The sequence below is a fragment of the Piliocolobus tephrosceles genome, chromosome 7 (assembly GCF_002776525.5).
Source record: "Piliocolobus tephrosceles isolate RC106 chromosome 7, ASM277652v3, whole genome shotgun sequence".
In the NCBI taxonomy this organism is placed as follows: Eukaryota; Metazoa; Chordata; class Mammalia; order Primates; family Cercopithecidae; genus Piliocolobus; species Piliocolobus tephrosceles.
The window spans coordinates 64,318,662-64,390,750 of NC_045440.1; the positions used below are offsets into that span (position 1 = coordinate 64,318,662).

Here is a 72,089-nt window from a genome sequence, read left to right on the forward strand (position 1 = left end):
CTCCCAGTCAGACTGATGCAGAAGGTGGGTGATTTCTGCATTTCCACTGAGGTACCCAGTTCATCTCATTGAGACTGGTTGGACAGTGGGTGATTTCTGCATTTCCACTGAGGTACCCAGTTCATCTCATTGAGACTGGTTGGACAGTGGGTACAGCCCACAGAGGGTGAGCTCAAGCAGGGTGGGGTGTTGCTTCACCTGGGAAGCACAGAGGGTCAGGGGATTTCCTGTTCCTAGCCAAGGGAAGCCATGAGAGACTGTACAGGGAGGAACAGTGCACTTTGGCCCAGATACTGTACTTTTCCTATGGTCTTCGCAACCAGCAGACCAGAAGGTTCCCTCTGGTGACTGGCTTGGTGGGTCCTACCCCCATGGAGCCCAGCAAGCTAAGATCACTGTTTTGAAATTCTCACTGCTAGCACAGCAGTCTGAGGTTGAGCTGGGTGCTCGAGCCTGGTGGGGGGAGGGGTATCTTCTATTGCTGAGGCTTGAGTAGGCAGTCTTACCCTCACAGTGTAAACAAAACCATCCATCGGGAAGTTCGAACTGGGTAGAGCCCATGACAGCTCAGCAAGGCTGCTGCGGCCAGACTGCCTCTCTAGGCAGGGCATCTCTGACAAAAAGACAGCAGCCTCAGTCAGGGACTTAGAGATAAAACCCCCATCTCCCTGGGACAGAGCACCTCGGGGAAGGGTGCAGCTGTGGGTGCAGCTTCAGCTGACTTAAATGTACCTGCCTGACAGCTCTTAAGAGAGCAGTGAATCTCCTGGCACAGTGTTTGAACTCTGATAAGGGACAGACTGTAGCCTCAATGGGGTCCTGATCCCTGTGTATCCTGACTGGGAGACACCTCCCAGTAGGGGCTGACAGACACCTCATACAGGAGAGCTCTCACTGGCATCTGGGCGGGTGCCCCTCTGGGATGAAACTTCCAGAGGAAGGAACAGGCAGAAATCTTTGCTGTTCTGAAGCCTTTGCTGGTGATACCCAGGCAAACAGGGTCTAGAGTGGACCTCCAGCAAACTCCAGCAGACCTGCAGAAGAGGGACCTGACAAACAGAAAGGAATAGTAGTAGCAACATCAACAAAAAGGATGTCCACTCAGAGACCCCATTTGAAAGTCACCAACATCAAGTACCAAAGGTAAATAAATCCACAAAGATGGGGAGAAACCAACATAAAAAGGCTGAAAACTCCAACAACCAGAATGCCTCTTATCCTCCAAAAGATCACAACTCCTCACCAGCAAGGGAACAAAACTGGATGGAGAATGAGTTTGACGAATTGACCAAAGTAGGCTTCAGAAGGTGGGTAATAACAAACTCCTCCAAGCTAAAGGAGCATGTTCTAACCCAATGCAAGGAAGCTAAGAACCTTGAAGAAAGGTTAGATGAATTGCTAACTAAAATACCCAGTTTAGAGAAGAATATAAATGACCTGATGGAGCTGAAAAACACAGCATGAGAACTTGTAAAGCATACACAAGAATCAATAGCCAAATCAATCAAGCAGAAGAAAGGATGTCAGAGATTGAAGATCAACTCAATGAAATAAAGTGAGAAGACAAGATTAGAGAAAAAAGAGTGAAAAGAAATGAACAAAGCCTCTAAGAAATATGAAACTGTGTGAAAAGACAAAATCTAAATTTGATTGATGTACCTGAAAGTGACAGGGAGAATGGAACCAAGTTGGAAAACATGCTTCAGGATATTATCCAGGAGAACTCCTCCAACCTAGCAAGGCAGGCCAACATTCAAATTCAGGAAATACAGAGAACACCACAAACATATTCCTCGAGAAGAGCAGCCCCAAGACACATAATCGTCAGATTCACCAAGGTTGAAATGAAGGAAAAAATGTTAAGGGCAGTCAGAGAGAAAGGTCAGGTTACCCACAAAGGGAAGCCCATCAGACTAACAGTGGATCTCTTGGCAGAAACCCTACAAGCCAAAAGAGAATGGGGGCCAATATTCAATATTCTTAAAGAATTTTCAACCCAGAATTTCATATCCAGCCAAACTAAGCTTCATAAGTGAAGGAGAAAGAAAATCTCTTACAGACAAGCAAATGCTGAGAGATTTTTGTCACCACCAGGCCTGCCTTACAAGAGGTCCTGAAGGAATCACTAAACATGAAAAGGAACAACTAGTACCAGTCACTGCAAAAACATACCAAATTGTAAAGACCGTCAATGCTATGAAGAAGCTGCATCAACTAACAGGCAAAATAACCAGCTGGCATCATAATCAAAGGATCAAATTAACACATAACAATATTAACCTTAAATGTAACTGGACTAAATGCCCTAATTAAGAGACACAGACTGGCAAATTGGATAAAGCGTCAAGACCCATCAGTGTGCTGTATTCAGGAGACCCATCTCACATGCAGAGACACATATAGGCTGAAAATGAAGGAATGGAGGAAGATCTACCAAGCAAATGGAAAGAAAAAAAAAAATAAAAAAAAAAAAAAAGCAAGGGTTGCAATCCTAGTCTGTGTTAAAACGCTTAAACCCACCAAGATCAAAAGAGATAAAGAAAGCCATTACATAATGGTAAAGGGATCAATTCAACAAGAAGAGCTAACTATCCTAAATATATATGCACCAATACAGGAGCACCCAGATTCATACAGCAAGTTCTTAGAGACCTACAAAGAGACTTAGACTCCCACACAATAATAGTGGGAGACTTTAACACCCTGCTGTCAACACTAGATAGATCAATGAATCAGAAAATTAACAAGGATATCCAGGACTTGAACTCAGCTCTGGACCAAGTAGATTTGATAGACATCTACAGAACTCTCCACCCCACATCAACAGAGTATACATTCTTCTCAGTACCACATCACATTTATTCTAAAATCGACCACATAATTGGAAGTAAAACACTACTCAGCAAATGTAAAAGAAGGCAAATCATAAACAGTCTATCAGACCACAGTGCAATCAAATTAGAACTCAGAATTAAGAAACTCACTCAAAACCGCACAACTACATGAAAACTGAATAACCTGCTCCTGAATGACTACTAGGTAAATAACGAAATGAAGGCAGAAATAAAGATGTTCTTTAAAACCAATGAGAACAAAGACACAATGTACCAGAATCTCTGGGACACATTTAAAGCAGTGTGTAGAGGGACATTTATAGCACTAAATGACCATAAGAGAAAGCAGGAAAGATCTCAAATCGACACCCTAACATCACAATTAAAAGAACTAGAGGAGCAAGAGCAAATACATTCAAAAGCCAGCAGAAGACAAGAAATAACTAAGATCAGAGCAGAACTGAAGGAGATAGAGATGTGAAAACCCCTTCAAAAAATCAATGAATCCAGGAGCTGGGTTTTTGGAAAGATCAACAAAATAGATAGACTGCTAGCAAGACTAATAAAGAAGAAAAGAGACAAGAATCAAATAGGATCAATAAAAAATAATAAAGTGGTTATTACTACTGATCCCACAGAAATATGAACTACCATGAAAGAATACTATCAACACCTCTGCAAATAAACTAGAAAATCTAGATGAAGTGGATAAATTCCTGGACACATACACCCTCCCAAGACTAAATCAGGAAGAAGTCGAATCCCTGAATAGATCAATAACAAATTCTGAAATTGAGGCAGTAATTAATAGCCTACCAACCAAAAAAAATCCAGGGCCAGACAGATTCACAGCTGAATTCTACCAGATGGAGAAAGAGGAGTTGGCACCATTCCTTCTGAAACTATTCCAAACAACAGAAAAGGAGGGAATCCTCCCTAACTCATTTCAGGAGGCCAGCATCATCCTGATACCAAAACCTGGCAGAGACACAACAGAAAAAGAAAATTTCAGGCCAATATCCCTGATGAACATCAATGCAAAAATCCTGAATGAAATACTGGCAAACAGAATCCAGCAACACATCAAAAAGCTTATCCACCACGATCAAGTCGGCTTCATCCCCAGGATGCAAGGCTGGTTCAACATACACAAATCAATAAATGTAGTCCATCACATAAACAGAACCAATGACAAAAACCATATGATTATCTCAATAGATGCAGAAAAGGCCTGTGACAAAATTCAACACCCCTTCATGCTAAAAACTCTCAATAAACTAGGTAGTGATGGAATGTATCTCAAAATAATAAGAGCTATTTATGACAAACCCACAGCCAATATCATATTGAATGGGCAAAAACCAGAAGTATTCCCTTTGAAAACCAGGACAAGACAAGGATGCCCTCTCTTACTTCTCCTATTCAACAAAGTATTGGAAGTTCTGTCCAGAACAATTAGGCAAGAGAAAGAAATACAACATATTCAATTAGGAAAAGAGGAAGTCAAATTGTGTCTGTTTGCAGATGACATGATTGTATATTTTGAAAACCCATCTTTTCAGCTCCAAATCTCCTTAACCTGATAAGCAACTTCAGCAAAGTCTCAGGATACAAAATCAATGTGCAAAAGTCACAAGCATTCCTATACACCAATAACAGACAAACAGAACCAAATCATGAGTGAACTCCCATTCACTACCGCTACAAAGAGAATACCTTGGAATCCAACTTACAAGGGATGTGAAGGACCTCTTCAAGGAGAACTACAAACCACTGCTCAACAAAATAAGACAGGACGCAAAGAAATGGAAGAACATTCCATGCTCATGGATAGGAAGAATCAATATCGTGAAAATGGCCATACTGCCCAAGGTAATTTGTATATTTAGTGCTATCCCCATCAAGCTACCATTGACTTTCTTCACAGAATAGGAAAAAAACTACTTTAAATTTCATATGGAACCAAAAAAGAGCCCACATAGCCAAGACAATCCGAAGCAAAAAGAACAAAGCTGGAAGCATCATGCTACCTGACTTCAAACTATACTACAAGGCCACAGTAACCAAAACAGCATAGTACTGGTACCAAAACAGATATATAGACCAATGGAGCAAAACAGAAGCCTCAGAAATAACATCACACATCTACAACCATCTGATCTTTGACAAACCTGACAAAAACAAGCAATGGGGAAAGGATTCCCTATTTAATAAATGGTGTTGGGAAAACTGGCTAGCCATCTGCAGAAAGCTGCAACTGGATCCCTTCCTTACACCTTATACAAAAATTAACTCAAAATGGATTAAAGACTTAAACGTAAGACCTAAAACCATAAAAACCCTAGATGAAGACCTAGGCAATACCATTCAGGACATAGGCATGAGCAAAGACTTCATGACTAAAACACCAAAAGCAATGGCAACAAAAGCCAAAATTGACGAATGGGATCTAGTTAAACTAAAGAGCATCTGCACAGCAAAAGAAGCTATCCTCAGAGTGAATAGGCAAACTACAGATTGGGAGAAAATTTATTCATCTATCCATCTGACAAAGGGCTAATATCTAGAATCTACAAAGAACTTGAAATTTAGAAGGAAAAAACAAACAACCCCATCAAAAATTGGGCAATGCATATAAACAGACACTTCTCAAAATAAGATTTATGCAGCCAAAAAACATATGAAAAAATGCTCTTCATCACTGATCATTAAAGAAATGCAAATCAACACCTCAATGAGATTCCATCTTACGCCAATTAGAATGGCAATCATTAAAAAGTCAGGAAACAACGGATGCTGGAGAGTATGTGGAGAAATAAGAATGCTTCTACACTGTTGGTGGGAGTGTAAATTAGTTAAACCATTGTGGAAGAGAGTGTGGCAATTCCTCAAGGATCTAGAATCAGAAATACCATTTGACCCAGCTATCTCATTACTGGGTATATACCCACAGTATTATAAATCATTCTACTATAAAGACACATGCACATGTATGTTTATTGCAGCACTGTTCACAATAGCAGAGACTTGTTAACAACCCAAATGCCCGTCAGTTATAGACTGGATAAAGAAAATCTGGCAGATACACACTATGGAATACCATACAGCCATAAAAAAGGACGAATTCATGTCCTTTGCAGGGACATGGATGACGCTAGAAACCATCATTCTCAGCAAACTACCACAAGAACAGAAAACCAAACACTGCATGTTCTCACTCATAAGTGGGAGCCAAACAAGGAGAACACATGGACACAGGGAGGGGAACACCACACCGGGGGCCTGTTGGGGGGTTGGGGGCCTAGGGGAGGGATAGCATTAGGAGAAATACCTAATGTAGATGATGGGTTGATGGGTGCAGCAAACCACCATGGCACATGTATGCCTATGCAACAAATCTCCATATTCTGCACACATACCCCAGAACTTAAAATATAATAATAATAAAAAAAGAAGTTAATGTTTTCTTTACTTACTAGCTGTGTGATTTTGAAAACTTACTCCATATCTCCAAATTGGGTTGCCCTTATCTATAAAGTGGAAATAGTATCAGTCACCGTCTCAGAGGGCAGTGGGGAAGTGTAAAGGAGGCTATGCAGGCAAAGTTCTTGGTATAGGGTTTGGGGCATGGAAATCACTCATTCATTACTGGGGATTGTGAGAGGAAGGCCTAGAAGATAGCTTGCAGGTTTATGTCTGGGTACCAATCACCAAAAAGGAGATTAGAAGAGTATTTGGGATTACTCTTTGGAGTTGCCACAAGGTGGGTGTGGCTGGGTCTTTATACCTCCCATGTCAATGAGTTATGGAATTCAGGCTACCCTGGGAAGCCCTTGGGCCTGTGTCTCTCTTCAACTGAGGCAGTTCCTTCTAGATGGCTGACAGCTGGGAGCTGTTCATCAACAAGCATTCCCAAAGCTAGGGGAACAAGCCCTCTAGTCCTCAGTGTGGGATCTGGGTGGCTCATAACACAGTACTCAAGGTTGTATACCCCTAGTACTGTTGTATCTACTAGACTCATTTACATTCTCAAAGCAGCTCCTTTGGGAGTTTAATAGTCTCTTTTCTTGGGAGAAACTATAAAAATTTAGAAGAAAAGATAGTGGCCCTGTTGAGACATGTGGTCTTGAGTCCACAGCCAATACTCATTTGCTTCCTTTATGATCTGATCTAGATTCTGCTAACCTTCCACTTTTATGATGGGTGATTTATTGGTTGAGCTCATGAAGGGCACAGACCCTTTCTCTGAGGGATGCTAGTCCCTGGTTACTATGCCTGTTGAGTCAATTGCCTCTGCCAAGATGGCAATTCTTCTTGCTTGCTGTCCCCTTGACTCAAGGGGACTGAAATGAGATGGCATCAGCAGCTTAAAGTTCTCGTCCTGTGTCCCTCATGGAAGTGTATCTCTTTGGGAACCAGGACCTCTAAGTGCATGGAGCTCAGGGTTAAGATGATAGGAAGCACAACTTCCGTAAGTGGCCACTGGGAGTGATGGTAAGCATGACCACTCCTGCTTCTACCCCTTGGTTCCAAGACCCATATATTCTAATAGAAATAGAGCACCACATAATGGTTATTGTTTTAGTGTCTATAATGTGTCCTGGAGGATAACATTGTCCCTACTGGATATCATCTTTGTTGGTGCCTCAGCTGAGTGTTTAATGGGCTATTTCATTGCTCTATTAGTCCAGCAGCTAGCTTCTGGGAGGGGTAGCATAGGATAGGTACAGGCGATACCATGTCATGTGTCCTTTGATGACAAGTGGGTTCCTTGCTCTGATGTGATGTTATATGAGATGCTGTGTTGGTGAAACAAACACTCTCAAAGCCCTCAGTTGAGGATCTACAGGAAGGAAAGACTGAGCCATATCCAGAATATATGGCAATTCACGATAAAATACCTTCCAGGACAGAAGGGCTCTAATAGAGTCAACTTGATACCCTGTGACTAGTTGTTCTTTTCAATGTGTGGTTGGGCCTCTGCCTCGGCATCTATTGCTGGCAGGCTAGACATGCAGCAGCTGCAAAATCTAGATTAGCCTTGATAAGTGGGAGCCCATGATCTTGGGCCTATTAATAGCATCCATCTCTGCCTCTACAGCTGCTCCATTCATACACCCTTTGTGTCAGAAGCTGACTGGTGTCAATTTGCTGAGTCTTTGTGTCCAGTTGGCTTTTTGGTGGCTCTTTTATGGTGGATATTTTCTAGTGGATGTTAACGTGTAGTATTTAGATCTTCCCACTTTATGTCTCCTGTTTGGTTCATCACATACCTCTACTATAGTTTTCCTAGTCCATGATGTTCTGATAGACTTATTTCTAGGCACCTGACCAATCAGTTGAGGCATTTGCAATTGCCCATCAATTCTTAGATATGCTGAGCTAACTTCAGGCCACTTTTCCTTCCGCTCAAAGTAGTTGACCAAATGCACCACCTGAAAATAGGCCTAGTTGGAGGATTCCTTCTCAGCACTGTCCTTCAGGGGCACTTTAAAGTTCAAGTATGTATATAGGACAGCTGCTGTCCATTTTCAGCTTGAACCTGTTAAAGGAAAAACTTCAGCTGAGTTAAATTTAAAGTAGTTTAATCGGGTAATCAACAATTCACAAATTGGGCAGCCCTCAGAATGACAGCAGATTCAGAGAGACTCCAGGGATAGCTCATGGCCAGAACAAATTTATAAACAAGAAAAGGGAAGTGGTACACAGAAATCGGAAGTGAGGTACAGAAACAGCTGTATTGGTTGCAGGTTGGTCTTTGCCTTATTTGAACACAGTTTGAACACTCAGCAATGTATGAGTGGTTGAAGTATGGCTGCTGGGATTGGCAGAGACTCATTTTTTGTTAGAGGGGCATGCTCCTAAGTTAGGTTTTTAACCTTGTCTACCTATTAAGTTAGATTACAGTTCATCCATAAGGAATCAAATAAAGAAATATGAAGTCCTTCTCAGGCCATTTTTACTTCACTTTAGGAATTTTTCCCTTTTGGTCATTTTCTTTAGCCACCAAGATACAGCATGGTACTGGTATAAAAATAGGCATATAGACCAATGGAATGAGAATAGAGAACCCAGAAATAAAGCCAAATGCTTATGGTCAATTGATCTTTGACAAACCAAACAAAAACATAAAGTGGGGAAAGGATACCATATTCAATAAGTGGTGCTGGGATAATTGGCAAGCCACATGTAGAAGAATGAAACTGGATTATCATCTCTCACCTTATACAAAAATCAACAAGATGGCTCAAAGGCTTAAATTTAAGACCTGAAACCATAAGAATTCTAGAAGATAACATTGGAAAAACCCTTTTAGACATTGGCTTAGGCAAAGACTTCATGACCAAGAACCCAAAAGCAAATGCGACAAAACAAAGATAAATAGACGGGACTTAATTAAATTAAAAAGCTTCTGCACAGCAAAAGAAATAATCAACAGGCAGACAACAATCAGTAAACAGACAACCCACAAAGTGGGAGAAAACCTCTGCAATCTATACATCTGACAAAGGACAAATGTTCAGAATCTTCAAGGAACTCAAACAAATCAGCAGAAAAAAAAAATGCTGAACATTGCTAATTAGTAGGGAAATGCAAATGAAAACCACAGTGCAATACCACCTTACTTCTCAAGAATGACCATTATCAAAAAATTTTAAAAAGTTGATGTTGGCATGGATGTCGTGAAAAGAGAACACTTTTACACTGTTGGTGGGAATATAAACTAGTACAACCACTATTGAAGACAGTATGGAAATTCCTTAAAGAACTAAAAGTAGCTCTACCATTTGATCCAGCAATCCCACTCCTGAATATTTATCTAGAGGGAAAGAAGTCATTATACGAAAAAGATGCGTGCACATGCATTATAGCAGCACAATTTGCAATTGCAAAAATATGAAACCAGCCCAAATGCCCATCAATCAACCAGTGGATAAAAAAAGTGTTTTCTATATATATGTATACACACCATGGAATACTACTCAGTCATACAAAGGAACAAAATAATGCCATTTGCAGCAACCTCGATGGAATTGGAGTCCATTATTCTAAGTGAAGTAACTCAGGAATGGAAAACCAAAGATCGTATGTTTTCACTCATAAGTGGGAGCTAAGCTCTGAGGATGCAAAGGCATAAGAATGATACAATGGATTTTGGGGACTCAAGGGAAAGGGTGGGATGGGGTGAGGGATAAAAGACTATATATTGGGTACAGTGCACACTGCTTGGGTGATAGGTGCCCTTAAATCTCAGAAATTACCACTAAAGAACTTATTCATGTAATCAAACACCACCTATTCCCCAAAAGCCTATTGAAACAAACAAACAAAAAAAGATAATAAAAAATGTACTCATTTGTAAAGCCCTTTCATATAAATTTCGTTTTCTATAAAGAGATGAAAAAAAGGAAAAGATAATTTGGAAGCTGAAATTGGATTTTGGGAAGCCTATCTATTAAAGGTTTAAAACACTTGATATTATGAAATAGAATTCCAGGTAACCATAAGTCATTCATTTAGCCAAAATGATGGCTGAAAATTGTAGAAAAAGAAAAACCTTTACTCACTGATGGAGGGAAGAGTTAGCTTTCCAAACAATCTTCTGTTAAAAGAAAAACTTTAGCTGAATTAAATTTAAAGGAGTTGTGCAGAGCTTTTTAGTTTAATCATATCCCATTTGTCAATTTTGGCTTTTGCTGCCATTGCTTTTGGTGTTTTAGACATGAAGTCCTTGCCCATGCCTATATCCTGAATGGTACCACCTAGGTTTTCTTCTAGGGTTTTTATGGTATTAGGTCTAACATTTAAGTCTCTAATCCATCTTGAATTAATTTTCATATAAGGAGTAAGGAAAGGATCCAGTTTCAGCTTTCTACTTATGGCTAGCCAATTTTCCCAGCACCATTCATTAAATATGGAGTCCTTTCCCCATTTCTTGTTTCTCTCAGGTTTGTCAAAGATCAGATGGCTGTAGATGTGTGGTATTACAGCAAAAGAAACTACCATCAGAGTGAACAGGCAACCTACAGAATGGGAGAAAATTTTTGCAATCTACTCATCTGACAAAGGGCTAGTATCCAGAATCTACAAAGAACTCAAACAAATTTACAAGAAAAAAACAAACAACCCCATCAAAAAGTGGGCAAAGGATATGAACAGACATTTCTCAAAAGAAGACATTCATACAGTCAACAGACACATGAAAAAATGCTCATCATCACTGGCCATCAGAGAAATGCAAATCAAAACCACAATGAGATACCATCTCACACCAGTTAGAATGGCAATCATTAAAAAGTCAGGAAACAACAGGTGCTGGAGAGGATGTGGAGAAATAGGAACACTTTTACACTGTTGGTGGGATTGTGAACTAGTTCAACCATTATGGAAAACAGTATGGCGATTCCTCAAGGATCTAGATCTGGATGTACCATATGACCCAGCCATCCCACTACTGGGTATATACCCAAAGGATTATAAATCATGCTGCTATAAAGACACATGCACACGTATGTTTATTGCGGCACTATTCACAATAGCAAAGTCTTGGAATCAACCCAAATGTCCATCTGTGACAGACTGGATTAAGAAAATGTGGCACATATACACCACGGAATATTATCCAGCCATAAAAAAGGATGAGTTTGCATCCTTTGTAGGGACATGGATGCAGCTGGAAACCATCATTCTTAGCAAACTATCACAAGAACAGAAAACCAAACACCGCATGTTCTCACTCAGGTGGGAACTGAACAATGACATCACTTGGACTCGGGAAGGGGAACATCACACACTGGGGCCTATCATGGGGGGGTGAGGGGGGAGGGATTGCATTGGGAGTTATACCTGATATAAATGACGAATTGATGGGTGCTGACGAGTTGATGGGTGCAGCACACCAACATGGCACAAGTATACATATGCAACAAACCTGCACATTATGCACATGTACCCTAGAACTTAAAGTATAATAATAATAAAAAAAAAAATTTAAAGGAGTTTAATTGAGCAATGAATGATTTGAGCCAGGGAGCCCTCAGAATCAGCAGATTCAGAAAGATTCTAGGGATGCCTGTGGTCAGAACAAATTTGTAAACAAAAAAGAGAGATGAGGTACATAAATTGGAAGTGAGATAGAGAAACAACTGTGTTGGTTGCAGGTTGACATTTGCCTTATTTGAATAAGTTTGAACACTCAACAGTGTATGAGTAGTTGAAACATGGCTACTGGAATTGACTAAGACTGACTATTATTATAGGCATATACTCCTAAGTTAGATTTTCAATCTTGTCTGCCTATTAAGTTAAGTTACAGTTCATCCACAAGGACTCAAATATAGAAGTATGAAGTCCTTCTCAGGCCATTTTTAGTTCACTTTAACAAACCCAAATACCTAGCTGACCTATTCATGAATGGCACTTTTTATTTTTTCTTCTTGATTTTTGGCTCTCTCCACAAATGTAACCGTATGTATTAGTAAAGGAAGAGGCACAGGTGCAACAATGGGGCACATGGGGTCCAGGTTACCTGCTCATTCAGCCTGCTTTGTCTCTTCACTCCTGCTTATACTTAATCCCCGTTATACAACTTGCATTTCACAATGGATTGCTGTAATCCATCATTCTCTGCTGAAGATTGAATGGCCTTGCTCCAGATCCCTGGAGGTCAGTGTTGTAATTCTCCTACTGGAGCTTGTTATAAACTCCACACAGTATCCTTCCCTAAAATGGATAACTCTAGCATCATAGGATATGGCTGCTATGGATGCATTGTATGGGTCACACATCAGGGCTGCTAGCACTTGAGCCTAAAACCTGCTCAAAATAGAATCCTCCCCTGCTCTAGGTCTCTCTCAAAGCTGGTAGCCTTCTGTGCTACCTGATATTGGGAGCAGTATTCTCAGGAGCAATATGTTGCCTCTAGAACATAAATAGTTTTACCTTGCATAGTGCTTTCTTCTTTGGGGTAGATAGCGTGGGATGTGATAATTTGTTATTTTTTTAATGGGCATTTTCCAAAATGTCATAGACCACTGTACTCCTAAAAATTTTATTAAAAGATCCCTGAATATCACATTGCCTGAAGCTCATCTATCTTATCAAGAACTCATCATACTCTTGGGAGCTCTGAAGCTAGAATGGTTGATTAGGTTTTCTCCAGTTGGCATAACAGGGTCTGGCCTTTATTTCCCACAATGATTTATGTCCCCACAGTGAATACAGCTGTCTCAGGGTGAATTGACTCTTTTCATGGGGACAATTACTTGAGAAGTCAGTAGAAAACCTTCACTGGAGGTGGGGGAGAAAGTCTTTAATATTTGAAGGGGGAATTTAGGTGATATAGCCCAGCGTGACAAATTATTTCTGCAAATTTCTGTTTTCTCTTTTTAAATTTTTCATTTTTTTGAGTTTTTAACTTACTTTTTAGCCTCTATTGGTTTTTTATATGTATGTCACTCTTGCACTTAAATTTTAATTTCAAAAATTTTAAATATTTTAAGTAGTCTTTCTCTTGATTTGCTTATGTAATAGTTGCTAGGCAAAGTAGAAGCAGCAGAGATGAACATCCTTAACAGGGGAGCCGGCAATCACCTTGAACTCTTTTTTTACTGCCCTTTTGCTGTCTTCAGTGGAATTCTCCTTTTTTGTAGTGTTATAAAAACCATGGTCCTCTCAGGAGATTTACTGGGCTGCAACTCTTTCTGGGGCCACAGACATCTTTTTGCAGACAGCTCTTGGGCACTCCTGGCATGGAGATGTTTCTCATTATCTCACCTATTTTAATTAAGAGGAATAATATTTGACACGCATTAATATCCGCTTCTCTTTTGCATTTTCATGGCTTAATCTTCTTATTCAGATGGAACCCTCCATCTCACAGGAGATGAGGATAAGGAGGAGATAGGGCCTGGGATGGAGTTTAGGACTGCTATCATGAGAATACAAAGAGAAGACATTAATAGTTACCAGCTAGTATCCAAAAGAGGATTTGCAAGAAGACTGCCTTAAAATCTAGGCTCTTTGTAGAGATTGCATTAGCATAGTAAGAACTGAAACTGGTAGTCAGTGAACATTTATTTTCTACCCTGAGTGTAGAGAAAATATTTCCTCTAGCAATTCTAGACTAAGAAACCTGCTCTCCTAGCAGATGGATGTTATGGTAGAAGAATAAGTTGAGCCTAACCTGAGAGATGAAGAGAAGTGAAAGGGAGTCAGATAGGAGAAAGTAGAGCAGGCACTAGGGTTTTAATCAATTCCAACACCTGATGTGAAAGTGACAGTAAGGAAACTTTCAGGTAGACACATGTATGTAGAAAACATCAGTGCTAGTGGCAAGTGACCTGATTCCCCAGGTGGGTGGGCCTGCAAGACTCTAGGCACCAGAGCCTAGAAGAAACCCTGAGCAGAGCATTTCCAACATGGTGCAGGGATTTGCCAAACAGCAGTGTTGAAGGGAGGCAGGGCTCCAGTTTCTCTTTTCTGGGTTGAAGACCCTGAGGGAGGTATGTGCTGGATAAGACCAGGGAATATGGAAAGCAGAGGGGATGGCTTCAGTAGAGCATACTTGACATCCTGATTGGGTAGCAGAGTTTATGAGATTAGATCTTGGCCACTTTGGCTCTCATGTGTCTTAGATGGGACCTACCTTCTCCACAAGGGAGTTAGCTGAAAGTCTGATTTGAGGTCTTTCTGGAGAGTGTAGCCCTGATTTCAAGCATTGTAAAATATACTGCTGGGGTCAAAATTAATTGGAAGTCACATCCAGGAATCAAGGAATCTTCAGAGCTGGGGAAAGTTGAAGTGGGCGAAATAATTGGGGATGATCAATGGTACCTGAGAGAAAGAGAGAGAGATTTCAAATTAGACAGCTAGAGAAGAGAGCAGGAAGGGAGAGGAGAGGAAAAAGGAGAGAGAGAGAGAGATTGGGGAGGGGAGAGAGAGAGGGAGAGAGAAATACAATACACATCTGATTCAACAGCATCAAATTAGAAATTGACAGTGAGGGTCCACGGGACAGCAGAAAGACACCAAACGCAGTTTCAGACCCTCTAACTCTGCCTAGACCAGGACATTTAAGCCATGTCCCCCCATACACTCAAACACTGGTTTGTAGGGGAGCAGAAGAGGGAAACAGAAATCTTTTAGCTTTACATTGGAAGAGTGAGCATTTACCTGAAAGAAGTTTTAAGTTATTGACTGTCCCCCTACCTCCACATCACTTACGTTTCTCAACCGATAGGGCTTGCAAAAGAGATTCAATAAATTTAAAGGCATTTTAAAAAGCAGATCTGTGTCCACTTGAATTAAACATTTGGGCTTGGGTTAAGTAGAATCAAATTGTATGAATGACAAGAGTGGAAGGGCAAAAGGAGATGATACGTGAGCAAAGTCCCTCCTAATATTTTTCTGGCCAAATATGTCCCTAAGCAATGTTGAGCTTCCTGGTAGACATTCTTGGGGGAAAATTTATGGGTGCTACTGTAAGAGTCATCTTAAAAACAAGTTCTAGATTATGGGAAATAAAACCTAGTTGACTCCCACTGGTAGATAGTAATCTTTCTTATTCAGATGGAACTCTCCATCTCACTGGAGATGAGGATTAGGAGGACACAAGGCCTGGGATAAATGTTAGGACTGCTACCAGAGAATACAAAAATAAGGCATTAATAGTTACTGATGGGAGAAGGGACAGTACTAACTGAAGGGAGAAAATATCCTTTTGCCCTTTGAGCCAGTGCTCTGTTACTCACTGAGAAAGCTCTTGTGGCCAAGGGAGGCAGCTGAGATTGGACTTCCTTAATACTTCGTACTGTTTTCCAAAGGAAAGGTTAGGCAATGTAAAAGGTGATCTGATTCAGATCGAAGGCTGTAGTATAGATTCGCCCAGCTTCATGAACGTTTCTACTAGACCTTTCACATGATTCATTTAGAGGGTTCAAATGATCAGGAGATTCTTTTCTCAATGAAACCTGTTCCTCTCTAAAACGGCTTTTCAGTGTTCACTAACAATCCAGTCTGAGGAGACAGTCTTTGCATAGTCTGTGGGACAATAATAATAATAAAAAGACCATGCAAACTGAATCTATGCAAAGCAATATTAATAACTAATGAGAAAACTTACAATTGTCCTCAATTCTTAAAAACGTTAAAACACTAAAACTCTCTTCCTATAGGTAGCAAATATATAGCAAAATGAAAAAAAAACTGGCTAAATTAATATTTACTTATAACACCATAATTTAAAACATTAGAAACATTGAGAGTTGAAGTCCATTATTTATTTGTAAAAAATATATATATCAAAAATGATTTGAACAGTGCTTGCCTTCTCACATAACTTACAATGTAGAATGAATATCTTTTCTATTCCTTGGTGAATTGTCACACTCTTTGCTAAGTTTGGATTAGCTTCCAGCAGTTTATCTTTTGTGCTTTTAATGTGAAATATTTCTGAGATTTCCTTTAATGTGAAAATTTTTCCTGCCATCACTTCCTCTATGACGTCTTCCTCTTTTCTTTTTTGTCACAAATGCTTTGCTTATGTATGCTGGTAAGTTGTTCCCCTTAGCTAAATTCCACTGGCTGCATATCTAGACTCTCTTGAATGGCTGCGGTGTCAACATTCCCAGTCAGCTGTGTCTTCTGTGCTGTGTATGTTTGATTTAAATTTTACTTATACCATTATCGCTTTTAGTTTCTTCATTGCACTTTCATCTTTGTTGGCCAATTCTTTCTTTTGAGTATCTATTTTCATGAAATGTGACATGAGTTTATTTCCAAGAGATCTGAAGGCAACACAACTACACACTGTGTGAACTGAACCTCAGATACCACTGGCCTGTCACCAACAGATTTTGAAGTAAATGATGCGATTGTTCACCGATCATCAGTGCATCTGTTATTTACATAGTGATTTGTGAACTGACGAGTTAGCAGCAGTTTCTGCTTTATGCAATTGTTCTGTTAATAGACTGTTATTGTGGTAAGTGAAATTTAAACTGTGTTGTTGGGAAACTGTTGTTATTTAATTCACCTGTGATAATTGAAATTCATGTGTATTGGAACTGTGCAAAGTAAGAACTATCTGCAAATAAAGCAATACTTTCTATACCTTCACCTTCCTGGAGGCTTAGAACTTCAGGGTGACTCATTTTCTTTCTTTTTTTCTTAAATTGAGGTAAACTTTACATATAGTAAATGCACAGCTCTTAAGAGTACAATTAGATAAATACACTAATTATATTTATTGTGTGTAACCGTTACCTGAAGTCCATTCCTTTATTGACTCCTCTTTTCCTGTGTGAAGGTTTTTCTTCTGGAGTCTGTACTAATCACCATGAGACATTCCAGTTTGGGTATTATGACATAAAAAGTCTGTAGATTATCCCATGTGGATTTTGATGAGCTTGGGGAGCCTTTTTATTTGGGCCAGATCACTCAACAACAGCTGCAGTGTTTGAGCCACCAAATCTTAAGAAGAAAAGCTGTATTCTTTTGATTAGATTTTTTGAAAATTGCCACTTCTTAAGATTCCTTTTTGAAATGTGGTTCATTGGGGTTTCAAAAATAAAACATGATAGGTTTTAATATTATCTCAATGTTAATAACAATGTTTTATACTCATGATTTCAAACCTTTTGTTTTAAGGGCAAAATAACAGAGGTAAACAAAGGTAAGCGAACCACCACCACACTGCTTATTCTTAGGACTTCCTGGTGTTTGGTTTCAAAGGAAAATCCAAAACCTTTCCTGGAGAAGTTGCACTTGGTTTAAATAGGCTATTGGATGTCTGACTTGATATCAATAATCTGAACTGTTATTTATTGTGAGTTCTCCATGGTGGAGGTAATTATCTCTGGACATTGAAATGACCAGATTGGGGCGTGCTCCACACGTCACTCCTGGGACATATTGCAGAAGAGAGGATTGTGTCTCTGGATCTCTTCTCTTTTGTAAGTCGAATTAATCTGAATGAATAATTCTTCACTAAAAGAAACAGATCCTGCTGAATGAAAGCACATAATGGAGCACTAGGGGTGATCTGAGAAGCAGAACTATGGTGATCTGAGAAGCAGAACTATGGTCATCTGAGGAGCAGAACTATAGTGATCTTCCCTCTGCTTACTGGCATACTTAGGAAGGATTCTTTGGACTAGGCAGAAAGTGATCAATTTCCTCTCATATTATCCTCAACCTGCGGCCTATTTGTACTCCTGATTGAACTATTGGGATAAAAGGGTTAAGAAGAACAAAATGGTTGGAGAGATTTTTGAATTTTTATGATAATTATTTGGTGTCCCAGGATCTACTGAATGTCTCAAGAGAGGAACTGTTTCTTGCACTTCACAAGTTCTAATTTTTGACTTGATAAAGAATGATGGTAAGCGAAAAACTACGTTGCTAAAATTACTGGTGCAACAAGAAAGAGGGAACTCAGGAGGTCCCACCTGAGTTCTTATCATATTTAAATTATAAGAGTATTGTTTCTCCTAAAAATATCAAATAAAATCTTGAGGTAAGACTTGTATTTGGTGCTCAGAACTGGGAGTAAATGTATGTCCTGGGGTTGTGTTTCTTATAGATGAATATGGTGAGTGAGGTGCTAGAATAACTGTAGATTCTGGGGTTCTGTTTCTCACAGGTAAATATGGTGAATGGGGTGCTGGAAACCCATATCCTGATTAGTATTTGGAATAATTATCTTTATTATTGCTAATGTTGTTATAGTAATATATGCCCATGGAAAAATTTGAAACCATGCAAAAAAGTATGAAATGAAAAATCTCCTATGATATTACTCAACTGTAGACCCACTTTTTAGATATAACCACTTTTCACAGTTTCTGTTAATTATTCTGGTTTAAATCTTATGTCTCTTTCTGTATTTAGCAACTTTAAACAACATCTGTTTACACCCCAGTATAAAAAGGAGACATTAACTTACTTCTGTCACCCTTATACTTTTCTCCCTACTCATAATTTTTAATAATTATAATATTCTTTATTCTTGTACATTTATAACTTTAAATATTATACTTCAATCCATTTCTTAATTAACTTCAGATAGTTAACTTTTGATTTTGTCTATGTAAAGTGAGAAATATTTCAATATTTTTATTTATAAATTTTCAAGGATTTTAATGTTTTTCTACAGTATTATAAATATAGTTAAGAATCCTATTTTTGTCTTTAGGTTACTTTTAAACTCTGAGGACCTACTATTTAGTGAACAATCAAGCAGTAAGATGTCACCCATAGAAAAGGAAATGTGTTCCTGTGGCTTCAACATTTTGTCTTTTTCCTACCAGATTCCCCTTTTTGTGTGCATGATACATTCAGCTGTCAGTGTTTTTGAGGTACTGACTTGAATACTGTTCAATTATCTCCTGTAGTGATTTTTTTTACATAAAATATATCTGTGAAAAAGTTTCAAAGTTTTTGCATGTCTTTATTTTGTGCTCGAATGTTAATAGAAGTTTAGTCATGTGAAGAGTTCTAGAGTCGTATTGATTTCTCCCCCTTGGAACTTTGAAGACATTACTCCATTGCTTTTCAACATGCACTATTTTGAATGATATATGTAATAGTAATATGATTATTTGTTATTTTTGTTTTCTCTTTCTGGATGCTTCTAGAATTTTCTCGGTATCCTTGTTAGATTTTAATAGAATGTGTCTAGGTATAAAGCTTTTTCAATTATCTTTCTGATATCATTTATTCTAGTAATTTTCTTCAGCTCTAAAATATTTTCTTCAACTACATCTTTGACTATTACTTCCCTCCTATTTTTTTTTCTGTAGTTTCTTCTTGTTTTAACTCATCTTATATGACATTTCTCTATTTTTAAAAATCTTTTTGTCTTTTTTGCTAAAAGGTTAGGAGAGTACCTTGACTATCCAATATTTCTATTGATTTTTTTCCAGTCATATTTTTACTTTATAAAATCTTTTTTGTGTTGTTTGACTGATATAATTTTTGTTTTATAGATGGCAGTCTAGTTTTCTGGGTATCATAATTGTCATTAATTAATCAATTTATCAAATTTAGATTTTTAGAAAAGTTGTTTTCCAGTCCCCTAAATAATCTTGTTTTACTCAAAATTATTCATTCTCCTTATCTTTTCAGTTTTCTTTCGTATTTGTTGATACTTCTCAAATGCTGAGCAGCTTCTTATTAATTCATTTTAGAATTACTTATAAGGGTCAAAGTTGATTATTATAGTTAATTGTTGTTGATTTCTTCTGCCATTGTGCAGGTCTTTTTCCTCAATGGGAGTCTGCTCCAAATGGAAAGTTGGTTTTGAGCTCTGTGAATCTGGTTAAGGCATGCCAATTGGCAAGCTTTCTTTCTGGCTTGGCAAGCAGAGATGGCAGGAAGGTAACTCTGCTCTCTCTGGGTTTAAATGAGAGAGGCTTTACTTTGGTCTGTAATATTTATGCTGAGAATTATTTTATTGCACTTATTTGGAGCACATTTATTTTTCTCTTTCATTTATTCTTTCTTTTTTTTGGCTCTTCTACAGGTATTTTCTCTTTTATTTCTCTTATCTGCACCAAGCCTTCAGTTTCCCTGGGAATGATGGCTCTCATACCTCTGAGGAAAACACATGGATTAGGTAAAACTTCATAAAGTATAACAAAGGAGGTTAATTTGATTTGAGGAAAACTGCTTGAATTTTGTAGTCTCCAAATGTTTTTTCAGATTTTAGTAATGTAAACAGTGGCTGCTTGCTTGGAATAGCTGATTGAAGATCTCAAACTAAGTAAAATTCCTCTTGAAGACTTCTAGCTTTCTGGATTTTTAAATGGTTTGTTTGCAAACTATGGGCTCTGTATTTTTTCCATCTGGATGGGCTCATAGAATAATCAGTAGATTATTAGTAGTTTTTTAAAAGTGATCTACTTCATTCTATGTCATAGGTCTATTATTCAATCCTTAGCAAGGTATTCTCTATTTCACGTGATAAGTCCATTGATTAACTGATCAGTTTTTAAAAAGTATTCTTCTACCTTGCCCTGCATTATAGGTCCATTGGTTAACCAGGCATGTCTTCTGAGTGCTATTAGTTTCCTTCCAAACTGTTTTTAAATGTGTGCTTCTTGGGCCAATGTTCTACATGATGAATATCTGGGTTTTAAGTTTTACTCATCTAATATTGACAATTTTCACCCATGACTTTACATCGTAACTTTGTGAATAAAAAAAGTACTAAAATTTTTTTTTGATATTTTATTGACCTTTGATCCAGGGACAGTTCCCAGGTATTACCCAAGTCCAAAGTGGACAAAGTTTTTCTTAAAGGAGTGTAGAATAAATATTTTAGTCTCACTGTCATAAGGTCTCTATTGCAGCCACTCAGATCTTCCATTGGAACACAAAAACAGCATGGATAACATATAAACAAATGGGTGTGGTTGTGTTTCAAAAAATTTTTATTTAGATATCTGGCCTGTGGACTGTAGTTTTACAGCTTCTAGACTAAGCCGTATAAAACCAATATAAACTTCTCATTACTGAGATTCACAAAGAAACTGCATTCTAACACCACCCCCACACAAAATGAGGTAGTTGGTGCCTACCCCTGGTTTGAGAATAGGCTCATTGAAAATATGCTAGTGTACAATAGGCATATATTTTCCTCTTTGTTATCCTGATATCATAATGACTTGAAATTGCTTCTGGAGTAAATAGATTCATGCTACTTAGAATCGAAAAATAAATATTTTTCTTTACATCAATAACGTAAGTTTTCTGTCTCAAGTTACAATTGATTTTGCTATCAAGCTGTCTTAAAAGATGAATCCGCATCATTTCACTATTCTAGATCCCAAATGATCATTTTTGATCAATGCCTTCCAACATTTAATTGACTTATATTCATTATGTTTTCTCAAATCGTTAATTTTCATGAAGATGTATTTTCAGCCAATGTATTTTTAAGAGTTCTCCAAGAAATTACATTGTTCAAAGTTGGACACTGTGAAGGGTATGAGAGGTTCTATGTTGTTTGAAATGTTTATAAGATATTGTGATTTAAGATAGGCTTTATGACACAGAATTCTTGGATCCTTATTGCCTATTTGTTCTTGCCTCAGGAAAAAAACAGAACTGTTTCCTTAGGAAGCTGTGGCTTTCCCTCTCAGGTACTACCTTTATGCATCTCTGTTCAGGGATAGATAGTAGTCTGATATTCAGGAACATATCTTGATGGAATTCATTTATTTTCCTGGGTTGTGAAAGGACTGAAGGATGAAATCCTCTTCTCCACTTAGTTGATCATTAACACATATAGGTTCTGCCTTTTCTCAATGTTAGATAATTTGAAATTGAGTTTTTTGCTTTGAAATTCTGACAACTCAAATGTGGAAAAATACAATTCATGGAATATTTCTGAATTGATATTAATATATTCTTTTTATTAAAAAAATTTTTTTTTACCCTATCCTATGGTGCAGAATATATTCTTAAAAAAAAAAAAAAAAAAAAACTCTCGGAGGCCTGGTGTTCCACAGCGACTGCCATGGAAGAGAGAGGGTGAGGGGTGTGACAGGTCTGTTGATGAGTGGGTTCTCTGGATTCCCCATCCAGGAGTCACACAGATCAGCTCCACACACAGTTTCACATGGATAAAAATGTCTACTGCTAAAAAGTTTGAGAACCATTGGCCTAGAGACAGTCTAATCCTGGGCTCTTAGCTGTCAGAGAGCTGTGTAATAAGACCACAGTCTTTCAGTCTTTCATGTAATTGCTCTTACGGAATTGTGTCTTGGTGTCATTACTTTGGCTTTTTGTTGAGCTTCATTACAAGAAGCAGTTAAATGAATCTCACTAGTCTATTCTTGGTGAGTCTATCACTGAGGATCTTGCCTTCCATGATGCATACAGTATCCCTCTATGAAGCTCTATTAAAGATTTTTCCCTCTTGAACCAGGACACTGAGACCCTTCTAGTCAATTGATTTTATTTAATTTCATAGACATTATGCATTTCACAACTATTAATTAATTAGCCATTAAGAATGTCCTGAATTTAGACCTCTCCTCTGGAAACTAATTACATGCAGTTTTGCACACTTGGTTTACACATAATTTTCTCTAAATTTCTTTCATTTATTAATTGTGTGCCTCCATGCCTCTATTTACTTTTATCTGGATGGTTGTATGTATTTCTTTGAATTTATTTAAATCTGTTTGTATGAAAGGAGTCGGTCACACAGGATTCTCTGTTACAAGGGATAGAAAATTCAATCGAAGGTGGCTTAAAAGAAAGGAGAGCTTATTCTGTTATGTAACAAAAACAAAAATTTAGGGATAGGCCTGGCCTCAAATATTGCCTGACGAATGGTTCATGCAAATGTCACAAGGATCAGATTTCTCTAAAGCTTTCAGTGAAGTCTCCTGCTGTATTGGTTTTATTCTTAGACAAATTATCCCCTTATATGACAATAATAAGATGTCTGTAAGAGCTCCAGTTTGGATGGTCCACCTTCTTAAAAGTGTCCACTAATATCCTAGAATTAAGTCCCATTTGGTATGATTCAATGGATTTTGGTAATGTGTCCATTTCTGACCAACACTTGAGGTCCACAAGCACAACGTGGTGTTTCTAGTCCTGGGTCACATTGTAGACCCTGGCCATGGTGTCAGCAGCCTACGAGGAGGCACAGATGGGTGGTTTTCTCAAATCCAAAGCAGAATATGTTTTACACAAGAAAAGAAGTAATTGTAGGAGCAAAACAAGGAAAAAACTGTCCATTTGTTGGGATATAATTAAAAATGTAATGATAGTGAGTTATTTTTCAGCATTCTAAAAAACAAAAGCATTGAATTATTCTCCATGGTCTCTGGAATGGTAATTTGTAGAGGATAACCATAAAATAATGGAACTGGCTTTTTAGCAAACATGAAAGATTTATATATTCAAGTGAGAATAGCAAACAATGTCATTACCTTGGGGAGCTATACACATAATGATAATAACTACCACTAATTGAATGTCTGCTCTTCCAGGAATTTTAGGAATGTAGCTAAAGAGAAAATAACATTACTTTAAATGCTGACCACCAAATTCTTCTCAGAAACAGTCTCTCTGGGCATAACAAAAATGTCCTTCTGAGTGAAAATAAGAGGTAATTAAACTGATTTTTGAAAAAAATACAATAAAAATTTTGGTATTTGGGAGCAGAGAGGGAAATATGAGGAAAATGTTGGGTATGAGAGGAAGCCATTTTAGTAGGAAAGTTGGTTGGGAGCAGGCAACAGCCTTCAAAGTTTCTAATATTTACCTTAAAATCTGTTAATATTCTGTTACTGTCTACTAGGCATAAAGGCTTGAGTGAGTGGTGGTGCTTTGGGACACAAATTGGTGTAGGTCTACTCTTCGTCTGTCCCATATCTGTGCTTTTTCGTGGCTGACCAATCCTCTTTTCATATGCATATTATTTATTAAAAATATGAATATATTAAGTCTGATTTTAATCAAGTCTTGCAGGCCTTGTGAGAGATTGTATTCCATATGGCTTTATAATTTTGGCCCAGTAAGTATCCCTCCACATCCTCTAATCTATTAATATTTGGTACTGGATTTGAATGGCAAGAGCTCAGACAGTGAGGTCAGATGACTCCGTCTGAATCTTTTATACTGAATTTTTGGATAACGAGTAATGAGAATTTGGAGAGACGAGGGGCACCAATACTAAATAAAAATGTTTATCTAGATTTACCCATATAATGGAAGTTTGGAAACAAAGGGCTAACATGTTGACCTTACAGTTTAATGTCAGAGAATTATGAGAACCATCATATGTACTTTATTTCCAAACTTTTGTAACTTTTAAGGAGTATCTATAGGAGTTTTGGTTGATGGTATGTAATTAATTGTATGAATAAGGATAGGAATGATTTCTGAGCATCATTGCTGGAGGAAGTTATGGGGTTTGAGATAAACAAAAGTGGAATGACCACAAAGGTTGATGCAATATTCAGCGTACTTTCTGACACGGTCCCTATAAACTAGGTGCTGAAAGATCATCAACAGAAGCTGATAAACCTGTTACACAAAAGAAACGAATATGTGAAAATAGTATATTGAGGATACTGAGACATGAGTTCTCAGGGACACTGGTGAAGTGTAGGCATGAACCCTGCATATCATGGGGTAAGAGCACTGGAGTAATAGTGAGAGGTCAAGATGTACCAGATTAGATTAGGCGAGCCTTTGGAAATGAAGTCAAGAGAACTGAGTTGATCTCATGAATCTGGGGATTTAAGACCATGAGTTATATCACATAATAGGAATGCTCTTCAATTTATGCATGGTGAAAGGTTGGGTCCTTGGACTCTGAGAGTTCCAGAGTCCTCATTTGAAGGAATAAGGCCTTTGATGTACAAGAGTCATGGCAAGGAATCTGGGTCCTGTGACCCATGTGACATTGGTATGGCCCGACTTTCAGGACCCAGGGTATGAGGGAGACTTGAGTTCTACTGGGATTTGAGGAGAACAAGACTTTTGGCAAGGTGAGATTAATTTCATTAAATGTAATGACAATTTTTAAAAACACAATTCCATTCTTAAAGGTTGAGGAGTTTCCACTATCAAGGATGCATATGAAGAGTATATTAGAGCATATTATAATAAGGACATAGCCTTACAAGTTGACTGCTTTGAAGTGCCTAAAAATCCTATGTATAGATTTGTAAAATTCAGTCACATTAATACTTTATATCTCTTTGTGCATTGTAATTTTTTGTGCATAGTATATTGTGGTCTGTTGATGATCTGAAGTAAAATTAAATTAATGCATTATTTCAAGATTTACTTGTTATAAAATCCTCTTTTGTCAAAAGATACCTTTGTATAAATAGCACTTATCTTAATGTAGTTTTAAAAGATATTATAACCAAAAAGAAACCCTTCCTCAAATTATTTTTATCACTTTTAAATAAAGCTTTAATCAAAAGACATTGACCTGTTCTTGTAAAAACTGCCTTGGAGAATCAGGGTATCTGATTCATAGAATTGACTATAATAGCTTCTCCAATGCCATTGTACCCTTTCAGGCATGTACTTCTTCAAGGACTTCTGAGAATGCACATGGACAGATTCCGATTGTTCAAATATGTGCTTAGTAAATTTCTCCGATGTCTTTGTCAGATTGGAAATAGTGTGTACCCTGACATTACATCCTGCATAGCATGTTTTCAATTTCCTACGGTAATTTATCATGACATAGTCTTGTGTGTATTCACGGTCTTCTGTGCCAGTGAGTTTCAAAACCTGGGACCGTGATCAACAATACTTTATGTAGTCTTTTTGCGGGTTCATTTTATACAGTAAAATTTTTTTTTGATTTTTTAAAATAAATTAAATATATTAACTTTACATTTCTTATTCTTCTTTAATAAAAAGTCGTGAAGCATTAGTTCAGCAACTCAATGGTGTTGTAAAGGACTCAAAGTTGTTTGTTTTTTTGTCTTTTTGATCTATTCTCATCTATTGGCATAGCACTAGGCATCACATTCTTATACCAATATTCCAAGCTGTGAGAAAGGTGTAGGACTATGATTTTTTCTCCTTATGAGATGCTATCATTTTATTCAGGGATGGAAGTCCCACACTGACTTTCCTGTAAAGTTCATTGGCCAGAACTGGGTCAAGTGCCTACTCCTAAGCCGTTGACTGGTGTAGACCATCATAGAATGGAGGAGGGGCTGTTTGTTTGGGTAAGATTATAGAATCTCTTCTGCCACTGGAATACAAAATTCAGAACTCTCCTAGCAGGAAATAGATGGGAAAGGTGACAATGTTTGTCGGATGTGTAACGGATAATGTTTGCTGTCATGCTAATGTAGGTGTGTGATGAGGGTGTCCAGGGGAAAATAAGGCTGTAGGAAGATTTGTTGTCAGAGTACAGGTACTGCACATTGTAGAAGAATAACTTAGAGGCAATGAGTCAAGTTAGAAGGAGAACTTAGGTATAAGGGCAAAATAATGGTGTCCATATTAGGCCATGGTGGTGGGAATCAAGAAAAAGGAAGCAATACAATATTTTAAGGAGAGATTCTCTGCATAGGATAAAAACAGTAAATTTATAAGGAAAAGACAAGTCAACCAATACATGATGTTTAGGAAAAATTTGAACACCTAATTGTCTACCAAGAAGAGTTGACTTTAGGTGGGAGAAATCTGTGAATATGTGGTCCCTTAATATAGTGAGATTTCAGTGGGTCTGTGAAGGGTTTTAGAGAAAAGCAAAACAAAATAATTCGAGCATTAAGGTTATCTTCCTTGGAATATATATATATAACATTTTACGCTGATTTTAAAATAAAAACATGTTTTAAACGGGAGAATACTGGAAGAATGAACAACTTGTGATGACTGGGAATCAGAAAAGTCAAGAAGGAATTGGAAGGAGCCCAAGCAGGAGGTAGGGAGAGCTTTCCAGCTTGGCTAAGGGAACCCCATATTCAGGCCCATGCTTTCCTTCTGATATCCCATTTATGTGGCTCAACTGCCTATATTCAGTAAATTCACCAAATAATTTGCAGCTCTCCACTTACATAATATAAATCCAGCTCAAGGAGAAGATGCGTGGACAATTTAATAATAATAATAAAATCTTGATGAGACCAGGTATTTTTTAAAGATAGGAAAAAACCCCCAAATCTCTGACATTGTGACTGGGTTTAGCTAAATGAGACTGGAACCTCAGGAGAAAATTAGAGAAAAGCCTAGGATAAAATCAAAAACAGCATTTGTGATAAATCTGGTAAACAGCCTCTCTGCATCATTGGGAGGAAAATACACACTAAAAATCCTGTTATGGTTTTAGACATTTTTTAGAAGTTTATTTTAATTTAATTAATGAAAAATCATAGGTTAATTGCCTCCAGCTTTAATGTGAGGGTATTATGCATGCAGGCATATTTTATTTATATCTCCACTGTTTGATGTACACAATCAATTCAAAAAGGGATAATGAAGAGGTGTTCTGTCCTGTGTAGAATAATAATTAGGGACTCTAGTACAGAATATTTTTTATTAATTGCGCAGCTCAGTAAACATGTTTGACATAATGCTGAGAAATGCATTTGTCAAATTTCACCAATATTTTTTCCTGCTCTTTCCTTTTGCTGTTTCTAGCTTTTTTCAGAATTATTTTCATACTGACACCTTTTTTACCTAGCTAGGATACCCCAAAGCCCTAACAATTTGATTTAGAGACTTAGGGCCACCTGCTAAGTTAGTTTTATTATGAAATTCAGGAAATCATATTGGACATCTGGCTGCTGTTCTCAAAAAGATTCACCTATGTTGTTAGGGAAATGGGAATCTGATTTTTTTTTTTTTCATAGATGGGTAGAGACCACGTCAGTCTATAATGCAGAATAAATTATGTTAGTGAAGTATCTATGGACTTTTGATTGTTATATAATTTGTTGGTATTTTCCACACCTGGCTTTTAGAAATGTTATTTTCTTTACTAAGGATTTGGATATGATGTATCAAGTCTTTTCCTCCCTGTGAAATACAATCATGGATTCCTCTTCATCCAAAGTACAAACTATGTCTCAAGAATTGCTGTATAAGTTTTACTTTGTAACTATTCTGTATTGCTTTGGGCATTAACCACTTTAACAGAGCATTTTGTTCAATCTTGGGAAGCAATTTGAATTCGAATGTTCTCTTAAATTTCTAGTGCATATTGATTGAAAAAGTACACCACTTTTTTTGTGTGTGTGGGCAATAAGCATGTCTAAAAATTTCTAGAACGTTCTTTCTTATCAATCTGTATAGCCAGGATCAAATTTCAAGGACTTGGAATATAGTGCCAAAAATATGCATGTCTTGGCTCCTTTTCCTGCTTTGACACTTGCCTCTTCTGGAAAACATTTTTTACTTTTCTATTTACCCCCAAATCCATCACCTCACTCAAGTCTTTTCCTGTAGCTAATTTTTCTACATTTTTTTCTCTCCAAGTTTTCCATACGGGTATCTCAGCAGGTGTAGTATATCTTGTTTAAGCCAATTGTTTCTAATTGCCACATGATGTAGAACTTCTGTTGGACCACCAATGCCCAGCAATGATTCTTTGGCTTCAAATAAGTCATACATGTGAGATTTATGGAGAACCATATTGTTCCAAAAATCAAATGTGAATTTCACAGCTCTTTCTCTTAATGTCCAGTTCAAATGGAGCAGAGGTGAAAGTGACTGTAGTAATAACATTCAAATGTTGTCACCATCTGGTGCCTGTTTGGTGGCCTATGTTATACGAGCAGGTGGTCCTTGTGTATCCTTGAGTGGCCAGCTGTCCACGTCACAAAAGCCACTGTCACATTCAGTGTTAATTGGCATCTTGGTTACGATCTGTGAGAAGCCAAGGCTGAATAGACCTCAGTATATTACTCTTCTTTTTCCTGAGAGCTCTGGGTCAAGGCTGACAAACATTTTCCCTCTGTCTTCTTAGCCTTATTTCCTATATGAAACTCTAAAAGGGTCTAGTATAAGCACTATCTATTAAATCAATCTACAGAAAAGCAAATACACATTTTATTAAGCTAGTGATTCTCGATCAATGCAGGAGACCCACAAAGGAATCTTCTTCAAGGAAATTTCATCTTCAGGACATCTCTTCTTCAAGAAACTTCATAGAATTTAGAAAAGTTTGGTTGCCAATTTTGATTGCTTTAAAGATAATGTATCTATCCTTAACCTTAAATTTAGTAAAAGTAGCCTTTCTAGGTTTACTTATTTGTTTTGCCAAGACAGATCTATAGTTACTGGCTACCAGGAAAATAATGTTGGAAAAGAGTCTTATTCTCTATTGCATCATAGAAAATTGCTGATACTTTGACCTACAGAACTAGCAGTTTAATATGGTTCAACTTAATACTTTTGCTTTTCATAGTTTTTAGGGTTTTCAGGAAATATTTATTTTTAAGTGAACTATTTCTATATCATAAAGTCTAGACTGTGGGTCTGGTGTTGAAAGTAAGCTTATCCAGATAGTCATGGGGGATGACTGCTCCACTGCACTTAGGCTGGTCATCAGGTACTTGTACTTCCTATGTATGTTCTAAAGTGTTCATGTCTTCTGAATTCAAGTTACTTGCAAAGAATAAAGATTTTTTCTTGTATGATTTTTGGTTATAATAATAGGCACTACTCAATATCATACACATACACAAAAATGTTGACATTTAGAGCCAGCTTTCAAAAGCAAACATTAATCTTTTTATCTTATGCCCATCACATAAGGGGAAAGAAAACATACCCAAGAAGTTAAATAATGCTCCAGATGAAGTGGAAAAATCTTGTCTTTCATAGTCATTAAATTAGTTTAAAATGTTTGCATCAAAATAACCTGCAGGTTAACTCTATCATCATATCTCTGGTCATTAAGCCTTCCATGGGCATTCCAACCTTTGTTTCTCTTTCTTTCTTTCTTCATCTTTCTCTAAGTGCCATACAATGTACTTCTGACAATGAACTGTTTAAATTTTTTTTGTTTGTTTCATCTGCACGTTTCTTATATCTCTATTTATACTACCAGATACTTGGAGGGAAGTATATATTTCAATTATTTTGATTTGTCTGAGAATCTAGCACTGTGCTTGGTAAGTTGGAGGAACCTATAAACACTGTACACTTAGTAAACATTCACTAAGCAGAAGCAAAAATGGGACGGTGAGCTCTGAAAACAAATTAAATTTCTTAGGTCTTGTTTTAAAATGGAAATGACCAAAATAAGCCATTTGCACATTAAATGTCTTCAAGATATTGATCTTTTCACAAAAAGGTTAGGGTTTGGTGTAAATTGAACCATTACCAAAAAAGTAAAAGTTAGACTCCATCTTTATGCATTCCATTAATTCTAAAAATTTCATAGTTCTGAATCAGAACTAACTGCATTAACAAATTACGTGTGCTGGTGTGCTGAATTAGTCACATTACTCAAGTCCTGTTTTTTTTTTTTTTCCTCTGCAGAATATTTGTCACACAGATATTTAAATGGAATCAGGGATGTATATAACCATGACATAATACTTTGTCAAAAAGTGAAAAGTTAATCTGGTTTATGAGTAATCATATACCTTCTTTCCTACCTCATCTAACAGCATCTCAAGAAGTAGACTCTAAAAGAATAGATCATTATAAAGGAAATAGAATCAGAGTACATTAGTAAAATATTGTAAAACCTTAATCATTAGTCTATGCATGATATTTTAACTTCTTTGACAATGAAGCATTCTTTATTATAAAAAAGTGGTTCTATTTCATGTCTGCCAAATAATACCAGAAATAAAAATAAAGTATAATGTTTCAATATGAAACAGAATGAATCACAACTGGCATGAGTTAAATAACTAAATTAAGATCAAGTTCCAAATTGCCTTATTTGAGTCATCATTTTAGAGAACTCCTCAAAGAGATAGATTGCTACTCTAGAGGCATGCAAAGAGCACAGAATATGGTATTTTGGCATTTTATATTCTTTTCTGCAAGAACCTCAACCGCTTGTTATACTGAGCAATGTCTTCTTGCAGTAGCCAGAGAGATGTGTTGGCCAAGAGCTTTCCCTCTAGTGAAAAGATGCACCAGGTGTCAGGGATACAACCCAGGACAGCAACAAAGAAAAGTTGAAGAAAAGAATTGTGTTAGCAGGCAGTGGTACACATTGCAGCAGAAAATAGAAGAGTCTGGGAAGGAAGAGACTGGAAAAATATGACGATATTATAGAACAAAAACAAGAGCATAAGGGGGAAATTCTGAGATCTTAAAATTACTAGTTAATGAAATAAAGATGAGAAATTAATCAGGAACTTCAGGAAAAACAGCTGTGTAAGAAATAAAATATAGTCACATATCATACTATTTGGCTATAGCGAACAACAATTTTATGGTTATAGTTATGTAACACTGCCTTAAATGTTTGTATTAGTCAGTTTTCATACTGCTGATAAAGATATACCTGAGACTGGGTAATTTATAAAGAAAAAGAGGTTTAATGGACTCAGTTCCACATGGCTGAAGAGACTTCACAATCATGGTGGAAGGTGAGAGGCATGTCTTACATGGTGGTTGGCAAAAAGGGAAGGAGAGCCAAGCAAAAGGGTTTCCCCTTAAAAGACCATCATGAGATTTATGCATTACCATGAGAACAGTATGGAGGAATTCCCCCCATGATTCAATTATCTCCCACTGGGCGTCTCCCACAACATGTGAGAATTATGGGAGCTACAATTTAAGATGAGACTTGGGTGGGGACACAGTCAAATCATATCAATGTTAAACTTTTAAGATAAACCTTTTAGGATGAAATGTGGACTGCATATTTATGATTGAGAACAGAATGTAAATGTCATCCCCTTGTCAATGTAAAATACAGATGATAATATTTGGAGGACCAAAGGTGGAGAGTGAGCTACAAGGAAGGGCAAGAGCAAGAACATTCTCATCATACAGAGTGGGGAGTCAAGAGATAATACATCAATTGATGGGATAAAAAATAACAATGAAAACATATTATTTACCATTATAAATGTAACAAATGGAAATTCCAAAATGAATACTAATATAACTATTTTAAGGGGATGGTAGGAGGAGGTGAGGAATGGTGTGAGCTAAATATTCATCCATCATAGCAGAGAGTATGTGATTAATATATAAATTCCCAAATCTATAACTAGGTGCATAAACCTAGTTACAGACTTGTCAGCATAGACATAGTCCTGGGAAGAAAATATTAAAAATGGCTTCCTCTGTGGAACTATCCTAAGTAGAGGTTGGTAGATAGGCTACTGTTTCTTTTCAGTGTTAAGTTCTTCCATATGAGGTGATTTTAAAATCCAGTTTACCTATAGTTTTAATAAATATTTTTCACAACATTGTTGAAAAAGTAAAAAATTCTCATTTACTAAGGATATAGCCATTGTACGCTTATTAACCTCTGTGTGTAGATATAAATTATTGCAAACTGGTCAGGGTCAGTTCAGCATCATGTTTTTCCTGGCAAAGCTTTCTGTAGATTCAGACCTGCATTAATCCTTCTTCCTTTTTGTCCTACTTCAAGAGGTCATCAGTTTCAGAAGGGAGGATTTTAAATGGCTTAAAAATAATGTAGTCACATGACTTAAATTCAAAAGGTACAAAAGGAAATATAGTGAAATATGCCTACTATTCATGGTTCCCATCTACTCAATGTTAAATTTCTTGTTATTTTTACAAAGCTTCCCAGAGTTATTTTATGTATACAGAAGTTAATACATACACACACACACACACACACACACACACAATTTCTGAAAACCTGTTGAACTGCAAGTTTTTGGATAGTTGGAGCTTATAATATATTATTTTTCAAGTAAAAATAATATATTCCCAGGCAATCAAAAACTACAGTTCATTTCTCCAACTGTTGTATATCAAGGATATTTGTGTGAAGAACCTAAATATTTAACACTTAGTGAACTCATCACAAGTTCATTATGTTCATTACGTGCAGTACACAATGACAACAAAGTTTGTGCTTCAAAATGTGTTTTGCAGATCAGAAGCATTGAAATCACCTGAGAGCTTGTCAGAAATGTAGAATCTCAGACCCAAATTCAAACCTACTCAATCAGAAACTGCATTTTGCTGAGATCCCCTGCTGCTTTGTAGGCACATTAAAGTTAGAGAAGCACTGCTCTACAGGGTCAGTTATAAATTGTACTTTCTTTTTTTAAATAAGCAATCAGAGGTTTTATTTTATTTTATTTTTATGCTTTTGTTTTGTTTTTATTATACTGTAAGTTCTAGGGTACATGTGCACAACATGCAGATTTGTTACATATGTATACATGTGTCATGTTGGTGTGCTGCACCCATTAACTTGTCATTTACATTAGATGTATCTCCTAATGCTATCCTTCTTCCCTCCCCACACCCCATGACAGGCTCTGGTGTGTGATGTTCCCCTTCCTGTGTCCACGTGTTCTCATTGTTCAATTTTCATCTGTGAGTGAGAACATGTGGTGTTTGGCTTTTTGTCCTTGAGACAATTTGCTGAGAATGATGGTTTCCAGCTTCATCCATGTCCCTACAAAGGACATGAACTCATCCTTTTTTATGACTGCATAGTATTCCATGGTGTATATGTGCCACATTTTCTTAATCCAGTCTATCATTGATGGCCATTTGGGTTGGTTCCAAGTCTTTGTTATTGTGAATAGTGCCGCAATAAACACACGTGTGCATGTGTCTTTATAGCAGCATGATTTATAATCCTTTGGGTATATACCCAGTAATGGGATAGCTGGGTCAAATGGTGTTTCTAGTTCTAGATCCTTGAGGAATCGCCACACTGTCTTCCACAATGGTTGAACTATTTTACAGTCCCACCAACAGTGTTAAAGTGTTCCTGTTTCTCCACATCCTCTCCAGCACCTGTTGTTTCCTGACTTTTTAATGATCACCATTCTAACTGGCATGAGATGGTATCTCATTGTGGTTTTGATTTGCATTTCTCTGATGGCCAGTGATGAGGAGCATTTTTTTTCATGTGTCTGTTGACTGCATAAATGTCTTCTTTTGAGAAGTGTCTGTTCATATCCTTCACCCACTTTTTGATGTGTTTTTTTTTTTTTTTCTTGTAAATTTGTTTGAGTTCTTTGTAGATTCTGGATATTAGCCCTTTATCAGATGAGTAGATTGCAATTTTTTTTTCCCCATTCTGTAGGTTTCCTGTTCACTCTTATGGTAGTTTCTTTTGCTGTGCAGGAGTTCTTTAGTTTAATTAGATTCCATTTGTCAATTTGGCTTTCTTTGCCATTGCTTTTGGTGTTTTAGACATGAAGTCCTTTCCCATGCCTGTGTCCTGAAAAGAATTGCCTAGGTTTTCTTCTAGGGTTTTTATGGTTTTAGGCATAACATTTAAATCTCTCATCTATCTTGAATTAATTTTTGTATAAGGTATAAGGAAGGGATCCAGTTTCAGCTTTCTATGTATGGCTAGCCGGTTTTCCCAGCACCATTTATTAAGTAGGGAATCCTTTCCTCATTTCTTGTTTTTGTCAGGTTTGTCAAAGATCAGATGTTTGTAGATGTGTGGTATTATTTCTGAGGGCTCTGTTCTGTTCCATTGGTCTATACCTCTGTTTTGGTACCAGTACCATGCTGCTTTGGTGACTGTAGCCTTGTAGTATAGTTTGAAGTCAGGTAGCATGATGCCTCCAGCTTTGTTCTTTTTGGTTAGGATTATCTTGGCAATGTGGGCTCTTTTTTGGTTCCGTATGAACTTTAGATTTTTTCCAATTCTGTGAAGAAAGTCATTGGTAGCTTGATGGGGATGGCATTGAATCTATAAATTACCTTAGGCAGTATGGCCATTTTCACGATATTGATTCTTCCTATCCATGAGCATGGAATGTTCTTCCATTTGTTTGTGTCCTCTTTTATTTCATTGAGCAGTGGTTTGTAGTTCTCCTTGAAGAAGTCCTTCACATCCCTTGGAAGTTGGATTCCTAGGTACTTTATTCTCTTTGTAGTAACTGTAAATGGGAGTTCACTCATGATTTGGCTCTCTGTCTGTTATTGGTGTATAAGAATGCTTGTGATTTTTGCTCATTGATTTTGTATCCCTAGACTTTGCTGAATTGCTTATCAGCTTAAGGAGATTTTAGGCTGAGATGATGGGGTTTTCTAAATACACAATCATGTCATCTCTGAACAGGGAAAATTTGACTTCCTCTTTTCCCAATTGAATACCCTTTATTTCTTTCTCCTGCCTGATTGCCCTGGCCAGGACTTCCAACACTATGTTGAATAGGAGTGGTGAGAGAGGACATCTCTGTCTTGTGCCAGTTTTCAAAGGGAATACTTCCAGTTTTTGCCCATTCAGTATGATATTGGCTGTGGGTTTGTCATAAATAGGTCTTATTATTTTGAGATATGTCCCATCAATACCTAATTTTTTGTGAACTTTTAGCATGAAGGGCTGTTGAATTTTGTCAAAGGCCTTTTCTGCATCTATTGAGACAATCATGTGGTTTTTGTCTTTGGTTCTTTTTATATGCTGGATTACGTTTATTGATTTGCATATGTTGAACCAGCCTTGCATCCCAGGGATGAAGCCCATCATGGTGGATAAGCTTTTTGATGTGCTGCTGGATTCAGTTTGCCAGTATTTTATTGAGTATTTTTGCATTGATGTTCATCAGGAATATTGGTCTAAAATTCTCTTTTTTTGTTGTGTGTCTGCCAGGCTTTGGTATCAGGATGATGCTGGCCTCATAAAATGATTTAGGGAGGATTCCCTCTTTTTGTATTGATTGGAATAGTTTCAGAAGGAATGGTACCAGCTCCTCCTTGTACCTCTGGTAGAATTCGGTTGTGAATCCATCTCATCCTGGACTTCTTTGTTTTTGGTAGGCTATTAACTATTGCCTCAATTTCAGAGCCTGTTATTGGTCTATTCAGGGATTCAACTTCTTCCTGGTTTAGCCTTGGGAGGGTGTACGTTTCCAGGAATTTATCCATTTCTTCTAGATTTTCTAGTTTATCTGTATAGAGGTGTTTATAGTGTTATCAGATGGTAGTTTGTATTTCTGTGGGATCGGTGGTGATATCCCCTTTATCATTTTCTATTGCCTCTATTTGATTCTTCTCTTTTCTTCTTTATTAGTCTTGCTAGCAGTCTATCAATTTGGTTGATCTTTTCAAAAAACCAGCTCCTGGACTCATTGATTTTTTAAAGGGATTTTTGTGTCTCTATCTCCTTCAGTTCTGCTCTGATCTTAGTTATTTCTTGCCTTCTGCTAGCTTTTGAATGTGTTTGCTCGTGCTTCTCTAGTTCTTTTAATTGTGATGTTAGGGTGTCAATTTTAGATCTTTCCAGCTTTCTCTTGTGGGCATTTAGTACTGTAAATGTCCCTCTACACACTGCTTTAAATGTGTCCCAGAGATTCTGGTATGTTGTATCTTTGTTCTCATTGGTTTCAAAGAACATCTTTATTTCTGCCTTCATTTTGTTTTGTACCCAGTAGTCATTCAGGAGCAGTTTGTTCAGTTTCCATGTAATTGAGTGGTTTTGAGTGAGTTTCTTAATCTTGAGCTCCAGTTTGATTGCACTGTGGTCTGAGAGACAGTTTGTTATAATTTCTGTTCTTTTACATTTACTGAGGAGTGCTTTAATTCCAACTATGTGGTAAATTTTGGACTAAGTGCAACATGGTGCTGAGAAGAATGTATATTCTGTTGATTTGGGGTGGAGAGTTCTGTAGATGTCTATTAGGTCCCCTTGGTGCAGAGCTGAGTTCAATTCCTGGATATCCTTGTTAACTTTCTGTCTCATTGACCTGTCTAATGTTGACAGTGGGGTGTTAAAGTCTCCCATTATTACTGTATGGGAGTCTAAGTCTCTTTGTAGGTCTCTAAGGACTTACTTTATGAATCTGGGTGCTCCTGTATTGGGGTGCATATATATTTAGGATAGTTAGCTCTTCTTGTTGAATTGATCCCTTTACCATTATGTAATGGCCTTCTTTGTCTCTTTTGATCTTTGTTGGTTTAAAGTCTGTTTTATCAGAGACTAGGTTTGCAACCCCTGCCTTTTTTTGTTTTGCATTTGTTTGGCAGATCTTCCTCCATCCCTTTATTTTGAGCCTATGTGTGTCTCTACACATGAGATGGGTCTCCTGAATACAGCACATTGATGGGTCTTGACTCTTTATCCAATTTGTCAGTCTATATCTTTTAATTGGAGCATTTAACCCATTTGCATTTAAGGTTAATATTGTTATGTGTGAATTTGATCTTTTCATTATGATGTTAGCTGGTTATTTTGCTCATTAGTTGATGTAGTTTCTTCCTGGTATTGATGGTCTTTACAATTTGGCATGTTTTTGCTCTGGCTGGTACTGGTTGTTCCTTTCCATGTTTAGTGCTTCCTTCAGGAGCTCTTGTAGGGCAGTCCTGGTGGTGACAAAAATCTCTCAGCATTTGCTTGTCTGTAAAGGATTTTATTTCTCCTTCACTTATGAAGCTTAGTTTGACTGGATATGAAATTCTGGGTTGAAAATTCTTTTCTTAAAAATGTTGAATATTGGCCCCCACTCTCTTCTGCCTTGTAGATTTTCTGCTGAGAGATACGCTGTTAGTCTGATGAACTTCCTTTTGTGGGTAACCTGACCTTTCTCTCTGGCTACCCCTAACATTTTTTTCCTTCACTTCAACCTTGGCGAATCTGACAATTATGTGTCTTGGAGTTGCTCTTCTCGAGGAGTATCTTTGTGGCATTTTCTGTATTTCCTGAATTTGAATGTTGGGTTGCCTTGCTAGGTTGGGGAAGTTCTCCTGGATAATATCCTGCAGATTGTTTTCCAACTTGGTTCCATTCTCCCCATCACTTTTGCAGCAGTTCCAAGATGGATTCTGTATTGCATGAACACTGTATTTTGATCAACAGTTGGTTGAATTTGTGAATGAGGAACCCACAAATACAAAAGGCTGACTGTATTTACTTTCACCAGTGAGTTTTCTACTTTCAGATGCTTTCATGTTACTCATTGGTGCCCTTTCTTCAGCTTGAAGAACTTCCTTTAGCGTTTCTTGTAAGACAAGTCTAGTGGTGATGAAGTTCTTCAGTTTTTGTCTGGCTTGGAAAGTCTTTATCTCTGAGGAATAGCTTTGCTGGATACAGTATTCTTGGTTGACAATTTGTTCCTTCAGCACTATAAAATATCCCACTTTCTCCTGCCCTTGTAAGGTCTCTGCTGAGAAATCCTGTGCTAGCCTTATAAAAATGTCCTTATATGTGTGTGTTTTTTTCTCTTGTTACTTTCAGGGTCATCTTTTTGTCCTCAATCTTTGATAGTTTTATTAATAATATGTCATAGGGTAATGTTATTGTGATTGAATCTGATTGGTGACCTTTGAACTTCCTGTACATTGATATCAGTGTCTTTCTCCGGATCTGGAAAATTTTCTGCTATTATTTCTTCAATTAAGTTTTCTACCATTTTGTCTTTCTCTCCTCCCTCTCAAACACCAGTGACTTTTGATGCTGTCCCATAAATCATGTAAGCTTTCTTCATTTCTTGTAACTCTTTTCTCTTTTGACCATATGTTTTCACATAGTCTTTCTGAGTTTACATCTTCTTTTGCTTGATCAACTCTGCTGTTGGTGCTATTTCATTTTTTATTTTATTTTTTATATTATTTTAGCTCAATTTTTTAAAATGATTTCAGTATCTGATAAATATCTCACTTGTTTCTCTGAAACATCTGAAAGTAGAAAACTCACTGATGAAAGTAAATACAGTCAACCTTTTGTATTTGTATTTGTGGATTCCTGAATCACAAATTCAACCAATTGTTGATCAAAATATAGTGTTCATGTAATACAGAATCCACTGATACAGAGGGACAATGTTTTATATCCATGGGTTCTGCAGAGTGACTCCAGGACTTGAGCATCCCTGGATTTTGGTATCCACAGGGGGGTTATGGAACCAATTTACTGCAGATACTAACAGATAACTGTATGCAGTCAAATTCAGAAGTTCTATGAGCTTCCTTAAAGCAGCTATTTTGAATTCTTTGTTAGATAATTCATATATCTCCATCTCTTTATGATGACATGTTATTTTGCCCAATTAATGATGTCATGCTTCCTTGAATGTTCTTGATCCTCGATATATGTTAATGTATGCACATTGAAAAAGTAGGTACTTACTCCAGTCTTTGTAGTCTGGCTTCATCTGGGAATATCCTTCAACATTAAACCTGTCCAGAAATTCTAGGCAGGTCATTTTTTGCGGTGACTGAGCCTGTGCCTGCTGGTGCAATTTCAGCTCTAGAGGGTATCCTAAGTCCAGGACTATTATGGTTGGTTGCATTGCTTGACTGAAATTCTCTCTAGCCATGGGAGCTGGCATAACACTGGTCTGGAATCCAAGCCCTGATTGCCGATTTCTGCCTGTTAGTGTGGGTTGGTTATTTGGAGCCTAAGGCCACTGAAGTTGGCTGAACTCAGGTTTATTTTGCAGGGGCTATGGGTTCCCTTCTGGTGCCTGGGCAAGTCTAGAGACTCAGTCCATGTGTACCAGCTTGGAGTCAGGGGCTGTGGGGATCTCATAGTGCTCAGTTTTACTATGGTGAGACAGTATTTGAGGCTGGCGCAAAGTCCTACACTTTACTTTCCTCTCTCTTCCCTAAGTGGATGGTACCGCTCTCCATGCTGTGTAGCTTGGAGTTGGGTAAGGAGTGACATGGGTAATGTTAAACTGTCCTGCCTACCATCTCCAATATGTCTTTCTCCTTCTCTCTGAGAATTCTCCATATTAATTTGTTGGAATCCTTTACATTAAGAAAATCAGTTTTTTGTTTTTTGTTTTTGTTTTTGTTTTTGTTTTGAGACAGAATCTCGCTCTGTTGCCCAGGCTGGAGTGCAGTGGTGTGATCTTGGCTCACTGCAACCTCCACCTACTAGGTTCAAATGATTTTCCTGCCTCAGCCTCCTGAGTAGCTGGGACTACAGGTGCCTGCCACCATGCCCGACTAATTTTTGTATTTTTAGTTGAAACGAAGTTTCACTATATTGGCCAGGCTGGTCTCGAACTCCTGACGTTGTGATCCGCCTGCCTCGGCCTCCCAAAGTGCTGAGCTTACAGGCGTGAGCCACCATGCCCGACCAGAAAATCAGCATTTTAAGTATCATATAAGTTATGTTTTTTTCCAGTTTTGTGTTTAACTTTTGACTTTATTTTATATATATATATATGCATATATATGTACACATATACATACACGCACATAAATATACACACTCACATATATACACATGATATACTTATATATTTATATATTTGTAACATATATAAATATATAATTAGTTATTATTTTTAATATATAGTTTTTGCATTGCTGAATTAATCTTTTCTGTCATGTGCTTTAGCTGCTTTTATTCTGAGGTGACAAAAAATTTTTGTCACAGTTTCTTTCTTGTTCATTTATTGTTATATTTATTTATTTTTAGGTTGTGATCCATTTAAATTTTATCCTGTTTTAATGTGTGAGGTACAGCTCCAACTTATTTTTTTGGATCAGAATTTCTGGTTACTCCAACCCTATTTACTGAATAATCCATCTGTATACAAGAAACTTTTCAATAATATGAATTCCCAGGAGTCACCCTTAAATATTATTTAGTAAATATTGTTAAGATATCAAAAGGAAGTCCCAGTCTATTTAGAGGTACAGCCATGTTTATGAATCACAGTAGGAAGTTTCATCTGGAAGGGAAGGTGAGAGTATGCTTTTGTAATGAATGTTATCCAAATGACTGGCTGGAAGCCTACTCTTAATTTGGGAGAAGACAGCTGCTTTCCAGAAATGGTTTGGTAATATATTTGCTTGCATTGATTTTTATTGATAAGATATGATATCAGCAAACTTGTATGCTTCCTGATCTCCTCTCAAACAGTTCTTTGGGCTTTACATAGGAGATATGAGTAGGTTTGCCTTTTTATTTAAGCATATTATTTTGCATGTTGGGTTATAAACAAAAATGTCCTTCTTTCAGGGAAAAATACAATTCACCAGACTCTATTCCCGAGGAAACTGGAAAAGGTCTAAACTTACGAGATCATGCTTGAGTTCAACCATGAATACAATTAAATGAAGGAACCCTGTGGCATTTTGATTATCTTGCACTGTCCCTTAGTATCCTTTACTGGCAGCAAAAGGAAGAACAAGTATTGTCTGAGTTAGGACCAGTTCCTGGGTAGGCAGAGTTGGAGATTTGAGAAGACTCACTGACACACAAGGTTGCTTTCTCACTAGCTTGCCAGAGAGCGCAAACATTCATCCTTAGACAATTCTTTTTTTATATTGGGTATCACAACAAATTTATACTAATGAAAAACAGGAGTTTATCCACTTGCATACTAAGAGGTGTTCTAGTTGAGTATTACTACCAGCAGTTAAGAGCAAGTTACTTCTAATTCTAACTTCACATCAGAATGCTTGGGAAGTTTTTAAAAATACTGATGCTTAGGCCCCATCCATGAATGCAAATCACTCAAATTCAAGACCTCTGATCTCAAGTCCAGGGATTTCTCCTCTTTATTATGAACTCATTTGAAATAGCAACGTGGACAAAAGAAAGAGTGGACGGGAAGGGGATGAGGGAAAAGGTCTGATTTTCAGGCATCAAAATAGTACTAGAGACTTAGGGGGTTCCAAGAGATGGCAGAAGGTGCTAAACAGGGCAGGGAAAGGGTGCTTAAGATAGACCTCATACAGAAATACATTTATTTTCTGTATCTAGAAGGGCAAGTAGAATATTGCTATATCTTGTGTGACGCAGATAATTGCTCCTTTTCCAGGGGAAAAGTGTAGAGTTTTCAGAGGAAAATGCTGATGTTCTTTCTCCTTTTTTCTTTTAAATGATGTGCTTCCTCAGGGCCTTGACCTTTTTCCACTTATAGCCCTGTAAATACTGAGAGACTTTTTAATGTCATAGTTCCAAGGACTTGTTTGGGTTTTCTACAGGGCCAGTGCCTGCAATTTCCTTCAGGAAAAATAGTGAAATGTTGCTAATTCATAATTCACAGGGTAGAATATTTTCTAAGATTTCATATGCTATAAACAAAGGCTTATCTTGGCTTTCCAGCTTACATTATAAGGAAGTCTCTAAAGCGTTTTGCAAACAGTACTTGGGCCTAAGAAACAGTTTAAATCGTGTTATTCCTGTTAGGTCATTGCCTTGCTCTGAGGATAAATTTGATGCTGTGTGCTGAGTAAACATTTATATCACACAATCATAAGCATTTAACAAAGCTATTTTTGATTTTAAATGCTGGCTACTTATTAGATATGTACCTCATTATCAACTCATGCTGAGAAGCATATTCAGAGTTGAGCTTGAGCTGAGCTTCTGGACTAAGCCCTTAGCTTTCCTTTGTGCAGAGCTGGGGGAAGCTGTAGTGGAAGCCTAGGCAGCCTTCTGCAGGCATGGATGTAGTGACTTACCTTGGCCTGGGGTAAGGCTGGATCAGTTTCATTCTCTCAATCCTCTCTTACATTTTCCTAAAACTGCACCACCTCCAATTTTTGTTTTTTCTACTTCTGTTTTCACAGGTACCTGAGTCAGTACTGTGAGGCCTCAGCAATGACTGTGTTCAAAAGCTGGTGTTTTGGCAGGGGTCGGTGGCAGGGGGCGGGGGGAACATTTTTCTTCCTATTGTTGCCCTATTAACAGTTCCATATCCTTAGCCTACCATAAAAATGGAGGGACCCTATCAAGCTTATGAAATGCTGGAAATGATGCATTACAGTATCTAGGACTGATTGATACTGCTTGGGTCTGTCATTTTTCACTTTGTTCCAATGTAAACACCATTTGTAGAGGTGCAAAATGCAGCCCCTTACAGAGTTATGTGTTAAAGAATAGAATCGTAAGCATGGGAGTAAATTTAAAAACAAAAACATTCACATTTGAGAAAATTTTTATAAGGTTCATCTTTAATAATCTTTTCTCTATTCATATGATTCCTTTTTGCAGTCAGTGTTTAAAGTTAGTATACATATGTCTCTCATTCAATTGTGAAATATGAAGGTAATTTTGTTAAGTTTTTGTATTTCCAGTCTCAAATGCGCAGCTTGACAGATAAAAAGTGCTCAACAATTGTCTAGTCGAAGAATAAGTGTAAGACGGAACTGGCAGGCATTTTAATGTTTTAGATTCTGAAGGCTGAATTTTGGACACAACTACAAGCCCCTCGATACTCCCTGCAGGATGGTTGAAAAAGTTGACACAGTGCCTGGCAGGGATAAGCTACTCGATTACTTCTAACTATTCACACGATAATTTCTTGGGTGCATACCATGTGCAGGCATTTGGCCCAGGCACCTTCTCTGTTTTATTTCATTGGGTCATATCAACATCTCCGAGTCTGTAAAGTCGGTCTTTTCCTTGTTTCCCTGAAGGTTAAATGAGACCTAAAGAAACATAACCTAATGGACACACAATTGTTAAGGGGCAAAACCAGAATTCAACATGTGAACATACCTGCTTGGTTCTTCTGCATTCTTCAGTTTCTAAAAGCCTCCAAAGCCTTTTGTCCCTGAAGGCCAGAGAAAGGAAAGAGAAGGATGGGGCGGGATGCCTGAGGGGTTCTCAATGGCCTCTGATTAATTTCAGTCCCTGTACTTACCAGTTGCACTTCTCATTGTCTTTCCCTAGCTGATTGTCTGTGACTTTCAAAATATAACTTAACGGGGACATTTGAGAAATTACTTGGAGAGAGATAATCTATAGAATGTGATGTAATTACTGCTCACTGCAGGGCTGCCCTGAGGAGTGACAAGGGTGTGTATTGAGGCGGCTTGTGAAGAGGACTTGAACGCTGTACCAGCTGCATATCCCTGGCTTCCTCCCAAGAGCTCCTGATGGGATATTCTCCATGATTTCTAAGACCACCTGGAGTTATTAGTCCCTTGAGGACCCCCATAAGATGCTTTATTATCCTTTCCTTTGCTCCCCAGGTGCCTTAACTCAGATCCTCATTCATTGTGAGATTGGGAAAACATGCACGTGCAGGTCTTGTCTTAGGTAGCAATAAAATGCTATTACTAGATCCCCAAATATAAATGACACAGGCAACTATTTCTTAACATCAATAAATCTAATGTCTGTGTAATCAGAAACCAGAGATCTGAACTCCACCTTTGAGCTAACTCAAAATCTGTATCATTGCAGTCATTAGAAACCAGTTTTTATTCCTTGTCTTATTGAAGGGACTGAGGTTGTTTTTAATTTTTAAATAATGATTTTTTATTTTTAGATATAAACCATCAGGCAACTTTAAAAGTTTGTTTTTGAGGAGGTAAGAGTTGAATTTAAAACAACAAATGAAGCCTTTGCATTACTAGCGTTCTTTTCCATGTACATTATATAACACTGGAGTGTTAGAAATATTTTTGAAAGTATTTTTGTAAAAAATATGTATTTCTAAAAAACATCGATGAGAAAGAAATGAATTTATGTAAAAAAGTTTTCAAATAAATGTGTAAAAATTTTCACCTGGGGCACACAAATAAAGTAATTGTCTGAGAGTATGGTCATTTTCAGTATTATTACACTAACAATTTTCAACTGTATCTCTAGGTACGGTTTAAATTTTTTATGAACACAAATTCATTATAGAACAAATTATTGCATTTAAGAGAAACATCAAAAGCTGATTGTTTATTTACTTTTACTTGTTATTCTTCCTCCATGGAAATTATGCTTCTGAATATAGTGAATAAAACAAGATGTGATCACACTGATTTTTGACTTAGTGCTATTTTCAACATAATAATATTTCTTATGGGATAGAGAGCAAAGAAGGGAAGGTGAAGGGAAGAAAATCACCTTTGCATTTCCACTGTGTTTGCAGGTCATGAATTTGATGTGTTACGTCATAATACAAAAATTAGCTGGGCATGGTGGCGGGTGCCCGTAATCCCAGCTATTCGTGAGGCTGAGGCAGAGAATTGCTTGAACTCGGGAGGCAGAGGTTGCAGTGAGCCAAGATCATGCCACTGCACTGCAGCCTGGGCGACAGAGCGAGACTACCCCCCCAAAAAATAAAAAAAAAAAAAAAGAAAAGAAAAAGGAATTGAAATATAAAGGGGAATCATAAGAATTCTAAATGGTAGTATGTATTAAGCCCAAAATAGTTTAAATAAAACTGAAATTTGAGATAGGATTTGATAATAGTTTGTATGTTTTAACTAAAAGTTGCAATTTAAGATGTATAAACATAAAAATTTCTGTACAACATAAAGTATTGGCAACCACATAAAGACCAGGGGTATGTTTCAGGAAAAAAAAAAATTAGAAAATACCGAAATTAAGCTCTATTTGAATTGTAAGGTCAATGATATTTTGGTTTAAATGCAGATGCGTTTAGTCACCTTTTGGGTCCCTTCCCAAATCTGTTGAAAGCAATGGAAATTTCCTACCAAAAATATCACATTTTTGCATCAAACATTTTTTGAGTGTTACGGGTTCCCTAAGTTCATTAATTCCAGCCTTCTTTCATCTTTCTTTTGGGGTTCATGAGGTCAACGTGGAAAATGTCTTAAGTGTTAACACAGATCTCATTCTTTAAAATATTGGTGGGATGGTTGGACTTTGTTCTTTAGAATTCTGCAAGACCTGCAAATGTAAACAAATCTTTCATTAGTAGCCTAACTAGAGCAGGGTCCATGTTTGAGGAAATATACAACTAGGGGAAAATAAAGTTATGGAGTTGCAGATTGGAACAGGGCTATAATAAAAGTTCACATTTATATAGTGCTTAAGGATGGTTTCAGTGTATTACAGGATTTCACTTATTAACCATCACAACCTCACCTTAGGGGAAGTTTTGAGAGGGGTGATAAACTGTCTATCCTTGGCTTTACATCTTGACATGGGTTGGAATGCGGTCCTTAGCTGTGGTGCCAAGAAAATGTTATAAGAAAGCTAAAAATTCCATTGCCTGGAATTTTAACGTATTTGGATGTTTAGCTATACACCTGACTGACAGATCAAATTTGTTAGATTTCTATAAGGTGTCAGGCTTTGAGTGACATAAATGGCATTATGTGAAGGGTAGAGAATTCCCAGGTAAACCAACTTGTGGACCAGGTGGTGGTTGTTTTTTATTTTTGTTTTTTAGCCGCATCCATATGCTCCTCTATTTTTGAGTAATAAACACTAGAATTGCATTATTAAAATTTAAAATTACAGAAAATTTCAACAGAACATTAACAGTTTTTTAAAGGTGAAGTTCTGGATTATGTTCCTCAGTAGAAAAAAAAATGTGTTTTCCATATATATATATATATTTCTAGACTCATGGCAAGAACCTGAAAACAAAATCTTCACTTCAGCACTGGGAAGTATATGAAACTGTTTTCAGACCACACAACCCTGTGAGCTCATCGCCAAGAATTGGTCTGCAAGGTCTTCAGAAGGGCAGGCTATTTGTAAACTCCTTTTGACTTAGCTGGTAATACAGAAAGTTCTTTTTTCATGGCTAAATGATACTTGAGAAAAGAAAAAATGTGGTGAAGCTGGATGTATCTAGTTGAAATAAAAATGACTACCTTATTCCTACGTAAGCAAAATATACCACTTACAAGAAAAAAAGGAATTTATGAATAGAAATAGAATCAGGTCACAGTGCATATCTCAATTCTCCACTGGGTTTTATTACTCCAGCATTGTGTTTTTACCTTTTATCGTAGCTGTCATTTGTCCTTGTACTTTAGATAGCAGCTTATGAATCCTTGTTATATCGTTAGCTTCTTTAGGGTGAGGATCTTATCTTTATTTTTGACCACACTTCCTGTGCCTGCCCCTTTTCTTACATCAACTTCTGTTCCACTTGGGATTTTGTACTCACAGATGTGCCCTGAATATTTATGAGATTTAAGTGAATGGTCCAACATCAATTCAGAAAAATTTTGGCCCATTCATACAGATTATTCAAAATATTCCCTTTCCAACTCAGGCAGCAAGGCCTCTAGCTTAGTGCTCACTTTTCCTCTCTAAGCATATTCACACCATTACGGAATTAATTTCTTCTAAACCAAAGCTCTTATCTCCTCATAATTCAGTATGTCTGTTTTTGATTCCCGCTATCATTGTGGTCTCTCAACTTACTCCTGTTAACACAGCCATATTCGTGGGCTTTTATAATACCTCCTCTGTTGATCTTCAAATTTTGCCTAAATAAGCAGTAACTTAAATGAGAATGTGTTCATGAGTGAGCCAGTGAGCTCAGAAATTTGGAACCTCTTTGCCATGGAGGGTGAGGGTGAGCTTAGTGATAACAAGAATTTCCCAATTGTGGCATCCACTTTTCAAATCATCTCTTCCATGTGATAGTGTTTTTATATAGTTTGTTTTGCCTGCCACCCTTCATTCCCATCTCTCTTCTTTCCTCCCTTCCTTCTCTCCTTCCCTTTCACTCTTCTTTCCTTTATGGGAAAAGCCTTTCTAATCCTTCAATTTGTGGTTTGAGTTTTGAGTCTTTTATTGAAATTACATGTTGATATGCTAGGGGTATACAAAAGCTTTTTTTCCAATTTGCAAAAAATGTTTATATTACTATTTTTATACTATTTTGTATTAAATTCATCCCAGATATCCCCAAAATAGAATGCAAAGTTTACATTTTAAATTTACTTTGAAATTTTAAAGAAATTTTCTTCTAAGTTGTCTTTAGATTACATATCCAGACAGATTGGAGGCATCGAAATACTTCCTACTCTTTTTTCAATGTTGTTAGAGATATTGCTATGACACTTTTGAGAAGTATTCAAAACAACTCTATTAAGATAAGCTCCCTTTCTTTACTGTCTTCATCTTGTATCTCTGGCTCTCAATGAAATTCTACCATTTTCCACTCAAAGCCCAGTTGATCTCTGGAAGGAGGTGGGGTGTGCCCTTGTATGAACTCTTAAGAATTTATGTAGCATTTTTTTCTAGCTCTTCCATCAGTGAAATCAAGTTGGTAGCTTGAAATTTACCATGGTGGAGGATATCTACAGCACAGAAATTGGCAAAGGCTACAAATAAGTTTAATTTTTTTTCTTTTTTTAGAACTTGTTAAGTATGTACCAGCACACCCTGTAAGGTTGATTGATGCTTGATCTAGGTGTCTTCCGTATGCTTTGCGTGTTACTCCTGTGGCTTTACCAGCTATTATGCATTAGTCTCTGGGGATAAGGGAAGTAATAAACCTTTGTCCTAGGTCTCACAAATAGCTTGGCTATTAATCAAATGATCATTTGGTCTGGCTCCCTTTGTTCTGTCCTATGCTTATAAGTATGGATGTGTTAGCTCTAGAAAGAACCATAGATAAGGAAGCTAAAGCTCAGAGTGATTAATGACTTACAAGGTCACAATTCTAGTTAGAGGCAAAGATGCTGGGACAAGAATCCGGGTTTTCTGAATCCTAGGTAGATTTTGTTGCTGTTATACAACTCTATCTCTCATAATTAAAAAAAAATCCGAAATCATAAATATTCCATTGTAATAGCTTCAGAAAGCATTGCAAGCCACAGATTTAGCTTTAATACCATTAATCTTTGCTTTTTTTCTAATCTAAAAAATAAGATACATTAAGAAAAGTTGAAAATGTAAAAATATTGGTAAAAAACCAAAACTCCTAACAAATTAATATATATAAGAGATATATACGTTTAAACAATTTACCATCATCTGTCAACTTTTAAAGGAATGCCTGGATCTAGCTCTCATGACTTTCAACCAAAGTGACACAATTTTTCCAGTAATTTTAACAGTTTCTCCCAGCTTACTGGTTAAAGAACTCTGTAACATCTTTAGCAAGAAACAGAAAGACAGAGGGCAGCATGGGACCAGAGTGCAGCTGCCCTTCAGAAGAACTTGACTGTACAACTTGCACATCTGAAGAGGTAGCCAAGAAAATAGAGAGAAGAATGGGAAGTGAATCTACCCACATCCTCCCCTATCCCCTCCAGAAAGAAATGCAGGATCTCTTTCTCATTGTTTAAGAAGAAAAGGGGGGTCTTGGAGACAAAGCCAATGAAGGATAAATGAGTGCTCTGCCAGTTCAAAGTCAATGTGAAGATTGGACGGGGAAGCGTGCAGAGCTCAGAAGGTATTATTTTTAGAGGGTGCAAACAAGAGAACTTGCCTGGCAGAAGGGTTTGTGCAGGCTCTTCCAGCCTCAGTAATTGGATAGGTTTGGCAGACTGAAAGAGGGGCTCGTGGTTCCTGATGAATGCTCCACTTGTGCCCGGGTGTGATTTAGCATGCTGCTGAATAAACACAACACGGGAAAGGGAAGGTGATAACTACCAGTCTCAGCAGAAAGACAGAGCCTATAAATATGCCAGGGGGTCAATAGGAGTGATTTCATTCTGCCTGCACAGGACTGCTGATGAGGTGTGACAGGGCAGTGCCACTTCATTAATGCATCACAATGGTGAAGAGCGCCTGAAGCAGCAGCAGCAGCAGCAGCAACAGCAGCAGCAGCAGCAGGCTATAGCCTACCTAGGCTGCAGCTATCAGCAAGGCCAACCCAGAGAAAGAAAGGCAACAATAGACCAACGAAGATGCCATAGGCCACGCCTTCCTGCTTCATCCTCCTCCTGTATCCTTTCATTCTCCTTCTCCTCTTTCCTCCCCTCCCAATCTCCCTCCTTCCTTCCCTCATTCCTCTACTTCCATCTCTTTGCTATTTCTAGAAAGAATCTTTTGTCTTGCTAGGCAGAGCATTCATAACAAAGGAAAGAAAGGAGGCGTAGATGATGAAGCACAGTAGAACACTTTTAACTGCAGGAGTGTTAGGATATGAACGCTGCTGCTAGGATAGAAAGGAGAAAATCCTCAGACTATGTATGCTGGATTGTTTAGAGGGGAAAAGTATTTCCATGGAAATCACCTATAAAACAGTGCAGAAATGAAAATAAAGCTATTTTCCTGCAACTAGCTTTTTTTTTTTTCTTTCAGAAATAATACACAAATGTCCCCAGGCACTTTTCAGTTACCCCACTGTTCATGGCTCCTTTCCCAGGCTCAGGCGCTTCTCTTTTCCCATTACTCCCGGACATCCATTTGCCCCTTGACATTCTACCTTCATTGCCAAGGCCAGAGAACATAACTCGTGCTCACTCTTCCACTGAGCTCCTTTAGGCTCTGTCCTTCTCTGGCTGAGTCTGACAAATGGACCGGCAGCCCTGCCACCCTGATTGCTCAGTCATCTGAACCACGGTTTCTGATTTCTGCATGATTGATCTGGCTGTGGCTGGTCCAGAGAATTGGAAAGAAAAAATAATTATAAAATACATTTAATAGTTCTCCTTGGCATCTTTCCTTTTTTTATATTCAGTTAGTGCAACACTACAGCTATTTACTTCACCTTTGCAATTTTTAGGAAAGTGAGGAGGTCAAGAAGGAGTTGTAAGGCAAACTGTTGTATCTTTCCCTGCATGGCCTGCCTTTCATGGTTACAACTATGTCAAGACTATACATCACTATGAATAATGTATTATGAACAAGTATAATAATATTTGTTAGACACAACCATTTCTAACAATTATTTTGTAAGTAGAAAAAGATAAGCAGATAAGTAAGTAGTGCCCGTTTTGCTTAAAGCAAGGTTTGTTTCCAGATGTCAAAACTTCTAGGCTCTAAGATGCTCATTTTTCTTGGCCCACTAACTTATAGCATGTTTCTAAGTTTCATAAGCTTAATATAGCCCTAATAATTTTTATGTATTTTTGGTGTATGTTTACATACAATAATACTAGTTAAGACTAAAACTTTAAGAGCATTATTTAAAATCATACATTCATGTTGGATTTCATGAGTCCAGGCCTGAATACTGCCTCAACTAATGTTGAATTCATTTCGAACAAAGAACAATAATTTTGTAACTTGAAATGTTTTTGTTTTGTTTTGTTTTGGTATCTGAACAAACTATTCAGAAAAATACCCATTAATAAAGAAGTACTTAGAATGATTTGGCTTGAATTTTGTTTAGTTTTGTCTTTCCTAACTCTGCTTCTAGTTTGTGGACTTTCTACGAGAAGTGTCAATGTTACTTGTTTTTATATCCTCAGGTAGGTCTTGCTTGATGTTTGTGTATAATAGGGTATAGAATACTTTTTAGTTAAATAAAATCTATATTATATTTTAAGAATTTCAACTTAAGTGGAAACAATATTTAGGTATATGTGGAGTGGACAGGTAGGGCAGGCAGGGAAACTCCTAAAAGTATACTTAATTTGATAGTAAATATCATTCTAGATTTCTACCAATAGTTCTTCTGATTATTATTTAAGATGGAAATATAAGAAATCACAGAGGCAAAATCAAGCTAAGAAATGAAAAGATCCCTTAAGAAAAAGCAAATCAACAAGGATACTCATCAGATAAATAATGAATGATGAGCATTTTCCAGTGTATAAATGATAAGTGATGAAGCAGTAGCTGGAATTTCTACTTTACAAATGCCAAATGAGCAAAAGGAAAGATAATTGATAATTGTCTTTGTCTTATAAGCTTTGGAAATGCCACATATACTACCCTCCCCACACAGCTTTTTTTTTTTTTTTTTTTTTTTTTTCCCAGAGCAAGAGAAAATCCAGTGACTGGAAAAGAATAAGAAGAAAAACACTGACCAAGATAATAATCCCAAGAAGTCAAAAATTAAGACCTGAGAGGAAGAAGGCAGACTAAAGAAAGTAGGTGAGACAGTGACCTGAACCAAAGTGCTGGCTCCACGCTCTGTGACGTTGGGTGTCCTCACTGCCCTCGGAAGCATGGTCTTGGTGACACTGGTCAGGTGCATGAAGTGTTAGAAAATTTTATTAAAGATTCCATGGTTGCATCTCCACCTTCATGTCTAGATATTCATTTCTCCTCCTTCTTTCTCTCCCAGTCCATACCTTGCCAATCCATTTCTATAACCTTTTTAGTATGAATAAAGTCTGACCATTGTGAATGGACCCACTTGTTGTATAATGAAGAGGAAGTTTTTGTTTCATTGTTGTTAGTAATTTAAGATATGCCTTGGTGTTTTCTCCCTGTTTCTTGCTGGTTTCATTGCAACTAAATGTTTCCTCTGTCCCCTACCCTCTTTCCTCTCCTTTGAGAACTCCAGTTTCATTAGGCCTTTCCCACTCCTCCAGTGGGCCATTTGAAGGTGTTCCAGACCTCACTGATGCTCTACTCATATTTGTTCAAATCTGTTCTTAATCTCATTCAGTATATTTTTCATCTCTGAAATTGTAGATTTCACTTCCAGGTGTTGGATTTGGGGGTTTTTTGTACATCTTCCATGCCTTTATTCCTCTAGCTTTTTGAACATATGGAATAGAGTTATAATAACTGATTTCATGTCCTTTTCTATTAATTCTCTAGCATATGTCAGTTCTTGGTTCCTTTGATTTGTTGATTTTTCTCCTCATTATCAGTTGTATTTTCTAGCTTTTTTTCATGCCTGATAATTTTTGACAGGGTGTGAATTTTATCTTATTGGGTCTTGAGTAGGTTTTTAGTCCTACAGATCTTCTTGAGCTTTGTTCTGGGATGCCTTTAAGTTATTTAAAACTCAGTGGGATCCTTTCAAGTATTGCTTTTAAGCTTTGTTAGGTGAGTGTAGAGCTGCATTTAATCTAGCATTAATTTCACCCTGTTTGTGAGGAAAGACCCTTCCGGGTACTTTATCTAATGCCCTGTGAATCATGAGGATTTCCAGTCTGACTGGGGGAAGTGGGGGTAGTGTGGGCAGGAAGGCACCATTCTTGGCCCTATGTGAACTCTGGGTAATCTTCCCTCTAATCCTCTCAGATGGTTCTACCTCTGGCCTAGCATACTTTCCTCACATGCATGAGCTGATCAGTGCTTTGCTGAATACTCAGGGGAGCCCCTCTGCAGATCACTGGAGTTCTCTCTCTGTACAACTCTCTCCTCTCCAGCACTCTGTTCTTCAAACATCAAACTTATTCCCTTGACTCTCACCTTCATCTGTTTACCTCAGGGAGACACTGGGTTCTGCCTGACTCACCTTCCCTTCTCCATGGCCTGGAAGCCTCTCTCAAGGAAGGACCTTGAATAGTGATGGGTTTTTTATTTGTTTTCTACCCTTCAGGGATTCCTAGCCTTTATGACTTGATATCCAGTGTCTTCAAAACTGTTGTTTCATACATTTCCTCCAGTATTTTTGTTGTTCTGGCTGGGAAGTCTTTCAGGTAAAACCAGTCCTTCCTACTCCTTCTTGGCCAGAATAACAAGTCCTTAATTTTCGTATTTTTAAAATGGCACTTTAGTATTGTTTTTTACTTACCTACTGAGTTGTGAGGATAAAGCAAGAAGATGTATTTAAAAAATGCATTTACCTAACTTATTTATAATCTACTTTCTTTCAAAGATTTTTAGAGATAAAAACACTAACATCAGATAAAAACATAAGGTTGAAAAAGTAGATGAAACCAGGACCAATATCCCAAATGTTTATCTTAAAATTTCATTCAACTGAAATGTGTTGAATGCTTGCTTTGTTCTAAGACATAGGCAAGGTACTGAATAGAGCATACCAATACCACTCTGCACTGTTGACCGAGGAGGGTGTGTAGACTTGGTCATGTTCCCAGGATGGCCCAGGAGAGGCCTATGATTACCTGACACCAAGACTGACCTTCTCCAAAGGCTCCTGGTAAAGGGGAACCCTGTGATGCAGGCACTACAGCCCTTACTTCTATCTAACACTTCTTCCCCTTTGACACCCATATCAACAATGTGTCACCCTCTGAAGTGCTTTAGGTTTTCTTAGCTCTCTGTACCTTCACTGTCCTGATACTTCCTTTCTGGATTTCCCTTAGTGTTGCTCACACCTCTTCCGGAAAGCCTTCCCTGTTCCCCTCATCAAACTCTGTGCTTGTCTTGAGAGATCCCAGTCTTCAACACTTAACTCTGGCACAGCTTATGTGACCCTGGATTATGAGGGTTTTCTTATCTGTCTTCACTCCAAACTATAAGCTCCTAACAGGGAGGGATGATTGTTTTTTTATTCTGTATCTTCAAGGCCTAGGATACAATGGCTGGCATATAATATATATTAACAATGTTGAATAAATGCGCAAAATGAATGAGTTAATCCTAAAATAAATAGAAGAAGCAAAATAAAGGCCTAGTTCTGATAAGTTCCCTCAATATTTGTATCATGCTGAAAGCACAGTTCTGGTAAGGCATATAGCCGCTCAGGTACTCATTTAACTGATGGCCTGGCAGAAAATGACATATGTGAAAATGTAAGACATTATTATTCTGCTGTGAAGTTTTATTTAGGCTGACCCTCTTACTTTATATGGTTCTTTTATAATTTCTTATGCTTATTTAATAATGCTTTCTGTGGACTGACTGTGTCCCACTGTTGAAGCCTAAAACTCCAATTGATGGTATTAGGAGGTGGGGCCTTTAGTAGGTAGTTAGGTTATGAGGATGGAGCCCTCATGAATGGGATTAGTATCCTTATCAGAAGAGGCGTGAACAATTATCTCTGTCCACCAGGAAAGATGCAAGGAGAAAGACAGTCATCTGCATACCAGGAAGAGGGCCCTCACCAGACACTGGATCTGCTGCATCCTTGATCTTGGACTTCCAACCTCTAAAACCATGTGAAATACATTTCTGTTGTTTTAACCACCCCATCTACAGTATTTTGTTAGGGCAGCCCAAGCTGACTAAGATAGCCTTATTACACCTTATTTTAGTAATTATAATCATTTCATTAATAATACGATCCCTGAAAGTAGCTCCTCCCTTACCAGCACCACCCATTCTTTCTCGTATCTGATGGTCATGCTGATTACCTGGAAGCCATTATGTTGAAGGAGCAACAATTTTAAATTTTAAACCTTGTAGCGTCCTGTGATCTTGGCATCTTCTCTCAATCTGTATGCTTATACAATCTGCTAAGATGATAACAATTGTCCTGAGGGGAAAATTTAGGAATTGTTTTATTCAAAGTTTTTTTTGGCATAACAGTTAAAGAAAATATTTGTGGGTGATAGAAAATGACTGATTTTACCTTAAAACAAAGATTAAAACATGTTGGCTTGCCATGAAGGGAACTGGATGTTTTTTTCCACATATAATTAAAAACAGTGGGATAAAGGGGTAAACACTAAAAATCCTTCGAGGATGTATATTTATCTCCTCTCCATTTTAGAGAAAGGAAGAAGGGACCTTTTGCTGCACTGGGTGATGTAGGGAATTTACCTAATACTGTTATTGAACCTGGTCGGCTGGGCCTGGCCAAAGTCAGCTTTTCCTCCTCTCTCTGGATCAAATTATGGCGATGTGGCTGACATTCAATAAACCACAAACACAGGCCACAGGCCAGGAGCACTCAGGTAACAAGACATGACCTCTATCTTCAAGAGGAGGAGGTAGAATTGCTGGGTCCCTGAGATGGGGGGCTTAGTTTGCCTCATTCACTCTTTCATCTCCAGCACCTACCACAGCACCTTGTCCAGGGTACAAATTTAATAACCATTTATCAAATGAATAAATGAATTCTGTCACAGTATAGCACTGATATTCTGGAAGCTTAACTAAATTAATAAATTCTGTGGCCTGACATGGTGGTGTGTGCTTGTAGTCCCAGCTATGTGGGAGGCTGAGGGGGGAGGATGGCTTGAATTCAGAAATTTGAGTGTCCAGCCTGAGCAATATATTGAGATGACCTCATTTCTGAAACAAAACAAAACAAAACACTAAAAACAATAAAGCAAAACACAAATCAATTGTGAAGTGAGTATAATTAGTTTTACCAGTGTTGGAATGTGAGGCGAAGAGGTTTCTGAGCGTGACTCCATGGAGCAGGTGAATTGGGGTTTTGAAGGTTAAGTAGAAGTTTTTCAGATGAAGTAGAAAGGGGCATTTCTGTGGTTGTTGAGATCAATGGCAGGTAGACCAGATAAGGAACTAGTCTAGTAACCAAAGCAAGTGAAGGTGAAGACCTGGCTGCTGGTAGTGTCAGTGGGATTGGAGAGGAGGAACAGATTGGGAATTTATATGAGAAAATCAAATAAATACCACTTTGATGCTGACTGATACACAACTGGGTCACAGAGAAGTCAGAGAAGGCTCTGAGGGCATCCTGGGAGGGAGGGCACTGCATCCGCTCTGTACTTTCTTCAACTCCACTTAATTTTTCTCTCCTAACTAGGACAAAAGCTTAAGAGGAACTTGTCTCTTTGTTCACTGCTGAGTCTTTGGTGCCCAGAACAGATCTTGGCACAAGGACATTCAACTTCTGCTGACTGGATGATTCAGATGTTGCAAATGTCATCTTCAAAGATGCCCATACTGCCTGGATACTAACTACCTTGGTGAAGTCTCACTGCTTTGTTTGTCATTGGTATTTCAGTATGGAGACCTTCTATGTCCAGACTTAATCAATTTTCTGTACTTGTCCATTCTGCTTCTGCTGGTGTTTTGCAGTAAGCCAGAGGTCAGCAAGATATTGTGGACTGCAGGAAGAGGTTAAACAGATAACTCTGATTAGACTTTCACAATGGGGTCCCCATATTGCATTTACATGGCCATACATTAATAATTACATAGAATTATTATGATAAAAGGGGACTTTTATCATAATAATTCTAGTAACTGGTATTTATTTAGCACCTAGTACGTAGTAGGAACTCTCCTTAGCACTTTATATAAATTTCATTTAATCTTTCTAACAACCTTGTATTATTTAATCTTTACAAATCTTTACAACAACTAACTATGATTTTTATTTCCAATTGGTAGATGAGAAAATTGATGCTCAGAGGTGTTGTGCAACTTAAAAATGTACTGCAGCTGGGAAACCACCTGCTGGTTTCTCATTACAGCTAAGGTGCCAGAGCTAAGGAATAACTTATGCCTATAATCTGAGCATTTTGGGAGGCCAAGGAGTTCGAGACCAGCCTGGCCAACATGGTGAAATCCCGTCTCTACTAAAAACACAAAAATTAGCCAGGCATGGTGGGGGGGGAGGGGGGGCTGTAATCTCAGCTACTAGGGAGGCTGAGGCAGGAGAATTGCTTGTACCCAGGAGGTGGAGGTTGCAGTGTGCCAAGATTGCACCATTGCACTGCAGCCTGGGAGACAGAGCAAGACACCATCTAAAAAAAAAAAAAAAAAGAAAAAAAAAACAAGGTGGCAAGGCCGGGAGATGGAGACCCAGAGAGGTCCCTTTTCCTATGATGCTGTCATAATTTTCATGCTCCTGATTGTACCTGCCCAGTTATTAGCAGACATACAGACAATAGCAAATCTCAATTCACAGTCACATGGTGGAATTCCTTTGCTTAATGCCCTGAATTCATCAAGAAAAAGGGAATTGTTTTAGTTACAGCTCTGAGTTAAAGGTAGGTGGTGACTAATCAATTAGCCAATGCATGTCTCTTGAGATGAGAAAGTCAACTTCTTGTGATATTCAGGGTTCTCAGGTGTGATACCACAACATTAATGCCAGATACCTGTGCTCCTACCTGAGACAAACTCATGGTTTCAGAGAGCAGGTCAAAGCACTAAAATGAATGTATTAGAATTAAGCTGGCTTCCATCACAAAGCTTCATATAAATATTACACCGGCTCTATAAGACACTCAATGTTTGGTTTCTGAACCTATTAATATATAATGAGGATATGATGTAATTAATATCGTTTGTTTTGATTTTCTGTTAAATCCGCTTTAGTAATAAGAATGCAAGGTAATTATTCAAAAAGGCTTTTCAACAAATGTCAGTTTCATTGATTAAAAATCAAATCAGTGCTTCATTTGAAATGATATTTACAAGCATGCTTTAAGCTGAAATGAATAATTATCAGATTATTGAACAGCAAGTTATCTGCAAAGAATTGTCTACTTTTTTTCTTTTTGTACTGAGGCTTGATGTCAAATAATAATACAGGACAAACCAGAGGGTACTGAGAAGAAGTGTCAAGATTTTGCTTTGAGGGATTTAATTTTCCTTATACAGTGCCCTCCTCTGCTGGTTATAGAATCTTCAAAAACTGAAGTTTTGCGGGGTCGGAGCTGGGTGTTGTCGCTGGGGTGGAACTGGCAGCTGTTCATCATATTGCAGTCTGAAATTCCTCCGCTTTCCTGTGGTCCTGCTGCCGCGCATGGCGGCTATGCCAAGACAGCTCAGGAATTTCTTTTCACTCTAAGATGGCTTTTGTTTCTATGTATTTCTTTTTTCATTCTTTCACATAAAACAACGCAAAAGTAGTCTGTCATCTGTTACAGAGTGGTGCTGAAGGCAATGTGAATTCAGAGCCATTTGTTTTTTCTGGGACTAAGGAATGTGCACAACAACTACTCCAACAAATTTAGACTGCAGTGTGTTCATATTTACAAATAGACATGTACATATAAATCAAATCACCCAAACTACGTGCTGCATGGACTTTAAAATGTTCTTTGTGTGGTTAACTCTTATTTGAATTACTTTAACAAAATGCTAAAACCTCATTAAGATATGCTATCTTCATTCACTTAATCATTACCCTGTATACTTTTGAGGGTGCTTGAGACATGACAGCAAAAGTGCTGCTCAAAGTCCATAATTTGGAAATCTCACATTCAAGCCAGGGAGACTGACAGTAACAAACAAACAAGTGAAGTATGGAGCTTGTCAGATGGCGAATGGAGTCATCCAGGAAGAGAAGCAGAGAAATGGATGGGGAGGACTGGGCAGGGAGTAGTAGTTTCCAATTGGGTCATGAGAGAAGTTTTACTGAAAAGGTCATCACTGAGCAACACCTTGAAGAGTTTGAGGGAGTAAGCTCTATGAGAATCTGGAGGAAGAGCATTCCAGCCTTGGGGAACAGAACATGCAAAGGCCCTGCTGGGGTGGGTAGCTGACTGCACAAGCTGAACAAGGAGGCCAGCATAGGTGGCACAGGAAGGAGAGAAAGAGGAGAGATGGCAGATCTAAGCAGGGAGCCACAAAATGGAATCACTGGTTCCTTCTCTTTTATAACAGCCAACATTTGTTATAAAAGAGAAGTGTTATAATAACTGAAGGCTAGGGGGCTGTTGACCTCACAGGCAGCTCATATTCTTTCTGAGTTTTTCCCTGCGTGATCACTACTAACTAAACCACTTGATTAATGGTCTACCACATTGTAAATAGGAGTGCTCCTGCCTCTGTGATTCCAGGATTTGTTTGGAATTTGGCCTTGCCATGTCAACTGAATTGGCAATTTTATTCTAAGAGAGAAATTAACAGGGAAGAAAAATACCAGAGATGAGAAGACTGAACATTTAGTTGTAATTGAAAGCAGCATTGGATAGAGGTATGTAAGTCAAATGTGGCAAGTTTTTCAAATGTAATTCTGAGTTTTCTTCTAAGTTGAGATATTTTGATAATTGTCTTCTCATGAAAAATAGACTAATGTTATTACATACCAGGTTTCTGATTCCTAGCACTCAGAATGTCCTCTCTCTCCTTTTGGCTCTTCTTGGGCTCTACTGAAATGGCAGAAAAAGCTCAAGTACCATGTTGGGCTAAATGACTAGATTAAGGCAGTGGGGAGGGAAGAAAGGGAGGGAATGGAGATTTATTTGATACTACTTTGGCTGGACATATTACTTTCTTTGACCCTCACAACTCACTGTGAGGTACGCAGAGAAATCTAAGCAATCTTCTTTGTGTTTCTGACTTCCTCACAGATCTATGGAAGGGAATTCAATTAAGTGATAGAGAGTGTGAAGATGTCAAAGTCAAGATCCACATATATATTAATGGTGGCTAAGGGAAATGCCAATTCAAAATAGTTCCTCATCTTATTAGAGAACTCCGTCTCCAAGCCCCTTTAGAGATTAAAATCATCTCCAGCATCAGGGAGTCCTGCTTCCGTAGGTTACACATTGTTGTCTGCCAGAAATACAAATCCAACACCAGAAAATATCGAAGAACCCAACCAGTAAATGATCAAAAAGTTTGCAATTAGGGTGGATGAGAACCTAGGAAATGTGAAGACCCTTTGTAATTCTATGGCATCAGAAAATTAAATTTCTATAATAACAAATTACGATATAATGAGGTCACATGAGTGGAATAAGAGGCCCAGATGCCTCAATGATTTAATCTCTCTCTTCATGTAAGCTTGAATCGAATATTAATGAGTATTTTGATTGATAACGTATTTAGTTCAAAATAGGTCTTTGAAGACAGCTGTAAGAGTTTTAACATTTTAAAGATGCTGTGATAGAAATTCATTTTATTAAGTGGCTGATAAGAAAAAAAAAATCACTGTATAAACCTGCTAATGTCAGACATACCATTATGACCCATCTACTGCTATTGAGTAAAGAGACGGTAATGGATCTTTATTGGGCTATTCTTTGAACACTGTAGAAGCTCATTTTCCTTATTGAAGAAAAATCCAAGTGACACCAATGAAACAGGTAGAGTAAAAGCATTAAAATTAAGAGAAGATAATTTCAAGTAAAAGCTACCTAAATATAAAATAGCTTTGCTGCCTCAGCTTTTGGTAAAATTGCAATTGCTTTGAGGACTTAGGAGTTATCTTAGTGAGGCTGAAACCTTCCACTAGTGCTGTCCAGTAGCAATGTAATGCAAGCCATAAATGCAAGCTATATGTGTATTTTTTAAATTTCTAGAAGCCAAATTAAAACCATAAAAAAGCATGAAATTCATATATTATTTAACCCAAACTATGCAAAATATGATCATTTCAACATGTAATCAAATATACATTATTAATGATATATATATATGTGTGTGTGTGTATATATATATTACATTAAGCCTTCAAACCACATCCTGGTTCTTCTCCTGCCCCAAAGAATAAGAATGAATCTAGTTTCTCATTTGCATGACAATCTCTTTCACATTTTGCAGAAGGTGTTATTTGGTCGCTAAGTCATCTCTGACATGTTAAATATCCAAGTTCTAATAACTATTTTTGTTTTGCCTCTTCACATCTTCCTAGTTACTGTGCTCTGGGCATCCTCCTGTTTTAACAAATGGCATTCTAAAGTTTCATTCTCAGAACTGGTATTAAGAATATAATGGGACTGTGAGTCCTCCTTACACTTCTATTAGTGTGACAAGCTATTAGATAAAACTAATAGTTTAGTAGACGGGGCAGTAGACTCCAAAAGTTCAAGATGAAACTGCCAACTTCCTCTGCCTGGAGATGCCTTGATGCCAGGGTGTATTTACTCTGAAGCTAATGAAGCTCTAGCTTCAAGATCCTCTCTGGCATGGGCCCCTTTAAGGCCCTGGGTGGGCTTTAGCAATGTGTTTACATGATTATATGATTGTTTTTTAAAAATGAGATTTTGTAAAATAATTTTACGAAAACAAGATACTTTACTGTACTTTACTACGCTGTCTTAACCTTTGCTTTCTTCCCCATGTTGGGAATAGCTGTAGACATTTTTGGAATTGAGCTAAGGATGGAGCTGAGTTGGGAATATATTTAGTTTGAATTCAGTGGGATAATTATGTGGTTTGTAGTCATTTATGTATAGTTATTTCAAGCTTGCTCAGTGCAGGAGTAAGTTCCAGAAATCTTTCTGCTTTTCTCTGGGCCTACTTACCAGCATTAAAACATAATGACAGGATCTGAGGCTGTACTTTGATATAACGATATCCTATGGATCCCAGAGCCAGAAGCTGGTCTGTAGAAAGTTCTTTCAGTCTTTCCTATTCAATTGTAGTAAATGATTTTGTTTTTACTAACACTTAGTTAAAACAGAAGCTCTCCATTATCAGATATATACTTCGTAATATGGTATGTAAAATTGTTACAACATATACATTTTTCCTTTTTTGATTGACTTAGACAACATAGAATTTATAAGATTTTCTGTGTTTTTAAGACAAACATGTGTAACAGTGCTACAAGCGGTGCACAGATCTTTTATGAGAAAGTAACTTGGACAGGTATTTCTCCAAATTTTATAACAGACCTAAAAATTTATGTGACATTACATGTAATGAGTTGTGAAATAAAAGGAAAATGTTCTATACTAAAAATAATGAAAAACACGTTTTGATCAACCACATCAAGATTAAAATATTTTTCTATTCTCTCTAGAAAAATATTACAAAATCAGTTATATAAATAAGTAATTAAAGAGTTTATAGCCAAAAAACTGTAGGAAAACTGTATTATATAGATATGTCTGATAAGAAATTAATATGTTATTTTTCTGGATTTTGTGGTATTTGTGGTACTTCTCAGCTTTGTAAAGTGCATTTGTGACTTTTTTCATTCTCATTAAGTAATTATATTTAATATTTAATAATTATTTCAAAAGTAATCATTGCTTGATGAATAGTGAATATTTTTCTATTTGTAACTTTGTACTCTGTAATAGCATTGCTTTTCCACATTTCTATGTCTATCCAACTTCTAATATCATTTTTCACAGAATTAAAAATACTGTCCAATTTAATGATATTGGTTCTTCTAATCCATGAGCATGGAATGTTTTTCCATTTATTTGTGTTGCCTATGATTTCTTTGAGAAGTGTTTTGTAGTTCTCCTTATAGAGATCTTTTATCCCCTTGGTTAGTTGTAGTCCTAGGTACTTTTTTGGGGGCTATTGTAGATGGGATTTATGTTCTTGAATTGGCTCTCAGCTAGCATATTATTGGTGTATAGAAATGCAACTGATTTTTGTACTTGATACTGTATCCTGAAACTTTACTGAAGTTGCTTATCAGTTCTAGGAGACTTTTGGCAGAGTCGTTAGGGTTTTCTATGTATAGAATCCTATCATCCACAAAGAGAGTTCGACTTCTTTTTCTATTTGGATGCCTTTTATATCTTTCTCTTGCCTGATTGCTCTGGCAAGCACTTCCAATATTATGTTGAATAGAAGTGGTGAAAGTGGGCATCCTTGCCTTGCTCCGGTTCTCAAGGGGAATGGTTCCAGCTTTTGCTCGTTTAGTATGATGTTGGCTGTGGATTTGGATAGATTGCTCTTATTATTTTGAGGTATGTTCCTTTGATGCCTAGACTGTTGATGGTTTTTTTTTTTTTTAAATTCATGACAGGATGTTGGATTTATTGAAAGCTTTTTCTGCATCTCCTGAGATGATCGTATGGTTTTTGTTTTTGATTCTGTTTATGGGGTGAATCATGTTTATTGATTTGTGTGTGTTGAACCAACCTTGAATCTCAAGAATAAAGCCTACTTAATTGTGGCAAATTAACTTTTTGATGTGTTACTATATTCAGTTCACTGGTATTTTGTTGATATTTTTGTCTGTGTTCAACAGGGATATTGGCCTGAGTTTCTCTTTTTTGTGTGTGTGTCTCTGGCAGATTTTGGTATCAGGCTAATGATAGCTCTGTAGAATGAGTTAGGGAGGAGCCCCTTCCTTGATATTTTGAAATAGTTTCCAAAAAGAATTGTATGTCTGGCAGAATTCAGCTGTGAATTCATCTGGTCCAGGGCGGTTTTTTTTTGTTTTTTTTTTTTTTTTGGTTGGTAGTTTTTTATTACTGCTTAAATTTTGGAACTTATTATTGGTCTGTTCAGGTTTTCACTTTCTTCTTGGTTCAATACTGGGAGGTTGTGTGTTGACAGGAATTTATCCATTTCCTCAAGATATCCCAATTTGTTTGCCTAGAGGTGTTCATAACAGTCTCTGAGGATCTTTTATATTTCTGTGGGATCAGTTGCAATGCCATTTTTGTCATTTCTGATTGTGCTCATTTGGATCTTTTTTTTTCTTTGATAATCTAGTCCATCAGTCTCATTTATTCTTTCAAGAAACCAACTCTTGGCTCTTAGTTTCATGACTCTTTTTTCTTTTATTTATTTATTGTTTTTGAAATGGGATCTCACTCTGTTGCCCCAGCACAACTGCAGTGGTGTAATCTCGGCTCACTGCAACCTCTGCCTCCCAGTTCAAGCAATTCTCCTGCCTCAGTCTTCTGAGTAGATGAGATTACAGGCACACACTACTATGCCTAGCAAATTTTATTTGTCTTTATAGTAGAGACGGGGTTTTGTCATGTTGGCCAGGCTGGTCTTGAACCCTTGACCTAAAGTGATTCACCCACCTCGGCCTTCTGAAGTGCTGGGATTACAGGTGTGAGCCACTGTGCTTGGCTCATGGATCTTGTGAATAGATTTTTGCATCTCAATTTCATTCTGTCCTTCCTGATTTTAGTTATTTCTTTTGTTCTGTTAACTTTGGATTTGATTTGTTCTTTTTCTCTAGTTCCTCTAGGTGTGATGTGAGATTGTTAATTTGAGATCTTTCTAATTTCTTGATGAATGCGTTTAGTGCTATAAACTTTCCTCAACATTGTTTTAGCTGCATCCCAAAGATTTTGGTAAGTTGTGTTTCTATTTTCATTAATTGCAAAGATTTTATTTCTGCCTTAATTTCATTGTTGATCAAAGAGTTCCTCAGAAACAAGTTGTTTAATTTCCAAGTATTTGTGTAGTTTTGAGAGATCTTATTGGCATTGACTTCTACTTTTATTCACTGTAGTCCAAGAATGTGCTTTGGGCGATTTCGATTGTTTTGAATTTATTGAGACTTGCTTTACGATTGAGAATGTGGTCAACCTTAGAATATATTCTGTGTGCTGATGAGAAGAATGTATATCCTGTGGTTGTTGGGTGTAGATGTCTATTAGGTCCAGTTGGTCTAGTATTGAATTTAAGTCCCGAATTTCTTTGTTAATTTTCTGCCTCAATAATCTGTCTAACACTGTCAGTGGGGTGTTGAAGTCTCTTATTATTATTGTGTGACTGTCTAAGTGTTTTCATAGGTCAAGACAAACTTGTTTTTATGAATCTCGGTGCTCCAATGTTGAGTGTGTGTATATTTAGGATAGTTAAGTCTTCATGTTGAATTGAAATCTTTATCATTATTAATGTCTTTCTGTGTCCTACTTGATTGTTATTGGTTTAAAGTCTGTTTTATCTATTATAAGAATTGTGACTCCTGCTCTCTTTTGTTGCCTGCTTGCATGGTAGATCTTTCTTCATCTTTTTACTTTGAGCCTGTGAGTATCATTACATGTGAGATAGGTCTCTTAACGATAGCAGACAGTTGGGTCTTGCCTTTTTATTCAGCTTTTCCACTCTATTTCTTTTAAGTAGAGCATTTACATACAGGGTTAGTATTGATATGTGAGTTTTTGATACTGTCATCATGTTGTTAGCTGGTCGTTTTGTAGACTTGATTGTGTAGTTGTTTTATTGTGTTTGTGGGCTATGGAAAACCAAGATCAAGTATCGCTTCCTTTTTAAATGACTTTTTGAATCCTTAATCAGTTGAAAGCCACATAAGAATTGTGCAGTACTTTGTTTTTACCTCTTAGAACCATTATCAAAATTTGCCCTGTTCTCCTTCTCTCTTAGTGTCCTGCAATTATTAGTATAATGATGCATTTTTTTTTTAATCAAAGAAAAGATCTGATACAGAAGGCACTGAGACTTAGAGGCTTATACATGTAACTGGGCTTCCAGGGACAAACTCAAGAGTGTAGTTTTAGGTAGGCAATGGTCTAGAGAAACTGCCAGTGCCAAGGAGGTCTAAGAGGTGTCCTGATAGGTAGGTGGATTTCCAGGACACTAAATCTGTGCTGGTAATAACAGTGAGCCAAGCAGATGGTCATTATCAAGGGGATTTGTAACAACAGCCCAGTGGCAGAGTTAGAATTTAAGAGTAGCAATCAATCTCTCAAAATACAGAAATATTCACAGCCAGACATAAGCCTTAGAGAAATTGCATACAGGCAAGAACTCAAGGGCCTTAACCACTGTACCTAGAGGTATCCTAATTCCTGGAGGAGTAGTTATAGCCACAGCACCAGGTGGGTTGACTTGATCATCTAGACTCTTTGAGCTTTGCCTAAGCAGAAAGAGGGTAAGAGCAGAGCCTGGAGTGAGATGGAGCCTGCTATTAGGGGTTTAGGGGGCAGAGCCTGGAGGAGGGCAGTGTGGTTGAGGAGTATGCCAGAAAACTGCAGTATTCCTTTCAGGCAGGGACTATAGGTTCATCTGACTGTAAGTATTCTCAGACAATGCACGTTGTAGATGCTTGATACTTAAAAAAAAAAAAAAAAAAAAAAAGAAGAAGAAAGAAAAAGATTGCTGTAGATCTTAGACCTTTAATCCTGTAGTTACTCCAGAACTTGTTGTCTTTTCTAATATGTGGTTCCCCAAAATCAACAACTCTGGTGTGTGACAGTGGAAATTTTGACTTTTCTTGATCTAGTGGCTACACTATAAATGCCGTATAGCACTTTCTCATAGCATTTTGTGACAGCTATGCTTGTTTAACAAATATTAGTACCTAATAAGCTTGTAACCAACTTGACTTTTTATATTTTTTGTAAGGCCTGATTTCAAATTTTGGTTCTCCTATCTTAAACACGAAACTGGTTATTCAACCAAAATACAGGGTTTTATGTTTATATGAGTTAGATTTTATCTTAAAGGCTTTTGTTTGAGCATTACAGAATATCAGGATAATTATAAATGAGTTATAGATCCCTTCTAGAATTATGCCATGAAAAATGTTACTAAATTTTATTATTTTTAACTACTTATTACTTGAATAAACTTATATAACTTTTTCTATACATGCAAACCCTTGTGCATGTGAGTATATGTTTTTGGCATATTTTTTTATGCAAAGAACTTTGATCAGTGTTCCTTATATTTACTGAAAAAAGAGATTTATTTTTTATTTATTTTAATTTTTAATTTTTAATTTTTTTTGAGATGGAGTCTTGCTCTGTCCAGGCTGGAGTGCAGTGGCATGGCTCACTGCAACTTCCGCCTCCCAGGTTCAAGTGATTCTCCTACCTCAGTTCCCTGAGTAGCTAGGATTACAGGTGCGCGCTACCACACCTAGCTAATTTTTCTATTTTTAGTAGAGATGGGGTTTTGCCATGTTGGCCAGGCTGTTCTCAAACTCCTGACCTCAGGTGATCCACCTGCTTCAGCCTCCCAAAGTGCTGGGATTACAGGCATGAACCACCGCGCCAGGCCGATTTAATAAAATTTTTAGAAAAATAGAACCAAGAACAGATTTTCCTAAGCCTGCTCAGTTATTTGGAAAATGTCATTCTTAGGATTAAATAAAAGAGTATTAACAAATTTTTGGAATATGGAGGCCCTTAATTAATTTTAATTAAGTTGTAAGGACAACTGTCACAGATTTAATTTTGATTTTTAATTTTCAAAACATTTTATTTGGAAATAAATTACAGCAATAGAAATAAATAGTGTTTATATAATGCCAATATATCCCTTAACCAGATTTACCTATTGTGTTAATGTGTTATGCCATTTGCTTCAATATTTATCATCATTCTCTCTCTCTGATACTGTTATCAGTTTTAGTAAAATTAACAATGATACAATAATTTTATCTAATATAATGCCCATATTTCAATTTTGTTATGTGCTTTGATAATGTTTTTTACTCATTTTTTCCATTTAAGGACCTCTTTTAGGATTAGGTATTGCATCTAATTGTTATTTCTTTAACCTACTTCCAATGGGAAGAATTTTCACAGCTTTTATTATATTTTTATGACATTGGCATTTTTCAAGAATTCAGTATCACTTCCTTTTAATACAGCGTTCCTCATTTCAGGATGGTTGACGCTTCCTCATGATTAAAATCAATATACACATTCCAGGTTGGAACAGAAGAAATGCTGTATTCCTCTGAGGACATCACTTCTGAAGGTATGTGTTGGATGCCCATCTGCTCCTCAATGGTGATATTAATTTGGATCAAAGCAAGCATCATTGATGATCTCATCCAGTTTATTATTGTATGGTTGTAATTATTTTCTCTTGCAACTACAGAGTCTGAGGGAGAAACTTTAAGATTATGCAGATAATTTTGGTTAGTCCTCATCAAATTTCCTCCCTACATTTTGACCTTATTGGTAATGCTCGTTTGAAATTATCTTTACCCTGATGGCACTAAATGGTGATTTTCTGCCTCCACCTTTCCCATCATATTTTCCTATAGGCTCTAGGGATTCTACTGTGAGAGCCCTCTCTTCTCCACTATTTATGTATTTATTCAAATAATTGGTTAGTTATCTATTTGTTATTAGTACAGACTCATGGATTCTTGTGTTTTCAGCAGTCTATAATTAATTGCTGTCCGTATTTATTTTGGTGGTTAAATTGGCTTAGATTGAGCCAGTGGGAGCTCCTTTCCACTTGTAACAGCCATCCATTGCTTTTGTAGTTGTTGGTTGTTTTAGCATTTACTTATTTGAGGAAGAACAGCAAGTTCCAGGTTCATTTTGCTTCTACTTGTTTTGTTACGATGTACATTGGTTTTTGTCCATGGTTCCTGGCTCATAGCTCCCATAGTTCTTGTTATAGTCTTTTGTTACAGTGTTGGATGTGTTAAGCCTCAGAGGCAGGCCTCTACCTTTCTCCTGCCCTCCTTTTATCTGCTCCAAGGTAGGACTCCAGGTCTTAAGAACCTCCCAGGAGAGAGTCCCACGCTATACCCTTGGGGGAGGAATGTTGATGTCCTGAGTTCTCCATGAAAAAAAAAAAAAGAAGAAAATCAAGAAAACTGGGTTCAGAGAGCTTCTGGATAGCTCAACACATGGGGATTCCTGGAAGGTATCCAGGGAGGTCATGGAAGCTCCCTGCCCCTTCTCCCATACCTCGCCCTATGCGTCTCTGCGTCTGTACCCTTTGCAATGGCCTCCATAATGAACCAGTAAATGTAAGTGTATCCCTGAGTTTTATGAGTCCCTCCTGCAAATGAATTGAACCCAAAGAGGGGGTCATGGGAACCCCAACTTGAGGCCAGGTGGTCAGAAATTCTGAACACCTACTCTTGTGACTGGCATGTGTGAGAATCAGTCTTGGGGACTGGTGTCCACTTTTTGGTGTCTGTGAAAAACAATCCCACACATATGGTAACAGAAATCTTCTTCCGTGTTGATGACTGTTACGGTGTGAGAGCAGAGGAGAAGCACAGTTTGAGTTTTCCCTGCATACTACCCGACCACAGGCCTGGAGTCAGCCATATGTCTGAAGAGCTGTCTATTTGGTGGGGAATGGTACTAGAGACCAAGATGTTATTGATTTATGATATATATCAATTTCACCTTTCTAAACGAATTATTTCTGTAACCTTTTTTTTTCCTTATGAGAACCAGAATATCTCCCTAATATAAGTCCGTGGCAATTTCAGAATTAGCTTTGAGATTATATTAACAGAACCCTTTATTATTTTAGTATGTATTTTACTCAGACCCAGTGATTTGAATTCATTTTCTATTGCTGGATACTCTTTATTAGATTATATATTTTGAATTTCAATATCTTCATTATAGTATACTTGTCTTTTTTGTTTTAAATGCATTATGTTTCATAATGGGAATGCAAACAAAATACCATATATATTAGGGTTCTTGAAAGGGATAGAACTGATAGGATACATGTAAATATTGATATGAAGAGGAGTTTATTAGGAGAATTGACTTACACAATCACAAGGGAAAGTCCCACAATAGGCTGTCTGCAACCTGAGGAGCAAGGAAGCCAGTCCAAGTGCCAAAACCTCAAAAGTAGGGAAGCCAACAGTGCAGCCTTCAGTCTGTGGCTGAAGGCCCAAGAGTGCCTGACAAATCACTGGTATAAATTCGAGTCTAAAACCTGAAGTACTTGGAGTCTGAGGTTTGAGGGCAGGAAGCATCCAGCGTGGGAAAAAGATGAAGGCGAGGACTCAGCAAGTCTCCTCATTCCACTTTCTTCTACCTGTTTTATTCTAGCCATGCTGGCAGCTGGTTAGACGGTATCCACTCAGACTGAGGGAGAGTCGGCCTCTCCTAGTCCACTGACTCAATGGTAATCCCCTTTGGCAACACCCTCACAGACACACCCAGGAACAATACTTTGTAGCTTTCAATCCAATCAAGTTGACACTCAATATTAACAATCACGCCCTATGATTTGATTAGTTTTTTATTTTGGGCATCCTTACACACATACAATAAAATGCCCAAAGCATATAACTGAATGAAATTTTACAAATTATATATACCTGTGCAACAATTTATATCAACATATAGAAATTTACAAACAACTTCAAAGCTGCCCTTATTACTCAAAATATTCAGTATTTCTGTTGACAATGATTTTACTTTTCATTGTACAAAATTTATACTTCTTTTCTAAATTTATTTCTATTTCATTTTTTTATATTATTGTGAATAGAACTGTTTTCTAAATATTATTTTCAATTATCTAGTGTTAGCATATAGAAGTACAATAGATTTTTGTGTATTAATCTTGCATCCTGAAATCTCAATAGACTCATTTATTACTTCTACTCTTTGTTTTTATTGGTAGATTTATCAGATTTCCTATATACAATATAATTTCATACTTATACTAGATAGTTTTACTTTTTCCTTTCTGATCTGGATGCTTTATTTATTTGTTTATTTTTACTTGTGTATTTGCTTTGGCTGGCATTTCTAGTACAATAATATGTGAAAGTGGCAAACTAGCCATGTCTTGTTCCTTATCTTAGTCGGAAAGATTTCAGTCTTTAACCGTTAGTTGTGGCATTAGCTGTAGGTTTTCTGTAGATGCCTGTATTAGTCTGTTCTCATGCTGCTAATAAAGACATACCTGAGACTGGGTAATTTGTAAAGGAAACAGGTTTAATGGACTCACAGTTTCACATGGCTGGAGAGGCCTCACAATCATGGCTGAAGGAGGAACAGTCACATCTTACGTGGCAGCAGGCAGGAGGGCATGTGCAGAACTCCCCTTTATAAAACCATCAGCTCTCATAAGACTTATTCACTATCACAAGAACAGCATGGAAAAACCTGCCCTCATGATTCAATTACCTCCCACCTGGTCCCTCCCATGACACGTGGGGATTATTACAATTCGAGCTGAGATTTGCTTGGGGACACAGAGCCAAACCATATCAATGCTTTTTAACAAATTAAGGAAGTTTTGTTGCATTCCTAACTTTCTTAGGGTTTTTATCATGAAAGCGTGTTGGATTTTGTAAGATGTTTTGTCTGTGTCTATTGAGATGATCATGTGGTTTTTGTTCTTTATTCTATTAATATTATGTATTACATTGATTTATTTTCATATGCTTAACCAGTCTCACGCTTCTGGGATAAATCTCATTTGATTGTGGTATATACTTCTATTTATATATTGTAAGATTTACATGTTATTGGGGATTTTTTTAAACATCTAAATTCATAGGGATGTTGTTTCGTAGTTTTCTTTTCTTGTAATGTGTTATTCTGTTTTAGGTGTCAGAGACATACTAACCTCATGAAACGAGTTATGAAGTGTTTTCTCCTCTTCTGTATTTTGGAAGAGTTTCTTATGAGATAGTATTAACTAGTCTTGAAATATTTGGTAGAATTCCTCAGTAAATTCAACTTTTCTTTGTGGTAGGCTTTTGATTTATTTTTTACATTATTGCTTTAATCTCTTTACCTGTTTTAGATCTATTCAGACTTTCTATTTCTGAAATTTTGAATTTCAATATGTGTAACTGGATTATGCTTTTTTAAAGCTCTATATTTCATTATTGACCTTCTGTCTAGTTACTTTCTCTATTATTGAAAATGGGGTATTAAAGTCTTTTGCTACTATTGCTGAAATGTTTATTTTTCCCCCTTCAG

At 37.3% G+C, this 72,089-nt stretch overlaps 1 long non-coding RNA gene across 1 annotated transcript; it reads left to right on the top strand.

Annotated features, from left to right (window-relative positions):
• The first annotated feature begins 45,368 nt into the window (after positions 1 to 45,368).
• Positions 45,369 to 55,059, top strand: LOC111549227. The gene is made up of 4 exons (XR_003309600.1): positions 45,369 to 45,526; positions 46,710 to 49,507; positions 51,953 to 52,101; positions 54,925 to 55,059. It is a non-coding gene; the product is annotated as an uncharacterized LOC111549227 (long non-coding RNA).
• Positions 55,060 to 72,089: the final 17,030 nt, after the last annotated feature.